The sequence below is a fragment of the Typha latifolia genome, unplaced genomic scaffold (assembly GCF_019914945.1).
Source record: "Typha latifolia isolate L0001 unplaced genomic scaffold, TyphaL0001v2 contig_28, whole genome shotgun sequence".
In the NCBI taxonomy this organism is placed as follows: Eukaryota; Viridiplantae; Streptophyta; class Magnoliopsida; order Poales; family Typhaceae; genus Typha; species Typha latifolia.
Genome location: NW_027330476.1, coordinates 1 through 53,155, shown reverse-complemented (window position 1 = coordinate 53,155; position 53,155 = coordinate 1). Strand labels below are relative to the sequence as shown.

The window sequence follows — 53,155 nt, the reverse complement described above, 5'->3', positions numbered from 1 at the left end:
TTTACCAGCCATTAGCCCAATTACTATTTTGCACTCGTATAGTTCCGGATGCAAAAACTCGCAAGATCCAAGTACACTCGGATAACAATCTTGTTTGCACTTGCTCCACATGGTCGTCTCCATCTCTTCGCAAGGCGGCGCCGCCGTCTCTTCCTCCGCCTTTGAATGCAGTGAATCTCGCATAGCAAAATAGATATGAGACTAGAAATAGATAGAGTGGTGATGGTAAGTGATCGCCTTTTTGCTTGGATTCGTGCTTTCTTTTAAGGATTTAATTTTCTTGAGGTTGACATGATATAGATTTGGAGAAGGAAAAAGAATACGGCGAGGGTAGTAGGAGTTATAAGTGCACCGTGCCAAAATAAATTGTGTTGAGAATTCTCGAGTCCCCACTTCTGATATTCTAAACCTCGTGTTTTTGTTGAGAGAAATAATTGGGTAGAACTATTTTTCTATATGGATGGTTTAGAGTTTTAACTATCCATCTATTTGCCTGAATTTGTATAGAATGAAACCGTATTCATTTATATTATCTGAATTTGATACGAGAAGCACCTTTCTGTCTCAACGAGAACAAGTATTAGCTTATGAACTCTTGAATTTAAGGCATTTTGTCTCAACAAGAAAGAAGCATCATTCATACTGTCGAATAGATTTTACAACAGGTCTCTCTTTTTTCTTTTTTCTTTTCCTTCGGCAAGGCATGCATTAAATCATCTAGTACATAGTTCTTTTGTTTCTTGATTTTAAGAGGAAACAGTTTTGCATATGTATGAATGCCCTATTTAGCCACTTTAGATATTTCAATATTTCGTAAATAGAAATTCTAAGTAACTTCACTTAATATTGGTACAGGAAGTAATAGAACTGCAAAAACAATTGTCATTGTTGCCATCGCAGTGGCTGCTGTATTGTTGTTCCTCTTTACTGCATATATCTTCTTGCGAAGAAGAAACCCAGTTAAAAATCTATCAGTCCGAAATGCACCCGGTAAGTAGCGTGCTTGCCTTTTGTCCAAAAAGAAAATAAAAGAGGCATCTGTCGAGTTACTAGTGTTTAGCCGAAAGCAGAATACAGATGGCCACGTTTGCTAAAGCTTATTCTTATGAGCAGATGGTGTAAATGAAGAGGAAATCAGAATTGCAGAGTCCCTTTTGTTTGACCTGGGTACCATAAGAGCTGCCACAAATAACTTCGCTGAGGCAAACAAGCTTGGAGAAGGTGGATTTGGGCCAGTTTACAAGGTTTATCTCTAGTCTAAGCTGTTCCAAATTACTTAAACTATGAATCTTTTCTTGAATCTAACTGGGTTTTCATTGTTGAACACTATGTAGGGAGCACTACAAGATGGACAGGAGATCGCTGTGAAAAGGCTTTCGACAAGCTCAGTGCAAGGACTGACTGAGCTAAGGAATGAGGTTGTTCTTGTTGTAAAGCTTCAGCACAAGAATCTTGTGCGATTGTTAGGTTTCTGCCTAGAAGAGCAGGAGAAGCTTCTTGTCTATGAGTACCTTCAAAACACAAGCCTTGACAAAATAATTTTTGGTGAGGTTCACAACGCTACTCTTTTTGTTGGACTGAGACAGTTTTAACCAACTAATTGTGTACTATTTTGTTGTACATAGATATAGTTGGTCGAGATATATTTGTGAAGCAACTATTAATTTATTAGATTAAAGTCTGACAAATATGACATGTTATGATACTCCTTTTCTGTTCTGTTCTTTTATATCAAGGTAACAAATAACTGATCAGTATTTTTGCTGACCTCAAAATCACTCTTTATGCATTTGTCTCCATAGATTTGATTCAATATAAATGTGCTTTTTCTTCTTTCAATGGTGAAAGAACCTCTAGACCAACTATTGTTGCAATTTCTATGGTTACTCATGTCCCTACTTTCTGCTCTGAACTTTCTGACTTCATTGTAGTTCTTTTTATTAGGCCTGATGGCAATTTTTTAATTAACCAAAGTAGAAATATGTGTTCTTGTAAAAAAATATAATGTTTGATTTTATTTAATTTTCAATTTGATTTGAGTAAAATAAAGAAAGTAGTATCATAACATTATATTGGGGCAATTTGATTTTATTTAATCCAATTTTTGTTGGTTACAAAGATACTTATCCTGAACAGATCCTGTAAGGCGAGAACTACTCGACTGGGGCATGCGGTACAAAATCATTGAAGGAATTGCTAGAGGGCTTCTTTATCTTCATGAAGATTCAAGGCTAAGGATCATCCATCGAGACCTCAAATCAAGTAACGTCCTTTTGGATGGGGACATGAATCCTAAAATTTCAGATTTTGGTCTTGCAAAGCTTTTCAATGTAGGCAGTACCCAAGGAAGCACAAGCAGAATTGCCGGAACCTAGTATGCACCATTTCTCAGTATCCTATTTAAAATAAGTAGCAACAAGCATATCGAACAACTTTAATCTTTTGCTCCACTTCATTTTATCAGTCTAACCTCTGTCATTTCCTCGATTTGCAGCGGATATATGGCACCAGAATATGCTATTTATGGGCGATTCTCTGCCAAATCAGATGTTTTCAGTTATGGTGTCCTAATTTTGGAGATTGTGACCGGTCGAAGAAACACTCTTAATCAAGCCTCCATCCATTCTGAAGACCTTCTATCCTATGTAAGGACTAGTTCTCTGTGCTTAACACGTATTCGGTCCATTTAAAATCAGATGTTAAGTTCCTGCTATTACATGAGGAATACTAATGGTATTACAATCATCTCCTCTGACCTTACCTTTGCTTGTAAATAGGTCTGGAATAATTGGAATAGAGGCGCAGCACTACAGGTCCTCGACAGATGTCTCATCGAAGAGTGTCGATCACAAGACGTATTAAGATGCATCCATATTGGGCTACTGTGTGTCCAGGAGGATCCATCAAATAGACCAAGCATGGCTTCTGTCATTCTCATGCTCAACAGTCAGTCTATTACCCTTCCAAGCCCTTCCACTCCTGCCTTTGTTATTAGCAGTCAAACATTAAGTGAATCACATGTTCTTGATAGAGGTAGAAATGCTGATTTGCCTGCAAGCAGGTCAAGAGTAGTTTCAGTAAATGATGTTACGGTTTCTGAAATGGAACCACGATAATTGATCAGCAGTGCAACTCTACTCTTAGTTCCTTTTGCTAGCAGCAAGCTAGTAAATGCATGACCAGATAAACTGTAATAAGATCAATTCTTGTTTTCGTCCAACTGTGGCATTTTAGAGAATTCTTTCAATCAGATTTTATGTATCTCTATAAACTATATTACTTGAGCCTAATTGCAATAAGAAGCTCGCTTATGCTGCTTGCTAGATGGTCTTGCAGCTTTTTTCGAACACTTACATTTCCACATTTCCTAAGCAGAGAAATTTACATATACTTTAGATATCAGTTGAGTCGAGATAATAACAATTGACATTATTTTGGAGCCTTTTAGCTTTTAGTGTGATCTAGTAGATGCCCACAATCTGTTTGCATGCCACCCTATTGGGTTTAGCTAATATCTGTTAAAAATTAGTGCTAAACTTAGTTATCATCTTTGTTATACTATTTCATCTAGCTAATTGGTGTGTTACTACTATAGTTATTTTAGTAGTTCTTATACTTATTAGGGGCATTTTGGAAATAGTTTTATCTTATTATGTTCGAATCTTGTTTAGTCATAGGAAAGTAAGTCATTGGATGTCAAGAGAAACTCTAGCTCATCTTTTTTCATTTTGATGTCATCTTAGAGAGCAAGAGAAGAAAGAGAATCCATCTTAGAGTTTTGCTAGTTAGAATGTGAGTGAATCTCCTACCTCTTTTGTAAGCTTGTCTTGTAAGTTTAGTAACTTTCTATTTGTGAAGACTTGGCATTATTGAGTTTATACCCTTGAGGTGAAGATTATAATCTATATGCATTGTGATTATTTGGATGGTTTATTGTGAAGTTATCCTCTCCGTTCTTGTTTCTATTTGATGTGCAATTTTGGGCTTATGGGATATATTGAGTTTTTACACTTAAAAAAGAGGAGGTTCTTCGATTAGAGGACATCGATTTCTCTTTAATATCAACCAAATAGTAGCATTCTAATGTTCGAAATGATTGACATACTTGTATATATTATATGCCATAAACTCTTTATGATTCATCTTAGCAGGCCATTAGAAGAGAAGAAAAAGGGTTAGACCGAAACAGTAGGTGAGAGAAAGAGATTTTGCCACCGACCCTATACCAACTTGCCATTTTCTTTATCTAGGAAGGGCCATAGATAGGTATTTTTATTAAATTCAAGAATAATAGGATGATTGCAGCGCATGATAAGAGGGTGAGTAGGAGATTAATAGCAAAATATCAAACCGAAGAGCATAGAAAAAAAGAAGAAGAAGAGTAAATGGAGCACAACCCCTACAAGTTTGTAAGCATAAAGTCTTTTAAGTCAACCAGTGGCTCTGTTATGATCTGACAATTATATACATAGATCTACGTTTGTAAGAGAGGGATAAATAAAGATATCAATATGGTAGATAAAAAGCTCTCACACCCATAAACATTAACTATTAATAAAGTAAGAAAAAAAGATACAAGACTTAATAGGCACACAGTATGTCACTCATCGAAGTATCAAATGAGGAGGAGGAGCACATACACGAGATCCAACGTGCTATGTTGGTCGGATTTTTCTCAAACTTTGGTAGATTTTTCTCCTTTGCAATTAAGTGAGATTCTCAGATGATTATTTGTAACGTGGGAATTGATGAAGTTTGAATCATTTCTATCTAATTCAATAAATTATATTTTCCAATTAAGTTGTGAAATTCAAAACCAAAACTAAAACATGTTGTTACCAACCCAAATTATGACACCTTTCTCAATGACTTATCTATAGAATTAAAGTCAACGGTCAAACTACATCCCTCCTACTTGAGTTATGTCATACGCAAGTAACGCAATAGACAGGTAATGAAACGGGTCCACACTATTTTATTTCAACCTCTATCGACTAATAAATGATCGGCTACTCCTATCCATACCCATGCTTCCATGAAACAATACCTCTTAAACTCTCTCTTATTTCCTTCAATTAATCTCCGAGCACATCTCAGGAACAGAAACTATGCACTTCCCTGTTCTCCTCCTCCTCCTATCCCTTCTCCTCTTAATTCATCTTCCCATGGCCATCTCAGATGACATCTTATGGACTACCTGCCCAACCGATGTAAACTATACAACCAAGAGTACCTTCCAATCCAACCTCAACCTCCTCCTCTCCTCCCTCTCCTCCGCCGCCGTCCCTTCCGGCTTCGCCAACGACACAGTCGGCCGGTACCCTAATCAAGTTTATGGCCTCGCCTTATGCCGTGGCGATCTCTCCCCTGCCGATTGCCGCAGCTGCCTCAACACCTCAATCCACGGCATCGTCGAGCAGTGCCCGCATGGCATGTCGTCGACGATATGGTACGAGGATTGCCTTCTCCGCTACTCGAACACAAGTTTCTTCTCCATGGTGGAACCAGTGACGTTCTACATGTCCAATACAAATAATGTATCGCAGCCAACACTGTTCAATACCTTGCTAGGCCAGCTCATGGACACACTCGCTCAGAAGGCAGCGTACGGGTCGCCGCGGATGTTTGCGACTGGCACGGCGAATTTTACGAGCTTTCAGAAGATTTACGGGTTAGCGCAGTGCACGAGGGACTTGTCGGACGGCGGGTGCTATCGGTGCCTGACGGATGCCATCTCAAACATTCCGGCGTGCTGCGATGCGAAGCAGGGAGGAAGGGTTAAAGGGGAGACTTGCTATATTCGATACGAAGTGGCTCCTTTCTATAATCTTTTAACTATCGACGATGCGCCGACGCCGGCGCCTGCGGTTTCACCTCCTAGGGGAAGGGATTCCGGCAACGCTACCAGTCCACCACCAGAAGACGGAAATCCAACAGGTAAGTCAAATCTGCCATGTCATGAACTCTTTGACCAGTAGACGCGTTAATTAACGTCGGTAGGAAATTAACTTAATTCGGTATTTCTTCGTGAATCAGATTCAAAGTTTATTATATTTTTCTCTATGTTTCCTGCATTGAAAGAAATGGTTAAAACAAAACATAAAATGTTGTCAATTCTATTAGTCGAACAAGTTGTTCTTAAATCACAATTTCATTAAATTGGAGCCAACGTCATTCCAAAAGAAACCCGTGCCTTCTCCACTTTGACCACTCGTATAAACACTATTCTACCCTATAGTTCCAGGACGGCAGTGGTCCTCCAGAAAGGCGTGACCGCGTAAGATCCAACCGTGAATTTTAAGTCAACGAGGAATCTCGCGACCAAAATTAGATCGCGCTCGGATAGACCAATCGGTTGTCGACACGTTACTAATTTGGGGGTTAGATTGGGAAATTTATCTTCTCCTTCCACTTGTTTGCACTTGCCATACATGCTCGTCTCCATCTCTTTGCGAGGCGGCGCCGCGTCTCTCTCCGCCGTCAGGAAAGTAGCGATCTCACTAGATCGAACAGTGATGGTAAGTGATAAATTTTTAGCTTGATATTGACATGCTAACTTATGAAGTAGATTTGGAGAAGGAAAATAACACTAGTAAAATCTATATGCCCACACTCCACAATGCCGAGATAAATTGGAGTTGAGAATAAAGACACAGTTACATGGGTGGTATCTCGAGTACCCGCTTCTATTGAATATTTTTGCTGAGAGTAATGATTGGGTAGAATTATTTTTCTATATGGATGGTCTTGTTTTTTTAATTATACACCTAACTGCCTGAATTTTTATAGGATGAACTCGTATTAATTTTTATAATCTGAATTTGATATGAGAAGCACCTTTCTATGTCGCAACGAGAAACGAGTAGTAGCTTATGAACGCTTGCTTTTAAGGGATTAAGCTTTCTAGTTTCATTTTGTTCCTTTCAGTTGTATTGGTTATTTGGGTTTTATCGGAAAAATGACTTATTCGTTTATTATTTAGATATCAAGAGATATGTCGTTAGCTCGAGAGAAAAAGATCATTTTTCCCTTCCTCTTAGCAGACCATGATTAGCATATATAATGAAAGCATCAGCTACTACAGTTTTGCATTACCTTCATTACCTAATTTTTCATGCTGTCATATGTATGAGTCCTGCATCCTTCACACTGCCGAATAGATTTTCTAACAGGTCTCTTGTTGTTTCATTTGCAAGTCATGCATTAAATTATCTACTACATAGATTTTTACGTAATATCACTTAATTTTGGTGCAGGAAGTAATAGAACTACAAAAACAATTGTTATTGTTGCCATCGCAGTGGCTGTTGTATTGTCGTTCCTCTTTGCTATATGTATCTTCTTGCGAAGAAGGAAACCAGTTAAAAGTCTATCAGTTCAAAATGCACCCAGTAAGTATCTGCGGAACTACTAGCCTATAGGGAAAGCACAATAGAGATAGTCATGTTATGTTTTTCATGTGCTAAAGCTTGTTCTTGTGAGCAGATGGTGGAAATGAAGAGGAATTCAGAAGTGCAGAGTCTCTGTTGTTTGACTTGGGTACTATAAGAGCTGCGACAAATAACTTCTCTGAAGCAAATAAGCTTGGAGAAGGTGGATTTGGCCCAGTGTATAAGGTGCATCTATAGTCTAAGCTCTATAAAGTACTTGGACCACAAGCACTTTCTTGAATCTAATTGCAATAGCCTTTGCGTTGAACGCTATACAGGGAATATTACAAGATGGGCAGGAGATAGCCGTGAAAAGGCTTTCGACAAGCTCAGCGCAAGGACTGATTGAGCTAAGAAATGAGGTTATCCTGGTTGCAAAGCTTCAGCACAAGAATCTGGTGCGATTGTTAGGCTTCTGCTTGGAAGAGCAGGAGAAGCTTCTTGTCTATGAGTACCTTCAAAATACAAGTCTTGACAAAATTATTTTTGGTAAGGTTCATAACGCAACTCTTTCCGTTGGACTGAGAAACCAAATAGTTGCGTTCTTGTTTTGTTATGCATCGATACAATTGGTCGAGATATATTTTTGAAGCAACTATTTGTTATCATTGCATTAAAGACAGACCATTATGGCATGTTATGATACTCCTTTTCTGTTCCATTCTATTATATCAAGGTAACAAATAACTAATCAGTATTTTTGCTGACCTCAAAATCACCCTTTATGCATTTGTCTCCATGGAGTTGACTGAATATAAATGTGCATGTTGTTCTTTCAATGGTGAAACAACCTCTAGACCAACTATTTTTGTAATTTCTATATTTATGTCCTTATTTGCGGTGCTTAACTTTCTGATTTCGTTCAAGTTCTTTTTCATTCTGGCATAATTGCAAATATATCAACTGACCAAATTTTGTTACGTGAGACAGATCCTGTAAAACGAGAACTACTCAACTGGGGCAGGCGGTACAAACTCATTGAAGGAATTGCTCGAGGACTTTTATATCTTCATGAAGATTCAAGGCTAAGAATCATCCATCGTGATCTTAAAGCAAGCAACATCCTATTGGATGGGGACATGAATCCTAAAATTTCAGATTTTGGTCTTGCAAAGCTTTTCGATGTAGACGCTACTCAAGGGAACACAAACCGAATTGCTGGAACCTAGTATTGCACCATTTATCACTATCCTATTTCAAATAAGTAGCAACAAACAATATAGCCACTTGAATCTTCTGCTCTACTTCAATTATCAGTCTAACTACTGTCAATACCTTGATTTGCAGTGGATATATGTCACCAGAATATGCTCTTTATGGCCAATTCTCTGCCAAATCAGACGTATTCAGTTTTGGTGTATTAATTTTGGAGATTGTGACTGGTCGAAGAAATACTCTTAATCAAGACTCCATGTATTCTGAAGACCTTCTATCCTACGTAAGGACTAATTATCTGTGCTTAACATGTATTTGGTCTCTTTAAGGTCACATATAGTAAGTTTGATCATGCTATTACATTAGGAATACTGATCGTTTTTTTTTTACAATTATCTCCTCTAACCTTACTCTTGCTTCTATATAGGTCTGGAATAATTGGCGTAAAGGGGCAGCATTACAAGTCCTCGACAGATGTCTCGCCGAAGAGTGTCGACCGCAAGACGTATTAAGATGCATCCATATTGGACTACTCTGTATTCAGGAGGATCCATCAGAAAGACCAACCATGGCATCTGTTATTCTCATGCTGAATAGTCAGTCTATTACCCTTCCAAGCCCTTCCACTCCTGCCTTTGTTATCAGTAGTAGAACATTCAATGAACCACATGTACTTGGGAGGGAGAGAAATGCTGATTTACCTGGGAGCAGGTCAAGAGGAGGCTCAGTGAATGATGTCTCTATCTCTGAAATGGAACCACGTTAGATTGATGAACTGATAATCAGATCATTTGTTGTAATAAATCTCTGCAGCCTTATTTTGTCTAACTGTGACATTTTATTCTGAAGGGAATTACTCCAATCAAATTGTATCTATCTCCATCTTTTATACTGTTCCCATGTCTACAAAACTGTGGAGGGGTTACTCCTATTTTACGTGAGCTGCCTAACTTGCAATAAAAAGTTTGCTTTTGCCACTTGATAGATGGTCTACATTCTGTGAGTTTGCTGAGCAGAGAAACTTAGATATACATTTCAACATCAGGTTGACAAGAAATTGTTATTCTTACACTAAACAAAGAAGAGCTATTTTACTATGAACAACTCATCAGTCAATAATATGCTATTATATATACACGAACCAACTGGTTGAGGTGCATGATGGGAAGCAGCTAACTAGTCGAGGTATGATCTAAACCATGCATGTCAACAAGCCTCAAACATTAACAACCAACACATGCAAGTAGTCAAGAACGTCGACGCAAAGAGGTTGATAATTATCAAATAAATGATACCCTAGAAAGTTCTAGAGTTCTTTTTATTATATACAAATTAAATTAAAGAAGTAGCAATCATAACAATCTACACATGAAAATTATAGTAATTACTCTCTATCTATCTACGACTTAATTAATACACAATATGAGTCACATCTTAGGCATCAAAGAAAAGATACAACTCATATCTTATGGTACAACTCCCACCTAATACTCTTCCTCCCTGCTTCCCATTGCAGCAGCTTGGAAGCTGGCTAATGGCAGTCTGCAAACAAGTCTTGCAATCACCGCCAGATAGGTCTTTTGTACACTGAGCCAAACCATATAATTTCTCGGATCCTTCTCCGATCTTTGCCTCTCCAGTGGCGAACAGCAATGGCGTAAGATAAGCCTTCTTCATTAGCCTTGTCATCAGCTCCGCCACCTTCTGGTGAAGCCTTAATGTTTTCAACGCAATCTGAGCGTTCCACATCAACACCCTATGATCATTGTCGACTTCGCCAAAGAATTCTTTGTTCGAGTACCGTAGAAGGCAACTGTCATACCATACGATAGCGTCTTTATAATGCGTGCAGCTATGTCGAAGATGAGCACCGGCGGTGCGAATGCACTTCTGGCATGCCGCACTTGTGATATCTCCTCTACATTGGGCAAGACCGTCCACCCTTGTGTGACCGGAGCCAACCGAGGCGATGTCGAATCCGATATTCGGAGCTTTTGTTTCAAGTAGAAACATTAGTTGGTGTAAGTTGTTATTGAACGGATCTCCGGTAGTAAAATTGGCCGAGCTTGAGCATATCGTAGAAAGAGGATTGGAGCCGACGATGATGTTGTGAAGAAGAGATAGAGTTAGAAAGGAGAGAAGAAACTTTTGAGAGAGCATTGTGGTAAGAGAGAGAGAGATAGCAAAGATAAGTGCCAAGGAAGCAAGGTTTTATAGAGCATCAGATGAGTTTGGTTTGACGGAGTAGAAGGGGTCAAAACCGTGGAAAAGTCCTTGTTTACGAGAAGAGGTCATATTTTTTGGTCCATTCTAGAAACCTTCTGCGGCTAATGATTTAATAGTGACATAGTGGTTGAGAAATGAGCCACAAGTAGCCAGTTGAATAACCTTCATGAGTTGTGACGATGTGAGGGTTGAGATATTTGAATACTTTTCGAGTCAATAATGACAAGCTATTTTAAGTTCAGTTGGGAAGGGGCTCTCTCTTCCCCTGTTGTAGCCTCGGATTACTGGAATCCTCCCTCTAAGAGAATGCATCTACACTTAATGTAGTTTTTAAGGTAAAAAAAAATAAAGAACTTCAGCACTATATTCCATTATTTTGCATTACATCTGCAAAATATTACAAATTCACTGCAAAGTCAACTAAAAAACACTCGATGCCTGCTATATATATTTAATATCCTCTTGAAATCATCAAAGACTTCGTTACAGACTCTGTAGACCAAGAAAATGAATCAACTAAGGCTTACTGTTTTGCCTTCTTTCCAGTTACATTAGAAGCTAGCTCTTTGAGAAATTTTACAGACTTGGTCACAGGAGAATTGGCCGCCATCAAGTTATACAAAACATTCTCAACCTCACCAATGGAAGGCCTTTTCTTAAACCTAGTAGCCACCTTCATGTTCCGCTTCTTCCCCTCATCCTCCTCCACCATCACCAACCAACCTTCTCCACTCATCACCCCATCCTTCACACATTTCAAAACAACACCTTTCCTCTTGCTCAAAATTCCTTTAACCTCCAACCCCATGAAAGAATACACTACATCGAAAGATTCCACAAAACCCCCCAATCCACTGCTAAATTCCTTCTCCTCTTCGAAGGCCCACTTTGGGTTGAAGAAAATCACAGGTTTGGGGTACAAACCATCAGTGATTTCTCTTATTTCCTCCAATTGGGTCTCCTCTGGAGCCACAAACACAGCCAAATCGCCAGAACTCAGTGTTCCCGAGCTTATAGAACCCAAGTCCAAGTTGGACACAAAGTTGGCCGAGTTAGAGAAAGCCTGGTGAGCTAGTTCTGCTAGTTTGGGAGAAGACCATAGAACTAGAATACTTGGTTTTGCGCCTTTTCTCGTGATGGGCAAGTCTGAGAAGACCTCAGCAGCGAGTTGGGTGAGTGAACTCGGCGAGTCATCGATGACAGGTATCTCAACTCGGTATCTTGGTTGCTTCTGTTTCTTGAGTTTTCTGGTGGGGAGGGGAACTGGGTTGTTGAGAGGCTTCTTTAGAGTGGTGGATATGCAAGTTTTGGCTTGGGAAATGGCTTCTTCTCTTGTGGAAGGAGGTGAGAGGAGGGTAGAGGAGGCGGCTTGCGAAGAGGAGAGAGAGGAGATTGGGGAGATGGGTGTGGGCTTGTGGAAGGAGGAGAAGGCGAGGTGGGTTTGGTGTGGAAGAGAGATGGTGGGAGAAAGGAAGAGATTTGTGGGGTTTAGGGGTGGAAGTAGTTGGGGTTTGAAGTTGGCTTGGGAAGAGAAAGGCTTGAGGAGAGTGAAGGCCATTGCAAAAGGTCAGAGGAAGTCTTTTGTGGCGTGAAAGAGTTCTATCCTCGCTTTGGTGGATACATTGCTTTGGGGACGGATCGCCTGCAGTCCCGGTTGCAGGGATTTCCTGCATTCCGGATGCTTGAATCCTGCTTAGCTGCCGAATCATCAAGTATTCTAGTATAGAGAACAAACAAACTTTAAAGTCTTCTAACGGATTTACAGGTACCTCCACTGTCTGGGCTTCCAGATTGTCTCTCTCGGATGGAATTCTACAATTCATGTTTCTCTACAGGGAGAATGTAATTGAAGGTCTACTCCCGTAATACTCTCTCTCTCTCTCTCTCTCTCTCTCTCTCTCTCTCTATAACACACACACACATACACATGACACGAACCAATAATCATTTGGTGCAAAGACGAAGAAGCCATGCACAAGAAATGGTACAGCACGGTTTTCATCGTTTCATGACATGACATGATATAAGATGCTGATGATTCTAGACAAGCCTAAAGAAGAGGTGATATAGAAAGCTGATCATAGTAATTCCTTATTCAGAAATCAACCATGACTATGACATTACAGGAGGAATCTCAAGATATGAAGGTGGCATCAAACAGAACAATTACAACCAAAATAGAGATGTTTAAAATAGTGTTGAATTCTAACAATGAGCAGTAAGATAGATGCAGTTATCTTCAACATTCAAACGGTACACCGAGTGCTTAAAAGATTCAACTTTGCAGGAAACTAATGTAGCTAGAGAAATTTACCAGAGAATTTTGACATGGTATAGTCTCTTAGATGCGACAACTTCAGCTTGATGTACTTCTAGTTAATAAAAAAAATCTTATGGTACCTACCTCCAAGTTGATTATAAGAATCTTTTGTGCAACCTAGATTGCAAATGCAACTCCAACAAGGCAATAAAGTAAAGTGTATAGGTATGTAAGTATCATCAGCACCTTGGGAGCAACTAACTACAGAAGCAAAAGAACAGACAATAAGTGGGTATCATGGGAATAGTTTTTTTTTTTAAACATCTGCATGCTATACATCAATTGATTTGCAATAACATGGCATTGTAGTCATTACAAGAACTTCTGAAGTCCAAAATAAGAGTGAAACCTCAATTAAATGACATACTTCATATTTTCAATATAGCAATTGTCACATAATTTGAAGGAAGCTGGACAGAGATTTTAAAAAAGATGCAGCTTCATTGGATCATTGTAGGCTTTCATCTTAACAAGAAGGTAGGCAACAATAGATAAGAGATGCTTTGTACAGTACTGAGTAGCTGAATAGATGTATTTCTGCAAGATGAATATAAGATCACCATCTAATTGAATTTTAGTCAGATAACATATGAAGAGATTTAAGAAAAATTATATTCTAGCCTAGAAGAAAAACACGGAAGAGGGGTAAGACCAAGAAAAATCTCACATAGAGTTTGGTCAAAATAAGTCTGAACGTGATCATAAATATAATATGTTCCTATGGCTTTCAAAGGAAGTAGAGAAAGAAGGTTGATTGGCTCAGTAGGAAAAATGGATTAATCTAAAACAACTAGAAGAGCTTACTGTCTTCATATTAGCAAGACACACCTTGAATAACAGATGGGAGTCCATGGCTTAAGACAGATAATAATAGTCCGATTTCAAAACGAGAGCAGAAAAGATGGGATAAATATACTAACCTTAGATGACTTTAAGGTGGGAGAGAAGATCACTTTTGGTTTTGGTACTCTTTTGAAAAAGGAACCACTAATTATTGGACAGTTCATTGAACACAAAGATCATATTTATCTATTTCTTAGAATTTCTTATCTCTTTTTCCTTTCTCATACCATATAATTCCACTGTGTTAGATTATTTTCTCTAAGGAGTGAAAATAATTCCAGAATGGAGTACTAATCAGGGAAAACTCTAGTAATAAGTGAAGATGTTACGGATAATACCTATTCAATTTTAGCCAATATCGGAAAAACCATTCCGACAACTTCAGGAGAGAACGGATATAATTATACCAGAGATGGCATCATTTTAATCTTTTCGTGCAAAACTCTATATCCGCAAGGCCAACACAACGTAAACCTAAATTCATATCCATAATAATCCAAACAATAGCATTAGTTATCATGCACAATTCCCATAACAATCAAAATCACAACTTTATTGAACAGAACTCACAGTAACCTCAAAGTTCGTATCTTTCTACTCTAAATGAAACAGCCAGACGATTAGAAGACGATCCGGACCTGAGGCGCGTCGTTACCGGTGGCCGGGATGATCTCCCACCGGCATGGCTCGAGCTCATCCGACACCGGGCAGTATCCAGCCATCGTGACCCTGTCACCTGATGCCACCGCCGACCCGAACTCGAAGACCGTGACGTCGGCCGGTCGCCGCACCTCCACCGCGCCGTTCATCCCGGGGACCTCCCTCGACCGCGCCTCGGCATTCGCACCAGAGGCGCGCCCATTTCCGCTAGATGCCGCCGCAGGCGGAGGAGTTGGCGACGAGGGGTTCCCCTTCCACCAAGAGAGCAATCCCATGGCGAGAGGAGAGGTAAATGATTAGGGTTTTGGAGGAGGAGTAGAGCTCCGTAGTGTAGAGAAGTGTAGGTTTCACTATTACCTTATCCAATATTATGCTGGGCCATCTGCATAGCACGTGATCTTCTTGGGCCGAGTCTAACTAACGAAGGCCAGTCTATTACCAAAAGTTTCAAGCCAGGCCAGCCCGGTCATAATTATCAACGGAAATATGAAAATTGAAATGCTTTCAAGCTTATCCTTTTCGATATGAAAATGGATAGGAAAAAAATTTCTATATTAACAACGTCTTATAATATTAGTACTAGTTGTTGGTTGTATTTTAAATCAAAATTTATAGTAAAGCACACTAGAAATTTGATTTGAAATATTCTAGTATCTTCACTATGCTTCTTTAGCTTTGATCAATCTATACTACCAATAGCAATATGCTTCTTCAACCAAACGGACACTTGTTCGAAAGGACGCATGCACAAAAGACGCTAAACTCCAATAACTCCCCACTTAACCATCCAAATGAGGGGAGTTTCATATATGCAAATCAAGACCTCCCACGTTCTCATATTCGCTTTTCACCGAGTTCTCTCTCTCTCTCTCTCTCTCTCTCTCTCTCTCTCTCTCTCTCTCTCTCTCTCTCCACGGTCGAAGTAACCAAAACCATGTCTGAATCTCATGTTCTAGACCTTCTCCTCAACCAATTTGCTTACTGGAGGCAGCACCAGATGGAGTTGCAACAAAGCAACTTGACCATTAGTTATCACACTATCGTTGCTTGGGTCCTCTGCTTCATAGCTGCGTCTGCTTCCAGTGCAGGAGGGCTTGGTGGTGGCTCCTTGTACCTCCTCATCCTTAACATTTTTGCAGGTCTTAGCCTGAAGAAAGCAACATCTTTCACAGCTTTCATGGTCACTGGAGGGTCCCTGTCCAGTGTCCTGTACATCCTCTTTCTCATGAACCCAAGCCATAAAGGGGAATCTTTGGTTAATTTTGAGATTGCTCTCCTCTCACAGCCATGCATGCTTTTAGGAGTCAGTGTTGGGGTGGTTTGCAATGTTATGTTCCCAGAGTGGCTTATCACTGTCCTGTTCACTGTCTTCCTAGCATGCTCCACATACAAGACATGCAAGGCTGGGTTCAAGTGCTGGAAGGCTGAGTCAGAGGTGGTGAGAGATGGGATGGATAGAAGAGAGGGGGGTGAGAAGGGAGTACATGAACCCCTCTTGGGTGGAGAAGGAGGAAGTAGGTTAAGGGTCCCATGGAAGGATTTGGTGGTATTGGTGATGGTCTGGGTCTGCTTCTTTATGCTCCATGTCTTCATTGGAGATAAGCATGGGAAGGTATGATACTTTAATGTTTGTCTGCATTTCTTGTGTCCTTTTGCTAATGTTCTTTTTTATTTTGTGCTATATCTTATGTAGTGTAGCCTTTTCAACCACTCATCCGCTAGCTTACTTGGTTATAACCATTACTGCTTGTAGTTTAGTTCCATCAGAAATTGAACTGTAATAATGAAGTGCAATCAGTTAATTTTGCTGGAGATATTTAAAATCTGGTGGTTTCAAATGAGTAGATTTGTGGGTATCTGCCTAAAATCATGTGATTGAGTTCTATGTTTGTTGGGTTAATTCTCAATTCAAAATTTTAAGTTCTTGTGTTATTCTGAGCGAACTTTTAAGTTACCTCTGTTCCATCTATCTTTATCTTTGTCACCACTTGCCATTATAGAATGGCTTTATGTCTATTTGCAGTAGCTAGTATCTGGCTGAGACGTTGCATTACTTTGTCTCCTTATGAGTGGTTTAATAGATATGGAATCAGGAACCCACATCTTTTTGCTGATATTTAGATAAGAATGAATGGAAGTTCAAATTTGATCATTACTACCTGAGTGGTCCAAATGGATCCACAGTAACTAATAAGGATTTGTTGGAGGTGGAGCTTATTTTTTCATTTGAAAGATTTCTTACGCCTTTCCGTGACTTTTATCCTCTTGGTTCAGAGGCCTTGCCAAAAGTAACTAAGTGGCAATTTGAAATAAGTCGGCCAATAGGATTGACTGAACAAAAGTTTGAAGCTCACCATTGTGTTCACCCTTTTGTTCTTTTGGTATAATTTCTCTTTCTTATTCTTGATCAATTTCACCTGATTGTAATCGCTCTGCAGGGTTTGGTTAGAATAAAACCATGTGGAGTTGCATATTGGCTTATCACTCTATCCCAAATTCCTTTTGCCATAGCTTTTACAGCATATATCATCTATGTGAAGAAAAATCCACAATCCCAGAACGATCAGCAAGCTAATGACAAGGTTCTGAGATTTTCACGCCTAGCATAAATCATTCTGTTTCTTTGTTTATTCTATGCTGATGTAGCATCGTTACATTGCTACTTGTTCATGTAGACTATTGTAGGGAGGAACAAGAAGAAACCTGTGCCAGTGTTTGTTTTCCCACTTGCTGCACTCTTAACCGGGGTTATGAGTGGCCTCTTTGGCATTGGAGGAGGGTTGCTCCTTAATCCCGCTCTTCTTCAGATTGGAGTACCTCCACAGGTAAGTTTCTCTTACTCATGTTATTAAGTTCAATTAAAATCGACAGCGGCAATTCTGTAGTTCAGTAAGCTGTTTGTTTCAAATGAAACTTTTGGTTAAAACAAATGCAGAAATAGACATATACTTCTCAGGACACCTAATTCTACCGACGATTTATTTAGATTTTATTAATTGTATTTAAAATCTCTAGACAACTTTATTACACTTATCGCTTTGATATGTTGTTACATCTATGCAGACAGCAGCAGCAACATCCACCTTCATGGTGCTATTTTCATCTTCAATGTCGATGGTGCAGTACATAATCCTAGGCATGAAAGGAATAGATGAAGCCTTAATTTACGCTATGATCTGTTTTGTAGCCTCAGTTGTTGGATTAGCGATTGTTGAGAGAGCCATACAAATGTCAGGAAGAGTCTCTCTCATTATATTTATAGTCAGCGCTGTTATGGCATTCAGCACAGTTACACAAACTTGCTTTGGAGCAGTGGATGTTTGGAGACAGTATGCTAGTGGAGACTACATGGGCTTCAAACTGCCTTGCTGAGGTATCAGCAGGGGAGCATGAGCATTTTGCTTGACAAATCCAGAGACAAATATTAGATGCGCATTTCCTGCTGATCGATTTCCTGTATGCATATAATTCTAACAACACTAGTTTCTCTTGGAAAGACTAGTAATGATTCTATCTCTTAGATTAATTTGCCTACCAAATTTCTGTAGAACCATCAGTTGTAGATAACTCGATATGGATTAGCCTTAGACCCTCAACTGTTGGAAAAAAATTTCTATTAATCTGCTGGTTAGATATATCGATTAAAATTATTACTGGCATATTTCCAATGGCATTATGACGAAGCACTCAAGGATATATTATCCTTCGGCCAATTTGCAGGCATGCATTATCAATACACCATTCTAGATGAACATAAATAGTAGATGCTCTATTAATTTCATAAAAAATGGGGAAGCAAATCATATCCCCTAAAATATTAAACAGAGGTCAACTGGTGATATGATCTCTGGGCCTAATAAATTGATCATGTTATGCATCTCTAATCTTGGTCTCGTTTTGAATTATTCATTTGTCTCCGAACTCCGATGTGTCTCCACGATGAGATACATCGTAACGTAACTCAACTCAAATTTTGAGTCATTAGATCTGCGTTGATAGCAATCTTAAGCTCTCATTAGTCCCAACCATTCACACTTCCACATGGGCTAATTATGTACTAATTTGAGATCACATCGACTTACCAAATTCTAGATAGACCAATTTGGGAACCAACCATCTACACAATCTTCGCACTATTTTATCACAAGCTATTGTTGGAGATTAATCGTTGCTTCTTCTATTTATATCCCCATGAATCCGTGTGACAACTTCAATTAGACAACAACCATCTTATAGCATCTCTATCTCCCTGGCGAAGGTGGCAGCAATGAAAGGATTGCTCTGCATCACCTTCATGGCAGCTCTCGTTCGTACGACAATGGCTGCAAACTACGAGGTCGGAGGCACCAGCGGCTGGGACACGACCACCGACCTGGAAGGGTGGGCGGCGGACATTAGGTTCGCCCCCGGCGACACCTTTGAGTATGTTCTTATCTTATATATTTATCTATAACGTTGCATTATTTCGTTCCACAAATCTTAGATTTTGATTCTTAATGAGGGTGGTTTATCTCATGCATGCAGCTTTCACGTATCAAGCATACCACAACGTGCTGGAGATGTCTCAATCGGGATATGATTCATGCTCTGTCGTCAAGCCATTAGGGTCGTACACAGGAGGAACCACCACCATCAAGCTCACCGCCCCAGGCAAGAGATATTTCATCTGCGGCATTCCGGGCCACTGCAGCTTAGGCATGAAGCTAGAAGTCGACGTCGTCTCATCGGCCACGCCGTCTCTCCCCTCACCGTCGCCGAAGCCGGCATCCACACCTGCTCCAATGGCTCCTCCTCCTAAGGCGCCGCACAAGCATAAGCATGCACCGACAAAAGCCCCTTCGCCAGCGCCGACCCCGGCGTCGCCGCCGCCGACAATCTCAATGCCTACGAAGTCCCCGCCGACAGTCTCAACGCCTACGGAGTCGCCGCCGGCATTTCCACTGGCGCCGGCACCCGTGACGAAGTCGGCGGCTGTCGGTAAAGGGCACAGGGCTGGGGTCGCAATGGGGCTCGGACTCGGTGTGGGTCTGTTGACGGTTTTGGCTATGTGAGGATTAAGTAGAGTACAGAGATTTGTATTGCAAATAGCAAGCTGTGGTCACTAAAAAGGTGTTTGATTTTTGTATGTACTTTGATGCATCTTGAGAATAGTAGGTGAGACAAGAGAGTGGACAAATCCTGTGGTTTGAAATGTTTTTTGCTTCAGCTCTAAGGGAAAGTTTTACTTCACACCCTATCTTCTAAAATTTTATAATTCGCACCTAACAGGGTAATTTTGGGAAAAAAAAACTTAAAGACACAGCCGATTTATAATTTGAAAAAAGATAAACTCATAATTGTTGGGTCCAAGCTTAAAAATATTTCTGAAATGTTTGCTAATAGAGGCTAAGAGCTAACCGAAGACATTTGGTTCTATGCTTCATTTAGCCAAAAGTTCCCAAGTAAACTTTTCACCCTCCCCTTGAGTAGTAGTCTCCTTGAGGATTAGTGGATGCCATTTGAGTGGTCACTGGCTTCCAATACTCATATCCAGTGTGGATAACTTAGGGCCTTCAGACACCTAATAAGTTTTCCTGTTGCACATCCCTCAGTATCCATGGCTTCTTCTCTCAATGGAGCTTCTCATATCTTTCCAACCAAACTGAACCAGTTCAAGGAATACAAACGAAAACGAAGGCCGTCGACAATATACGCATCCACCGCCCACGACTCGCGGGAACCTCTGGTTCCTCCATCAAGCAGCACCAAGGTTTCTTTGCAAATTTCAAGGAGGACTTCTTTGAGCTTCACCATGGCCACTCTCGTATTCCATCAGCTGCACACTGGAGCTTCGCGCGCCGAAGAAGGAAATGGCTTGTGGCTTACTGGGCCTTTGCCAGTTCCCACAGTCACCAGCAGTAAGCTTCCTAAAATATCCAACATGTTTCACTAATTCGGCCTGGCGATATTTCTCCCCTTTCATGCTGTCTTTGATGTTTGCACCAGAGATTGCTAATGAGGAAACAGGCACCCGTTCATTTCTGAGGAAGGGAATCTACATGGCGAACATAGGGTCTCAAGGAAGTGCTTTCAGGCTAAAGCATTATGCATTTGATCTCCTGGCTCTGGGGGACATGATAGGCCAAGATGCATGGAGCTATGTGAGGAAGTACCTCTGCCTCAAGTCCACTGTCATGTACTATGATTTCGACAAAGTCATCAGCGCAGCTGCAGATGATCAGAAACAACCACTCACGGAACTCGCCAACCGGTTATTTGACAATGTTGAGAAGGTAAGGATTTGTTGATTTAATTAGGTTGTTAAATGTCTCCGATAACTCAATACATCAAGACTAGCATCTGCGTACCTACAGAGATATAAGATCATGTCAGCATTCTAATCAGTAAACATCGACGAACTAATTAACAGCTTGAAGAGGCCGTCAAGAAGCGGGATAATCCTACGACGCAGTCATGCTATGCAGATACAACAGCTATTCTCCAGGAGGTAATGACAAGAATGGCATAAGCTTTTGTATCATAAAAGAATGTCTCGAACTTGTGATTGTTTGCAAGTGCTATATTACACTGGAGCTTTGAGAGTACAGATAGAATCCATTTGGCACAAAGCATGAGTGTTTGTAAAGCCACAACATTGGTTGCAACTCCAAGCAATAGAAAGGCTGCTTCAAATTAATTCATTAATTATAAAAGCAGCTATTTTTTTTAATTAGCGATGTCCATCCATACATAGTGAATGTTGCCTTCGCAGAATTCAATGGAACGACAATCTATCCAGAAAATGCTATTAAAAAATATTGTAATTAAAAATACAAGTTTCTTGACGTTGCCTCATGGTGATAATCTGCCATTAGACAATCGGACTGGTTGAAATAAATGTTAATACAAATTCTATCACAATCATGCTCAACATACAAACAGATTGAAGAAACAACTCTAATGTTGATACTTGATACAAGTTTGTGGATATCTAGCTTTGTTTGGCAGCAATGATAATTGCATTGCCTTGATACACAAATACCATCAACATCTTATCAGGGCAAATAGAGCTGATAGGTCATGCACGGGCCATACATGCACAAGGGAAAACCATCTAGTGAATAAAAAATACAATCTGCAGTTCTCTTAACCATAGCTCAAACGTGGATCTGCAATACGCATCTGTGTTTGACGTCGAGGAATTCCAATTTCACAAGAATTGACCCTCGCAGCAAACCTAAGTGAACAGATTGACTCTCCTGTTGAGGATGTCTCGGGAGAGATGTTAACAAACATCAAGGTTTTAGAGTCCCCCCAAGACAGGGCTGCAGTTTAGGAAACAAATTAATTCATGAGACCCTAAGAAAAAAGGCTTCAATATAGAAAATCATAATCCTTGAGAGATCACCAGTAAGAGACATAAACTTACCTGAAGAAGATATGTTAATTTGGAATTCCTGAATGGTACGTGGTCCTCTTTCTTAGCAATAGAAAAGATAACATCACTTAAACATGACAAGCTTTTGTTGATTGCCTGAAGTCATACCACCAAATAAAAGTTGAAGTAAGATGAATCAGCACGTGACAAGAAAGTTCTTGTCCATTTAATTAAATATATATATAATTGTAACATGCCTGAGTTTCCTTAAGGCGGTCACCAGTTGCACCACTCCTAGCAAGACGCTCACTTCCAGCAAGATCAATTAGGTTTAATACCCTTGAACTTGCTGATCTGTGTTCTGATTAATGAAACTCGATTGTCAGAACTTGCCAAACATTTTATTTGACAAAATAAAGTTTAAGATACCTCGTTAATTCCAAAAATCCGCAGAGTAAAGACAAAGTGGCTTCTTGATGACTGCTCATTCATTTGGGTCTTGCCAACAGATCTGGGACACAAATCCAGCAAATAGTAAAATGTGAGAACTATGACTTAAGTAAAAAAGTTAGTTTAAAGCAATTGCAGTCATTAAACTTGTTGTCCAACGATTAGAAAGAAATAACAGTCACCTGCTCTGTGCAGCCTGTTGTAGGAGGAATGAGACCTCATTGATGCTGCAGACATCCACAATTGTAAGATCAGATACATGTGTGTTACCATTTGCATCATGTTTGATTGAATATTTTGAGGCGCCAGTATCTTGGCTGCTAGAGCGATTAGTTGCCAACAAATCACGGATTGTTTCATTATAGATTTCCAGCATTGAAGCCTATGAACAAATAACAATAACTCATTAGTAATAGCAGATTGCCATATCAATAAAAAAATTCCTCCATAATAGGAAGGCATACAATTATAGTCAGACCTGCATTTTGTACTTCCAACCCTGTGATAGCAGAGACTGGCTTGTTTGAAAAATTTGTTCCAGCGATCGAGGTATTAACCCTTTCTGATCAAGAACATCTGGTTTACCCATCATAGTATAAGTTTTGCCAGATCCAGTTTGACCATAAGCAAAGATGCAAACCTGAGGATCAAAATAATATTTTTGACAATTCAATTATATCAACCTAAAACATAATGATATAAGAAAAAGCACTTGTTGATTTTTCCCATCAAGATAACCATGTCTGTTTTAATTTCTGGTTGATGGATATAAATCAAAATAAGTAGTATGAAAGGATATACCTTGTAACCATCGAAAGTGCACTTTGTACCAACTGTGAAATTTCAACAAAGACATCTTCTTGTGAAGCATCATGATCAAATACTTTATCAAACGTAAAAAGAATACTTTTTGGGCTGAAATCAGTGACATCTTATTAGATATATTGATACTCCAAAAAGAAACTAGTTAGTAAAGAAGATCTCAACATACTGAGCAGAGAAAATATAAGGAAAAACCATCTAACCATTGTGCATCAAGTCAATTCCCCGACCAAGGTATTCTGTTGATGTTGGATATGAAACAACTGCAGCCTCTGCACCATTAATTTCAATATCAGGTAATAATGGTCGCACTCTACAGAACACTCGAATATTTCCTTTTAGCTCCTGAAAATTTAGCAAAGGGTCAGCAGCAAAGTCAAATTAATATAACCATCATAAAATCCCCAAAACCAGTACCAGTATGGTATTGTGCAGCTTTTTCCGTAATTTATCTCCTTCCAGAACTTGCTGTTCTGCATCAGCTAACCGATCTTGCAGATTTTTCAATACTTTCTTTTGTTCTTCATATTCTGTCATCGTCTCTGTGGCTGTTAGATCAGCCCTCTAGACAAATAGAGAAAGTAATTAGTCAAACTTGGGTATATTTTGAATCCCAAATGGAAAGATTAAAAACAGAATAGAATCAAATAGTGGGAGACTCAACAATTGTTTAACTTATAATGATATCCAACAATTAGGAAACAGTCAAATATCTTGCTTAGAACGTGTACTGACATTTTTGTTTTATATATCTTTATAAATTAAGACATTCAATTAACAAAAGGAGATAAGAGCAGCCCATCCAGAATAGGAATAAGAACATATCAAGTGATTCAAGTCCATTAATTTGGCAATCTTGCTAAAATAATGTTAATCAATAGGGTCAGAGATTGTACAAAAAAGATGTATGAGGGATGCAGTTTCCATGCATCACAGCAATGGATCATAGTACGAACTACAGAATAGAAGGAAGGCTTTTTTGTAAACGATAGTTTTTCCTCTCCTCTTGTGGTAAGAAGATAGAACTAAGTTTATGTACCATATTATCACGATCTTCAAACCAGGAAAACTATGTTATGACTAGAGAGATCACTTTCATAAAGGCCAGTGCTCACCTTAAGCTTCTCATTTGCAGCTGCAAGTTGAAGTTGCAACGTGCGTATCATATCTCGTTGTGATGAGCATGCTTCCTATAGATTTGCATTGGCATGACTTTTTTGTGGATAAAGGACCACATCAAAGGAAATTTTAAAACAAAGTAGACAAACCTCGAGAGCATTAGTTTTTGTTGTTGCACTGTCAAGTTCTATTGCAGATTTTCCAGTAAGTTCTTTATATTTAATGATTTCAGACATCAAGCACTGCACTTGATTTAATTGATGGTCACGATCATCTCTTACTTGGTGAAGTTCATTTCTAAGACAATTGACTTCCTTCTTTAGCTCTTCCTTCTGTTTTGATGCTTCTTGTTGGGAAGACTGCACAAACAGCCAGCATTAAGTTAGTAATGTTGTGTATGTTAATAAGTATGTCAAGACAAACCTGTTGAGAAGTAATAAGAAAGATGAAGCATCATAGACAGATAAAACATTAAAATGTGATAGACAATTGCAAGGGAGGGAAAGACAAAAAAAAAAAGACATGGAGGGAACTAAAGATATCATTTAATTCGATGCTTTGAATTACATAAGAGATGAATGACAAAAACAGTAGGCATAGCTGGTTCTAATGTGGTCATTTATTTCCAAACTAATGTTCTTTTTTACTCAAGCTAGCAATCTACAAAATATAGTAAAAATCAATTTCCACTTACACAGGCATATACTCATTTGCCAACTAAACAAGAAATACTAAAACCATAATTACTATGTCCTTTTAAGCATATTCTTTCTTGACAAACAACGGTATTCTGTAAGATTCCCTTGAGAAACACGAGTACTTATCCAAGCCAGCGAGTCAGCAACAACCAATTACAAAGATAATGCAACAAAGCGAAGCACATGAGACAAGTTCTTTTGGTTTTTAAAGTAGTGTGGCCAAGCTACTTCCCAGTTGAGGCTCAGGGAATATCAGAATATGCCTGAAATACTTCTCATTTTCAGAGAGATCACATGGCTGAAGATGTAATGATGAATAATTCACAGGAAATGGTATACCTAGCATTTTATGTCCACATTACTTACAGAAATTCACAGTAACTTTTGGACTTAACAAGTATTCTGAAATTAGAACAGCAAGACCATCTTAAAATTTGCTCATCTATACCTATGTAATCCAGCCATAGGATTAAAAGAAAATGCAAACAATATAAAGCGCACCCTGGCAACATCCAACTGAGTTTTGAATGAGTTGGCATGATCTCTCAAACCATTTAGTGTTTCCATCATAGCATTCTTCTCCTTCTGCAGCTTGGTCATTGTCTCACCATTTTTCACAGCTTCTGCTTGAAGATTGCTGTTATATTGTTGCAGACTGGTATTGTATTCCTGCAGTCGTTTATTGGTCTCTTGGAGCATCTTAATCTGCAAAGACGAAACAATATATACAACATAATGATAAATAGATAATGTCATTAATCTAACAAATCTGTCTTAAGATACTAACTTGATCATTAAGACGTTTTGCTTCCTGACCGGCCTTTTCAAGATCTGCAGAAAGAGCATCTCGTAAAGTTTCAGCAGCAACCCTTGCCTCTTTTTCCTCCCCGTGAGATTTAATGGAATCCTGCCAATTTACCATCGTCAACTAAATACATATGACTCGGATTTAATTAAAAAACTACCTTTTGAAACACCCACCATTTTCTCAGCCTCCTCCTTTCTGAGTTTTTCTTCCAAAGAAGCATACTGTTTCTTAAGATCCTCAATTGTCCCATTTAGTTCTTCTATAGTACTTGTCAATTGGGCAGCTATATAAAGGTAGAAAAATAACTTATCAGATCCAAAGAAATGATGCAAATTTTCATAGTGAGACTGAACATTATGCGACAAAATATAAGAAAAAAGTTACCAATCTCAGAGTGCCTTTTCTCCTCAGATTCCAGCAAACTTCTAAGCTTCTCCAGTTCCACCAAATTGACATCTTCCCGCTCCATAAACCACTTGATGCAAGCTCTAAGCTTTTTTATATATTCCATCATCTGCTCACTCTTTCCCTACAATAATAAAAAAAAACAGGTAAAATACAAAAATTCGCAAATTAACAATAAAAACTAGTCAAAACTTCAAATTCATGATTTGACATATATTTACCTTGAAATCATTCTTGTTCTTCCCCTTCATCTTCTCGCCTAGCAGCCTCTCGACATCCTCCTCGAATTGAATTCGATTTCTTGATTCACGGCGGCTGCCGCTGCCGCCGGATCGCCAACCCCACCATTTACGGCAGAAAGCACCGATCTAGATCGTATGTTGTTCGCCGCTCCCACCATTTTTCCTACCGCAACCTTTCGCCTCTTATCAGCCGGCGCCTCATCTAGATTCTCCTTCCTCTACCCAAGAAAGAACACAAACCCTAAAATTGGTACTGCGAAGATCTAGAGCATAAATCCTAGGAAGAGAGTGAAGAGAGGAAAGAAGAGCAAACCTTACATTTAAGGGGTTCCTAAAGGACATCCGAGCTGTGACAAATCGCACGCCTACGGTTAGGTTTCGGGTGGAAGGTCCGATTTGGAGATAACAGTGGAAAATCTGAAAGAAGCTTTTTGGAGGGAAAGACTCCTATCTACCCTTCCTCCTCCTCCTCCTTCTTCGCTGGGATCGGGTTAGATCTAGGGTTTTCTTTAATCTCTCGTTTCTTTGCTCTGAGTGGAGGAGAAGAGGGAAAGGTTTGAAATCGTTTGAAATTGGGGATGGGCGGGGGGAGGAGTGGATTTCGTTTTGTTCCGAAACTGCCCCTACTTTTGTGAACCCGTGTCTATTTGACGCATAAATTAACGCCGTTAGTACCATCATCATCAACGTCCAACGATATCGAAATTACGGCCTCAATTTTGAAATGTAATTTCATGTCTAGCTCACGTCTCCGCCGACCACCATGTGTACATCACTCTTGGAAGTGGAGGTACGCCAGATGTCAAGCTCCTATTGGACAAATAGAACCCAATCCAACCATGTCATACACTCACCACATAATTGTACACGTGGCCACCATTTACTGGCTCTCCACTTATCCAGCAGATAAGGAATCACCCGCACCATGATTCCTCTCATCTCCGAATAAAATCCCATTTTCCCCTCTCCGTTCCAATCGAGAATTTAGAGGGATAAAGAGAAGGGAGTAGAAGAGAGAAGCAAAGCGGAGAATGGCACAGGCGATGGCTTCGATGGCTGGCTTACGTGGTTCGTCGCAAGCTGTCTTAGACGGCAGCCTTCAGCTCGGCGGCTCGAGCAGGCTCGCCGCGCCGGGAAGCAACCGGCTAACCGCAAACCGGACCGGGTTCACAGTTCGAGCCCAGCAAGGTCCGGCAGAGATCGAGGCCCAAGTCCAGACCGGCCGCCGAGCCATGTTAGGACTCGTGGCCACCGGTTTGGCCGGTGGGTCCTTCGTTAAAGCCGTCCTCGCGGAGGCTAAGCCCATCAAGGTCGGCCCACCTCCGCCGCCATCTGGAGGACTACGTGAGTTTGCTTTCATTAAACAAAATAACAAAAATTACAGCTTGTGTAGATGTACAAGGTTCTTTAATTCTTTGTTGGAGGAGTAAATTATGATCATAATCTATTTCTACATTATCAACAGCTGGGACTCTAAACGCTGACCAACCTCGAGATTTGGATCTTCCATTGAAGAAGCGATTCTACCTGCAACCATTAGCTCCGGTGGAGGCAGCAGCAAGAGCGAAGGAATCAGCAAAGGACATCGTAAACCTGAAGGGGTTTATAGACAAGAAGGCATGGCCTTACGTCCAAATGGACCTCCGCCTGAAGGCCTCTTATCTCCGCTATGATCTTAACACCATCATAGCTGCAAAGCCTAAGGAAGAGAAGAAGTCCCTCAAGGACCTCACTGGCAAGCTCTTCGCCACCATTGATGGGGTAACAATCCTTTCTTTATTACACACTACTTTGAATCACACTTCACACCTTATATTTGTGAATACTAGAAAGGAAAGATTTGCTATACATGAATCAATTAAGAGCAATTCTTGTTGACTTGTTTGCTTTGTTTCTGTATTCAAATACAGCTTGACCACGCCGCGAAGATCAAGAGCACCCCAGAAGCAGAGAAATACTATGCCGCGACCACATCTGCCCTTGGAGATGTACTTGCAAAACTAGGCTAGTGAAAAGCCTTGCACTCTTGTATTCTCTTTATCCTTTGTTCATATAAAATAGTATTGCATCTTGTATTATTGAACATTGGCTGTTTTGGTAATGCTTTGAGTGATGAAGAGGGATTGGTGCAACGGTAACTTTTATAACGCTAGGTAACAATGAACTGGGGCTCTAAATTACCGTCATGGTCAAGGAATGCAACAGCATTGCTTCAAGTAAAACGACTGATAACCTTTAAAGAGAATAGTGAGAAGGTAAAAATTGGAGGGCTGAATGATGAACAGCTAAAATGCATGGAAAAGCTTGATGTAATGTGCCAAAATCTTTTAGTAGATGTCAAAGTAGGAATATGTGTTCGAATGCTCAATCTATGGAGCTAGCTTCATTGCAGTATATATAGAGAGAACTTACATCGTAATAGTGAAGTTTAAATAATACAAAAGAATGTAATATTATAATGGTTAAATTCTAACAGAAAGAATATATCAAGGGGTTCTTGGGTTGTTGTAGCTGACTCTTGGTATGTAGTTTGAGTTTGACATTTGTTATGATCTGCTACAGTAGAATCATACCTTCCGGAAGATCAGGACATGTGATCTTACAAACATCATGAAAGATTCCTTCAGCTTAATTGAAATAGCTGTACAATTTATCCATCATATGTGAAACTCCAAAAATCAAAGGCATTCAACATCGCAGGAAGTTGCTTAAAAAACAGTGTAATTTATAAGCATTGGGTTAAGCCCATGTGCTGTTACACAGGCTTCATGATGTATCTCCTTCACCAATGAACTCTATCTCTAACTTTATTCTGCAGCAAAAATAAACTAGTGACTAGTGAGGTCCTATATTTTGACATGGTTTAGATATATCCACATAAATGAGGTTTACTCACAAGTTAAGATTGTTGGCAGACTTATTCTGACCTTACTGCTTGATCACCATCTGCCCTTCATTCTTCTACCTGCCTCTGCTTTGCTAATGCTATTTATGCTTCCTTGCGAGCCTCCCTCTTGGCAACCTTGGTGGCTTCTTCAAAGCCTTTCTCAATCTTGGCCTCCTCCTCGGGAGAGAAGAAATGGGAAAAAAAGAGGATTTTGGGGAGGGGTTGTAAAGATGGTATGGTATAGGGTTTGGATAGTAATAACCCGTTAAATTAACCTAATTGGACCCGGATCCGTAAGATGGTCTGATCAACTAGCCCGATAATACGATCGTCCGAGAGAGATGTGGGAGAAGTCGAGGGTGTTTAAAGTGAATTTTGAAAATGTAATGGTAAACGCAAGGTCTAAATAGAAATAAGCAAATAGAGTAGGGGATAAAATGTGAAAATCCCTTGAAATTTTAGAAACCTCGGAAAACGCACGACATCCGAGGAAACCGCTTCCGGATCTCCTTGCCACCGCTTCCGGATCCAACTCAAAAGGGGAAACCTTCATCTCACCGTTCACCGCTCATCGATTCTACGGATATAATTCACGATCCCCGTGCTCGTATCTCATTGGTCATTACCTCTAACCCAAACTACTACATAAAGATCCCAGATGCGGAAGAGCGAGAGCGAGGGGATTATTCGCGCCTTCTCTTCAAGTTCGCCTTCTTCCAAAAGAATTCGGGTTCGTTCTTCGAAGAACAATGGCAGGGAGAGGGAAGACTATTGGGTCGGGAGCCGCGAAGAAGGCAATGTCGAGGAGTAGCAAGGCAGGGCTCCAGTTCCCTGTTGGTAGGATAGCTCGCTTCCTCAAGGCCGGCAAGTACGCCGAGCGCGTCGGTGCCGGTGCTCCGGTCTACCTCGCCGCCGTCCTCGAGTACCTCGCCGCCGAGGTACTACTTTTTATCCTTTCTTCTCCCGTCTTTCTTTTACTCGCGTATATCGGAATTTGATGTTTTTAGAAGGTTTCTTCTACGACTCGATCTAGTTTGCTTCTTTTTCTTGTCTGTATAACAAATTTGTGGAGAAGACCCATCTGCTAGATTCTTCTAAAATTTGTATCCACCTCATAATTTCTTCAAAGTATTGTTTTCGGCACTCATGTTTCGTCTGATTTGGTCTTTAAGGTGTTGGAGTTGGCTGGTAACGCCGCAAGGGACAACAAGAAGACCCGAATCGTGCCACGCCACATACAGCTCGCGGTGAGGAACGACGACGAGTTAACGAAGCTTCTTGGGTCGGTCACCATCGCCAGTGGCGGCGTCATGCCCAACATCCACAACCTCCTCCTCCCCAAGAAGGCCTCGTCGAAGCCATCTGCCGACGAGAGCTGAGCTCTTCAACGCGTTCTCTTGTGCCGGAAAGTTTGAGGGTCCTCTCTTTTCGCTAATACAAGTGTCGTAATCTTTAGTTGGGGTTATATTTTAGGTTTGTTTAGACTTAACAAGTTGGATTTGGGGATGTAAGAAAGGGTGTAGATGTGTTAGATGGACAGGTTTAGATTTGTGAGTAGTAACTTTTCCTCTCTCTCTCTCTCTGGATGGTAAAAAATTTAAGGACTAATGGTTTGTTATATTCCCGATTCGTATTGGTGTGATTTATGAAATTTGTTCGTATACAATATTAAAAAGTTTACATCGATAGTTATATTTAATAACTTCCAAGTGTCTATAAAAAAATTAAAAAAAGTGGTTTGAAATTAATTTATATTGCTCCACGTGGTATTTAACAGGTATGTGCCATCAACATTAACAAATTCATACGAGAAAGACGAACAAAGCTTCCCTAAGCCATAGTTTTAGTTCCGACGCATACACGTATAAAATAATGGAGCTTGAACAGATTAGAACAAATACTAACATATTTTCTTTGTGAAAGTTGAGGATTTAAAAGACAAAATTTGGTGCAAAGATCCTAACAAAATTCTTTTCTTTGCAGAGCTACAATAAATGGAAAATGATCAGTTAAATCTATCTATTTCTTTGTGATCTTTCACAGTGATGATTCCTGACAGAGCCTTACTAGTTAGTGAATTCTTGCCAGACATGATTGATGTAACAGCTCTTCAAGAACTTGTCACGAAGATATCACAGGATTTATTTGTCACTGCTTTTCGAGCCCTGGAACCAAGAAAATGGACGTCATTAAGAATAACACAAGTAAATTAAGTTTTTCTGCTTTCAGACGAGCTATTGCTGGTAAACAACATGTATGCTACTCTATGAGAAAAAACTTGGTCGATTAAAACTAATATGACAAATTGAATTAGGTAATTCAGTTTAAAAAAGTATCATTTCTTTTGCAAAAAGCAGCAGGCAATGGCAGAGACAAGACAAGTAGTGCAGGCTCAAACTTCCAGAATCTTCACAGTAAGAGAGGTAGTGAGAGGAATAGTAGTTATACCTGTAGTCAGTACTGAATTCCAATGGCAAAATCCACGCATCTCCCCTTATCTAAAGTTAACTCTCGTCATCAGAACTGGAACTTTCAACTCGCCGATCCCTAATTGCGGGAAAGAGATGCTCGTGGATCTGGCAGAGAAGACGTTGACGTCTCTCTACTTCTTGGTACCTTTGATACTTTCTTCTTTGATTCCCTCACTTGTTTGCATGCCTTATCCAACATTGCAAGGAAGTCTCGTACTATTGCAAACAGACGAAAGCCCTCATCTTTCCCTGCATTTCCATGGAAATAATCAACAGTATTCTTTACCAGAAATCTTATTCTCTTCTCTTCCTGCAGTAAGAAAGTAATATCGGCCTCTGCTTGTTCTACAAAATGATTAAGTTTATGGTAGAACCCGCTTTCTTCCTCCGTGCTTTTCATACTACTATCAATGAAGTCCTTTATCTTCATGAGCTTATGGCCAAGACTTGCCACTGTACTTGTTAAAGCATCAGCATCAAGACAAGCTGCCTTCTTGACATTCTCAAGTTCATCTCCTAGTCTCGAAACAACTTGAAGGCCAAGTCTACAGTAGTGATCTTCAAGTTCTTGGGGAGAATCATCAGTGAGATTATCAGAGCTCATACTAGAGATGCTACTTGGCTGTTCCTTTGCGAGACGTGCAGCACGAACACCTTCAGAACGAATAATCTCTTGAACAACAAAATGCAGCAATGTTGTCTTTCCGTCAGTTCCTTTAACATCTGCCAATTTCAAGAGCGTGTCTAGCTTGAATGCCTGTGCCCCTCCTCGGAAGGTACCATCATTCATGCGGTTCCCAGTTTTAAGAACAGCTTCTAACAGCTTTAAGAAAGGACGACTACTTCTGAGCTCCTTGCAAGCTACCTGCCAAAATGGATTGATCATATAAAAAGTAGAATATCAATTTCAAGGAGAATCGATATTTTCTTGCATTAAGGTTTTTCTGCGTAAATATAGAATCGAAAAAGCCCCTAGATTGAGGCATGGATTTGTAATATTTTCTGACAAGCCATTGTTTATGCACAAGTAGTGACCACACAAGCATTAAAATAAAAGAGGAGGTCAGAATGGAAGATACTCTATGACAATAGCTTCCTGTCCATCTTCAAGAAAATCATTTAAAACAGCGACTGATCTAATCCATAAAAAGAAGCCCACAATTAACAATGGTTAGTATAATATGTGTTATTAAACAGTCAAAATTTCATCCAAATAGCTAACTGCTATCAATTTGGCACAAAATGGCTCCTAGCAAGATCAACTATAGTAGAATCTGCATGTATACATACATATAGGCTTGGAATACAAACTTTAAAGATCAAATCCTATAAATGCAATCTCAAGGAAAAGGTTGAAAGCGCTCTCTCTCTCTCCATCTTTCGGTTAGTCTATTATAATCCTAAAGCATCATCAATTGCAACTCATACATATAGCATCTATTAATCTTTATCAATTTTACTTGTACTTCAATATTTCAGGTCCCAAAGATTAAGTTGGATTTGTCATCTTGTTCTCAAAATTTTTGACTCCGAGATGAATGACACAAAATGTCATATCAACTCCAAAGAAGATTTAAATTATTTATAAAAAAAAAAACTGAGATGTAGACTCGCCTGTAGTGTTGAAAATGACTCCTTCATGTTTGCAACTTCCTCTGGTAGAGAAGCCATGAAAAGCAATGCATCTAGGCGTTGGAAGACATAAGGAATATCAACCAACACCTTTAAAAATTGTTCTGTTGGACCAAGTAGGGAGATATCTCCATACAATCTAAGCTTTAGCTCTTCATCAGTTGTAGGAGCCATTTTCAGCAACGTCTTAAGTAGCTCTGCTGGAAGCTGATCACCTGGATTGACGGATGAAAAGGATTAAACAGTGGCAAGAAAAAGAGAAAGAAAATCTGCAACACCGATTGCAAGTTGTTGCATGTAATATGAATCGATGTATGCTCTTAACTCTTAAGGATTCAATAAACTAAAGAGACACATAATTAGCAAAAGCCCCTAAAAGTGAGTCTAATTGATGACTGCTGATTGTGAGGAAGAGCCTGATTCTGGCATGTCTCAAAGATCTTAACTTGGAACAAGAAAGAAATCAAAATTTACAGTGATTTGGTAAAAAGATCCTAAAATTTTACCCGATAAATGTCATCTTCATTGATATCATTCAACTTTTTCAATAGATCTATTTAGATAAGCCAACGTATCTTTTCAACAACTTCAAAATGTACAGAGTTATGCATAACGTTTGCTTCAGCACAAGCTTGCATTCGAAGAGATTAAAAATGGATTACCTTCCATAACTGCATCACAGACTTCCTCTACTTTCACGTTTAAAGCCTTCAATGATATTGCCAAATTCTGTGCTCTTTTAGGATCAATAATGCAAACATATTGAGAAGGATCCTTGAATGCTGCCTCTTTTCTTGCCCTCATTCTTATTCTTATCAGCAGAGCTATAACCAAATAGACTTTCAATCATCTCCTCATTAAACCTGTGATCACAATATGATTTTCTGCATCAACTATATGTGATTCCAGTAATAAAAAAGACAAGACAATATATATCAAGAAGCTTACTGGAATGAACCAGATTTAATTTGATCCCACACCATTGATTGGCCCGGGTTTGCAAGAACCTTATCCCAAAAAATGGCTTCAACTTGGTTTTTGGTGCATCTGGATCAGCACTACCAATTTCCTGTCCAGCAGTTGCATTTACTGACTGTTTTTGTCCAACTGAGGGTGCACTTTTGAAGAAATTTGGTTTCCAGCAGGTGGACGAGGGACAGCTTTAGGTGGTGGTGGTGGAGGAGGGCCAGGCTTTCGACTGGATGGTGGAGGTGGTGGAGCAGGAGCAGGAGCAGGAGCAGGAGGAGCCGGAGGAGCCGGAGGCAGTGCCTCTGGTGCAGAACTGCTAGGTGCAACAGATGGTTCGCTTGAGGTAGAAGTCATAGGCTGCACTTCAATCTTTGGAGTTTCATCTGAGTTCATTTTCAAAGTTAAAGCACAACCATTTTGGCTTGGTTCTCTTTCCAGAGATGAAGCACCAACTTTATTTGCATCAATTGGATTTCCTGACTATACGACTTTAGGGAAGAACCTGGTGCAACATCCTTAAATCAGCACTGGAAACAAAGATTTGTGCTAAATGAGTAAATAGATAAGTAAATTATTCCAAAGCATCACCATACCAGCAAAGTTACTTAAATTTAAACTTAAAAGTGGTCGATCATCCCTCTGGCTATATGTCGTAAAATTTTTGCTTCTACGATATTTACAAAGGCAAACAAGGAGGAATGCAGCAAAGAATGATATCCCTGTCAAACTTAGAACAACAGCGGTGTCAACGAATCTTTTGCTGCTGTTTTTCTTCTTTGGTGGCAAAATTGAAGCAGTGCTTGGACTGATTTGAGCATATTCTGGTGGAAAGAAGCTGCTAGGAACAGGAGCTGGAGGAAAGTAGTTAGGTGCTGGTGAACTTACAGGTGATGGAACAGGCGAGAGTGCTGGAGCATAACTAGGAGATTGAGCTCCAGGGCCTAGGGATGGAGCTGATACTGGTACTATTGTTGGGGCCAGGGAGGAATCAGCCAAATTTCTTCTTGAAACAGGATACCAACCAAGTAATGCTTCAAGATTATCAGCCCACAAGTACCTCAAACTATCTTCCCCAGAAGCAGGAAATGGAAGATTTTGCTTGCTCAAACAATTAATAAATGTTCGTATTAGTTCTTCCGGCACATTAAGTATAGCTTCCTCTAAGCTGCGTTTCACAGACAACCTTTTTCGACAGATATATCTCATCAGAATAATGGAGGATAACCTCAATGAAATGAATGTAGCCAGAATTTGTCTTAATTTCTTCTAAAATTTTCATATCTAGACCACACCGGAGCCATGCTAGTTCCACCTGCAGTCATAATATGATGGCATCAAGCTGTGACTATCAAAATTAGTGAGAAGCTCATATCGTAGGAAATCAACCGGTATACAATAACTTGATACTGAACATATATTGCCATAGTGCACTCCAAGAATGTATATTATTTGAAGATGCATAAAAGTTTATGCCAGGAATCAACTATACATATTGTCATGGTACATCTTATCTTAAATGATTAACACTGCGAGTCTTCTTTTGAATCACCTATATTTGCTAATGAAGGAGCTATCAAGTTTCAGCCATTTTGAATTTTTAATATTCTAGTGAGAAAACTTGAAGTTGCCATAACTCGCGCCATTGACTCGCGTACATATAAATAATCTTTAATGTATTTTCAAAGTATAAGCTAATTCTTCTCTAATTCTCCATTCAACTTACGTCAAAAGAATCTTATGGACGACATCGACTTGGACAGCAGATAAATATAAGATTAGTGCAATGGATCTTTAACATAACCAGCAGCTCTGATCCTATAAGCATGGCACTAGAATTACTAATAAAATTTCTATCATCACTAATAAGGTGAAAAATATAACAATGCCAGGCGATGATGATATTATCTAGCGAAAAGAAAATTTTGACAAACGCAAGGTGGAATTTCATCTTACTGCTTGATCTATATCTGAAAGGGTTCGATCTTGGAAGAATCCTCAAACTCGAGAGCAAGCCGTCAGAGTCCTGCCTCCCTGCCGATCCACAAGGCACCAAAAGATGCAGCAAGATCACATACACGGCGGCGAACCCATTTATGCCCCAACCCATCATCATCTCCTTGATAGCATCATCCGATCCCAAAGTGAATGCACAACCCACGAATCGTTTGAATAATTGCCAGATTCGAATCTCGATCACCCAAAAGAAATCTTTAACGAGCGGGAGAAAACTGAACAAAGATTCCCTAATGCTCGATGATTCCCGCCACTTCGATGCAATATAGAAGGTATTGTAGAGTACCCAGCAATTTTGCGAATTGAAAAAAAAAAAAAAAAGAGTCACCTTTTGATCAAGAAAGCGTAAAGATAGAATGCCTAGAATGATTTCTCCGCTAATTTTCGCCGACCGCAGGAAAGAGACGATCAATGCGCTTTAGGATTCGAGTGGCAAAAGGGTTCCTCTCTTGATGCAGGTCTCTATTTTGTTTAATTTTTTTGAGAGTAATATTTCCGATTAGGATCTAGTAAACAAATACTAAGGTTACGATATGATTTTATAGGATTTGGTTCCGAGAATTTGGCACCTTATATAATCTTCAAATCCAAACCACAACATAATTAGTTACATATAACTAAAAACTTTATCATGGTAAGGAAGGATAAGGAAAGAACATAATCTTACTATCGAACTCTAAATATATTCTAGTTTGTGAAGTTGTCAATAACTATCCGTATATTATGTAAAATACTTCAAACTATTTTTAAATAAATCGGAAGTATAATAATGCCCGCCGGACGCTCGACAAAATGCTTCTTTGAAGAAGTTGTTCAAACCTTTCCTAGTTATCACCACAAATCAACAAAAGTGTTTCACAAAGTGCAAATTCCCACACCCTCGAGACCGCGTGGGAGTCTGCGACTTTGGAGGCATCTCAACTCGTCAACCGTGTGCTTCTTGGGCTTGTTAAACTATTTCAATCCCACCATTAGCACGAGGAGGAGAGAAGGCTACGCAATGAGCTCTTCCAAAAGTCCTCTCCACTTTGGGCTGGAGCTCGCTATTCGAGGCTATTTAATAATTGGAATATCTGGGATAGGCACACATTTCGAGACAATTAGACCTTCGAGATGGCCCATTGACGCAAGGTATGCAGTGACTATCATAGTAGAGATGACTAATTAAAACATTAATTAGCTGTGCTTTGCTCTCTTCTACTAACATGATTGATACAAACTCCTAACTAAGATAGTGAAAGTTTACGACCATATTGCTCGTCCTATCCTGGGAATGGGCCATGCAAACCTATCAATTATGATGATCAAAACTTCATGTCTAGTCCAAGTGTCGAATCTTAAATAGTATATATATGTATATAGCCCTGTTTGGGAGTTAATTCTGTGGTCCTACAAGGGATGGTGGTGTAGTAAGAATCATAAATGCTCAAATTACTGCTACGGTGGCCTGGAAGAGACGAGAGTAAATCTTTCACTCGGTTGTAAGGTGGCTTTTGAATGGTAATAAAAAAAGCGGTGCTTAGACTTCTTCCCATGTAGGGGCTCATACGAGGGAAAGAACAGAGACCTACCAAGCACCAACTTAGCATTTAATGTTATTTAATTGATCTGATATTATTTGTCGTTTGTTTATGTCAAACAATGTTATTAAGGTCACGTCTTATGGTTGGTAGAGGAAATACTATAGGTTTGTTTGGAAGAGTGAAATAAGGATCGTTATCTAAAAGAACAAACTCTGGTGTATTTTTTTAAAAAATTATGTCAAATGCCCAATAAGCAAAGGAAATAAGCAATCCTGTGATATCTTTATCTTAACTTTTAGTTAGGATAAAATTTTAGAATATCATACTAATTTATTTTAAAATATAAATAACTAAGTTGCCCTCTCTAATAACATTTTAGAATATATTACCTGTAATGTGACTATAATATAATTATCAAATTATTAAATTATAACGTGACTATAATATAGAATATTAGAATATATTTGTAATGAAAATATTTTAATTAAATATTTGTTTACATTAAACTAGGAAAGACTAAAAATCCAATTTGATCATATTTACTTTTATTCCAAAGAAACATTATCTTATTTCATATTTTTTTCAAATACCTAACAAAAATTAAGATAATTTTTTTAATACTAAAATATATTCTTATTTTATCTCAATCTCGGGTGTTTTTCAACCCGCAGCTTAATGGTCACTAAAAGTTATCACAAGTTGAGATATTATTTAGATTTGTCCAACCAAATATCTTAAAATTGACACATGAGTCTCATTTATTTTCTCTTCTTCATGCTTAATCTAAAGGCTGTTTATCTGGAGTGCTTAATGTGAATTCACACTGTACTAATGACCCCAGATCTTTCTAAGTTAGTGCCTTATTGACTCCAGCCAAAGATTACTTGTCTTAAACAGCAACTTGCTATCTCCTTTCCTCATGAATAAACTGTACTTATTCTTCTGGTTCTCCTTTGTCTTCTCTTTAGAGCCATTCCTTGTCTCTTCTGCACCATAGAGTCCAGTTCAGGAAGCCTCGGAGTTGCATTTTGCTTTTGGGTTCTTCTCCTAAGCTGAAAACTACAAGGTTTGCTTGTCTTTTGGCCTCTCTTGGGTCTCTTCTGCAGCTCTTCTGTGAGCTCAGTTGTTATTAAAGTTGCAGGGTTTTGAAATTTCCTGGTCATATGTACTGAGGAGACTAGACCTTTGTTATATCTCTTCTTAAAATAGAAGATCATCATAACTCTGGCTTTAATGATGCGAGGTGACCACTGAGAAAGGATAAAAGAAATGAGCACTGGACGATAACATGCTCTTTTTGAATACATAGCTTGCCAGAATTGAAGAAAGATGGGTGAGAGAAGTCATGGAGCAATGAAGCAGAGAAGAGCGAGGAAGCCAGAAGAAGGGAAGAAGCTAGAGAAGGAAGAGAAGGTGCCCACAGTGTGGTTTTCTCTGAAGAAATCTCTCCACTGCAAATCTGAGCCATCAGAAGTGCATGCCCCAAAGGCCAGGGGACAGCTCACTACCATCTTGACAAAGAGAACAGGGAGATCAGGTTGTTCCAGATCCATAGCCAACCTCAAAGATGTGATCCATGGGAGCAAGAGGCACCTCGAGGGGCCACCAAGTTGCAGCCCGAGGTCCATAGGGAGCAGTGAGTTCCTCAACCCAATAACCCATGAGGTGATTCGTAGTAATTCCAAGTGCGAGCTCAAAATTACTGGGTATGGAGGTAGTCATGAGGGTGAGGCTGGAGGGGGTTCTACCTATGTTGGTACACTTAGGCCTGGGACCCCTGGCCCAGGATGGCACCATGGCTTGCACTGTAATAGCAACTCTTCCTCCATGGGAGTTACTACTACACCTCCAAGGAGATCTTCCTAACTATGCATTAGAGGGCCAGGGGGATCTCCTCTCTAATGCTGTGTTTGGTAATGGTGGAGGTGGTGATGGAGCACATCATTTTTCTTCATCACATAGGGCCTCTTATGATGCAAGCCTACATCGGTCCTCCTCTCCTACTGTGAGCTGCCACAAGTGTGGTGAGCTGTTTGGTAAAAGGGAGGCATTGGAAGAGCACCATCTCTCCAAGCATGCAGGTATGTTAACCATCCTGAATCTTTTATGCTGACCTTTGTTTTGGTTTGTCTCTATTTCATCTTTTCTGTTATCTTATTTCCTCCATCAGAAAGTTGATTTGAATGGCTATGATGATTTCCTTTCTTAAGGAGGCATAATTGTCATTGTTGACTATCTCGTGGTTAATGCTTTCCTACAAAATCCATTTTGAGTCAATACTAATCTTTGTAAAATTAATTAGGTAAAATATTTAGAGCTTATACATTGTTGATCAATCCCGTTTCAAATGTCGCTCTTTTTCTTGAGTTATGGTTTACAGAATTTATTTGTAGGTCATTTGATACTTCAATTTCTCAGGCTTTCTGATACCAGTTGACCCTCTGCAAACACTAATTGAGTTGGCAAGCACTAGTATCTGGACTTTCAGATCCTTGCCTCAAATGCAATCATCCTTTTGCATTTATATCTCGAAGGATTAACCAGGGGATTTCATATGCCTGCAAGAAATACTGCATTCAATGTCTTTTCGTAGTAAATTGCTTTTACAATCTTCTATCTGGAAACGGTCTAAAAGTAGCGAACTAAATAAGATAAAGATATCCTTCTGAAACAGAAACAAACTTCTTTTACAAAACTTCAGCTTGAAAGAAATAGCAACCAAGATTAGTTTTACTCCATTCCCATTTTAATTTTAGTTACGCCCTTACTAGCATATCTGATTCAATCATCTCTTAGTATGCATATTATGCCAACTCTACTCAAATTGGAGTTTGATCTACAATGTTACCACTGTTATTTCTGCAGTTACTGAGCTTGTGGAAGGAGACTCCTCGAGAAAGATAGTTGAAATCATATGCAGAACGAGTTGGCTAAAGTCTGAGCAACTGTGGTCGGATAGAGAGGGTCCTAAAGGTCCATAATATGCAGAAGACGCTGGCTCGGTTCGAAGAGTACAGAGAAATGGTGAAGTTAAAAGCTAGTAAACTTCCAAAGAAGCACCCCGCTGCCTTGCCGATGGCAATGAGCTCTTAAGGTTCTATGGCACCACAATTGCCTGCTCACTTGGCATGAATGGCTCCTCAAGCCTATGCAGATTGGAGAAATGCAGCGTGCCGGATCATCCGATATGGCTTTTGTGCAAAGAAGGAACTGAAGGGAGGAATAGGTGTCTTCACAACTTCCACTAGTGGGAGAGCATTTGAGTCTATTGAAATCTACGATGACGATATTGATAAAGAAGGCATTGTTGGTCTGCAGAGTGATTGCAGGGAGGGTTCACAAACCACTGGATAACTTCCAAGAGTTCGAAGGGCAATCTGGCTTTGATTCATTGGCAGGGAAAGTTGGTCTCTATGCAAACATTGAAGAGCTCTACTTGCTCAATCCAAGAGCTCTACTACCATGCTTTGTTGTAATATGTAAGCACTGACACAAGTCATCCTTTCTTAATCTTTTATCTTATTATGTCGATCTTGAATATATAATTTCATCTTTGTCACAAAATGCTATTGATGAGCTCGTCAATCTTCATATCAACCTACACTTTTAGGAACAACAACCAACTGCTCCTGGATCAAATAGCTGCTCTCCATACCATCTACATCCACATTAAATGCCTTGTGGCTCTTTGTCAGAAGTTTTAAAGAGAAGATAAGGAACACATATATTTGTATCTTGCACCTTTATGATATTCACTGAAGAAGAAAGGTTATTGCGGTGAAAGTACACAAGAAATTTAGTTTCCTTCTAATTTGATATCTAAGTAGGCATAAGGCATTGACCAGTAACCATGTTCATGTGCACTGACTATAAAATCTGAATAATATGCCTATTATTTTTAGTAAGAAGTTGTTTGATGCTGCACACTAGTCTCCGGATTGTGCGCTAATCATGAGGTTCAAGATCTTGGCTTCTTGATACAAAGGTCAACTTCATCATAAACAGACAAATGTGTTATTTGTTTCTATTACCTTGTAGTCAAATATAAGTGAGACTAGACCCTCGCTTTTCTAGAGAATACTAGCCTTCAGCTGCATTGCAGCTGAAAATTGACCTATATGTGATTTCTTCATTAGTACTCTCTAACTACCGGTTGTTGTATATGTGGTGAGGGAGCCAGGTCCTGTGCTTGAGTGAAGATGTTGTTAATTTTAAATTTTGAATAAATTTAAATTAGTAATTAAAGGAATTTAAAACCTAAGCATTATAAGAATTCTAAAAGTTTTGTAACGATCATACCTGTCATTTTAAATAATTAATGGGTTGAATTTATTTGAGGATCTTTTGAAGAAATTCAAAATACCTCAAATACCTATAAATATCACATTTATTCATGAGAAAAAAAAACAACAACAACATAAAAAATCAAAGTCAAATATAAAGTTTTGACTTTATTTTTATCTTTTTATTTTTCTTATATATTATTTTTATTTAAATTGGAGGAGTGCGGTTATCACAGAGAGTGTCGAAAGATTGTGTTATTCGATGAAGCAGAAACAGGTTCTTGGTTGTACTTTGGAGGAAAGAGAAGTTGGTAACTCTACATAGAGGGCATCATTTTTTTTAGAGTAATTACGTTTCGGTGTGCCTCGTAGGCCGAGTTTAACTTTTATTATTATTATTTATATTAAATAATATTTATTTTTATTTTTTTTAACATATAAAACTAAATTTATTATGTGAATAAATATTTTATGTTCAAGTTTTTAGAAATAAAAACTAACAGAGAAAAATTAGGGCAAAAGCGACAATCTGACGACCAAGTAAAATTTGGAAGAATATGAAGAATACTGCATTCTTTATAAATTAGGTCCTATTCTGATCACTGATCACTTGCACATCTAACAATGCAACTGATGCTTTTCTAGTATGAGAAGGAAGCGTGAGCTTGACGAAATTGACCAAAACAATGTTCTACAATATTTCATTACATGCCTTCTCTTTAAAACCGAAATCATCGTGGATGGAAAATAGTAGACAAATATCAGTCTCTTTTCACATTTGTGGTCTGTTCTATCTTGTCCTCTGGTTCCCAACTGCTTGAAGTCAAAGGAAAAAGAGTAGGAGCTTAATTGATCAGAAAGGATTCATATAATTTGACTTGAAAGACAAAATGCTGTTCATGAAAGAGAGAGAGAGAGAGACAGAGAGAGTTGAATGAATGAGTCCATGAAATTATTGACCTTCCTAATTCACTAAGCAATTAATCCGAGTTGATTCCAACGACATGGGATAAAACTTTACTTACCAAGGTTGAGTTTTCTCTCCTGACATGTTAATGAGCCAGCAGTGACGACTGTAAACAAACTTTAACCGGCTATATGATCACTTAACTTTGTTGACTATTATTCTGCAATCTCTTAAATATTATAAGATGTTACATCCGAGCTTCACCACAACGTATTCTATTGAAATTCACCTGGCAAACGATCATCCTTATCATGGTAAATTGGTGGTGCAGGAGTCGTCTTCCATCTTCCATCTTCCATACTAAGGGACAGTGATTGGTACCCAAACTTAAGTATTTAAAATAAGCTTAGCTAATCTTTTTGTGTGTGTGTGTGTGTTTTTTTTAATTGTTACTGTCTAGAACCAACTACGTATGTATGTATGTATGTGGGTAAATACATTATACAAGATTTTAGTGAGTAAGATACCACTAAGGTTTTTGGAGCAGCTTTTTAGTTAGTGCTTGACGCCATAATGGATGTCATTGGAAGCCACTAGATAGAAAGTAAAGAGAAACGTGTCAGAAGTTTAATAGATAACCTTGTGTTCCTATATTCTTCCTTATTTTGTCGTTTTCCTCACTGGGACCCAAACACACACGTTACACGTAAGCCAATTTATCCATCGGTCCACTTTGGCCGGACGTCTATAGTGTGGGTCATTTCGGTCAAAGTAAGCAGCCATAAGCTCCCAGATCTGATCCATGGATCTTAAACGGATGGATAAATATGCGCTAAACGAGCTGCCACGTCAGCTCAAACGTGGACTCCACACCGTCTTGCGCGTCGTGTGCAGGCCACGTGTCGGACAACCGCGCAATGTAGGGTTGTCTACGTGGAAATTTGCTGAATTGAAGCCGTACAATCTCCATCGGACGGCTGATGATTGAAGTTGAGGAGGTCGGCGGAAGGCCCTTTAAAATCGGCGTTGAACCGTCAACAACGCGGGAACGAAGACCGTGGGCCGCACGTGACTGACGATTGCCCTTATAAAGCCCCGGTGTCAAAGCTATCGCTTTTAGTATTCGGAGCCTCAAAATTAGAGAAGCGGAGAGTAAAAATTGATTCTGGAGACTTTGCAGGTACAGGATAATTTTTCTTTTCTTAATTTTAAGTCCTTTGCTTCTGGACTACTGTTCCTTCTGCTTTCATCGCTTTTGGTTGGGATTTGGCTAATCTGGCGAAAAATTAGGTGATTTCGATTGGTTGCGAGTTTCTCTTCTTTCCTATCTTGGTTCGATCTGAGATATATTTGGGAGTCTATCTGGAATCCTGTTTGCCCAAGGAATTGAAATTTGAAACATCAAATTTAAAACCTGCTATTGGGTTTGATGACTCACAGATTTCACTGATATTACTTCTACATAGTGTTGAATGGTTTTGAGCAAACGGGATTGAGCCAATCGAGTAGGTCGATGCCCTAGTTTAGTTGATACTGAGGCAATTAAGTAATTTTTGTTTTTTTGAGGAGGGAAAAGTGGGGAGAATATCTGGTGATTTATAAGGCTGATATCTGGTTGTTGATGATCTAGAGTGGGTATCATGTATTTACTAATACGCTTGAAATCATAATAGCTACTAATGATTTAATTTTGCAGGGGACTGTCCTTTCAATAGGGATCAGATTCCCCAGATGCTCCTCGTGACAATGATATAGTACGTCAGGAATACATTTAATATCTTTTGAATCTGTTTTGCAATCTTTTTGCTGAAAATGCATGCTACCAAAGTTTTCTCTTGTAAAGATAGTTCTAAGATGAAATAGTGATGCTCTTCCCTTCACTGGAACCACTGGAGGGAGTACTACAACCAAAATTCATTTGGAGGGCAAAATAACAAAGTTAAAATAAAAACCATTATCTTGGCAACTATATTGGTCTCGTTCAGTATCACAAAACATTCTGTCTATGTCAAACTCAGATTTTCATAAGATTTCTTGGAATTCTGAAGAGAGATTACTTTTCTGAAATTGCCTGGGTGTCGTGTAAATTGTATGATGCATAAGCAACATAAATTCTTGGATTTGATTTAATGGCTCAACTTCCATTGTTTTCAAAAGTCCATGTGATACTCCTATATAAATTTGGTAACTCAAATCATTCAGTAAGTTCATTTATTTTACAACTGAAAGCCATCAACAGTATAGATGTCATTGTGCTTTAAGTAAATAACTAGGTTTTACATGATTGCACATTTAGGTTATCATATTGCTTTTGAGACGTCTATCTTTTTGGTAAGCTCTAGTCTTCCTCTATGCTCAAAATGCTGTTATGATTTCACATATAAGAATCTTGAATAGCTGGTATTAGGAAGGTGCCTTATTATGTTTTTCATTCATGGGTGGCAAGTTCTGCCCTGTCAAAATAATGGGGTTTTTTTTTTTTGTATTCCCAGAGATAGCTGATATTCAGCTAAGTAAGATAGAATAGATGTAGATGATTGTTTGCCACATGTTTTAAGGTGAAAGAAAGACGGGAGTTCTTTATTTTGTCTATTGGTCAACCATAAGACCGCATGCACAGCTATTAATTCATATTAAGAGAGCAGTATGTGTAGACTCGTTTTAAATCACATGAGATCTTGCTGTTCCCTATTTTATTTATATGTTGATGTTATTGAAGTTATCACTTAGACTCTGTTATAATGGAATACTATCAGTACAGGCTACACATCTTCTCATTGCATAACAAGTGCTTGTCGGACATCACATACTATGGCTATTAATCATGAGAATTGAATTAATCATTCATCATAAGCACAGATTCGTCTTTTTATGTTTTAAACTACTGAATTGTAATCATGCGTAAGAAACTTGCTTTAACATATTTGGTGTTTTTGCAGTGTAATTTTCTTTTCTAGAAGTGGCACACTTGGATTTTGGAAAAATGTACATTCTTTTTGATGCACTTCTATTGTTGATTAGCTGATGTGATATATGTTATTATTTGACAAGTGTACAGGAAGCTCATGAATAACTGATGCTCATTTATTTACTATGGACTTGCACCAGTTCGTGAAGTGTGGTGTGACTGCTGTAGACGAGGCCTTCAAATTTCCTTCTTCAAGAGTCTCTGAACAAGCTGAGATTTCAATCAAGTTTGGTGTAGGCAACTCACCTAATTCTCCACTTTCTAGTCAGTTGGATTGCGATACTTCATCCATCCCATGCAATAGTCAGGGACAGCTGAGCTCCACAGAGAACTTCGCAGGGGTTGGTCTTTCCCAGTATTCCCCACTTGAAATCAACAGCTCATTCAGGGAAACCCAGATCCATATTCCAGATCTTATCCAAGTGCAGTCCGACTCATCATATGCCATTTCCAGTCGGAGCATGAGGCATGCTTGCAAGAAATCGAGACTGTTCTGATGGCCCCTGACACTAGTGAACCAACAACCAGCACTAGTCCTGGAATTAGACGAAGCCAAAGAAGCTAAGCTTACAAAGCAGCGCTCAAGGACTTGAGTCAAAAATCTCGCCTGGAGTCTCCTGCTGTTATCCAGACACACTATCCTCAAGCAAGCTATGGAATTCATCCAGAGAAACGACAAAGGAGATGAAGGAAGACCTCAGACTAGTGTGAAAAATCTTCTGATTAGGTGTGCAGAAGCTTTATCAGAGGACAAGATAGATCAATTTGATATGCTTGAGCAGGAAGCCCGTGATGTCATTTCCATCAGTGGAGAGCCCATCCAGCGTCTTGGTGCTTACATGCTAGAAGGCTTGGTGGCGAGGCGTAGATCCTCTGGTACCAATATCTATCGTGCCCTTAGGTGCCGAGAGCCACAGAGCAAGGAGCTTCTCTCATACATGAGAATCTTATATGACATTTGCCCCTACTTTAAGTTCAGTTATATGGCAGCCAATGGTGCTATTGCTGATGCTCTGAGAAATGAGGACAAATCCACATCATAGACTTTCAGATTGCTCAAGGGACCCAGTGGGTCACACTGATACAAGCATTAGCTGCAAGGCCTGGGGGCCACCATGTTCGGATCACTGGAATTGATGATCCAGTGTCGGAGTATGTTCGAGGAGAAGGCCTGCAACTTGTGGGGGATATGTTATCAGATATGTCAAGGAAATTCAACATTCCTCTTGAGTTCCATCCTCTGCCCGTCTATGGGCCTCAGGTAACAAGAGAAATGCTGAACATAAGGCCTGGAGAAGCACTCGCAGTTAACTTCACCCTTCATCTGCATCACACGCCGGATGAGAGCGTTGGACGTGAACAACCCACGTGATGGTTTGCTGAGGATGGTGAAAGGGCTGTCTCCAAAAAGTGACTACGTTGGTAGAGCAGGAGTCCAACACCAACACAACCCCATTCTTGACAAGATTCTCAGAGAGACATTTGATTACTAATTCGCAATGTTTGAGTCAATTGATGTAACCATGCCGAGAGATAACAAGGAGAGGATAAGTGTCGAGCAGCATTGCCTGGCAAAGGACATAGTGAACATAATTGCTTGCGAGGGTAATGAACGGGTCGAGAGGCATGAGCTCCTGGGGAAGTGGAGATCAAGACTGAGCATGGCAGGTTTCAAGCCTTACCCACTCAGCTCTTATGTGAACTCTGATAAAGACTCTGCTGGGATATTATTCTGATAACTATAGATTGGTCGAGAAAATGGAGCTTTGTTGCTGGGTTGGAAGAACAGGGACCTGATCTCAGCCTCTGCATGGCACTGATAGCAAATATAGAGAGCCTTTCTGAAACAAAGGTTAGAAATTAGTAAATGCCACTATACATGTTAATAGATCTAGTTAGTGTTCTTGTCTGATGCAGAGTTCAACTTTCAAGAGTGTATCTTCGAATGCTGCATCCTTTGTTGTAATCTACGAGAAGTTGAACGAATGTAGAGTAAATTATTTTTGCTGTTGATAAGGTTTTTCTGTGTTCGACCACAAAATAATCATTTTCGCAGCTTGATTTCCTTTCCTTCAGAACGATGGCAGTAGTAAGTTGGCTTAAATTCACAGCGGTGTGAAGGTTTCTCTTCACTTGTTTCTTTTTTGATATCTCTTATGACACAATTTGAATGCTTCTTCTGAGAGAGGAAGCTGCCTTCCAAAAGAATTTCCTTTTATATTAAAGATTCCTGCGAGAAAAGAAAGCTACGATTGGTTGTAGAGTGGGGACCACATCATTTAGTATAAATCTAACACCCAAGACACCAACTCCACAATTAAATCTTAGGCGGCGTAACAGCAAAAGCCCAACCCATTCATCCGAAGGCCCACTAGCCCATTAATAACGACAGAAAGCTCCAGAAGAGAGAGAGAGAGAAAAGCCTTTTCCCTTTTACCTTCTTCTCCCATCATCCAGTGCCATCTCTCCTTCCTCCTCCTCCTCCTCCCTCTCCTCTCTTCTCTCTCTCTCTCTCTCTCTTGCAAGGAGAGAGAAAGAAGGAGAGAGAAATCAAATTGCACACAAGGAGAAAGAAAGAAGAAAAGCAAGAAGAGGAGAGGAAAGGGAAACAAGATGTCGAAGAAGAAATCTTCAGCGGATCCACGACGATGACGCTCAAGGACTTCCACGGCGGATCAATTCCGTCCGACCTCCCTCTCCTCCGCTCCCGGCGTGTATCTTCCTCCTCCTTCTTCTTCCTATAATAGTCTTCCAACTCCCGAACTCTAACCCTAACCCTAATCTGATCTTTCTTCCTCCTTGCAGCTCCGTACGACCGCCTGATCGTGCCGCCGCGTGGGGACCGGCCGCGAGGCCTGATCACCACCGCCCCGTCCTGATCCGCCGGCGCCGGCGTCGGCCGAGCGTTAGACGAGCGGCCTCCCGCCTTCCTCTCGCAACCTGCAGCCATCGGCCGCCACTCGACGAGGACGAGCGTAAGCCCTTCGATGCATCCTCTGCTCCACGCCGCGTTGCCGCACCTCCTCCGCCGGTTGCGGCCGTTTTCGATGCCAGATCCGGAGCCCAAGCGCCCGATCTCGAGCCCGGTGGTGACACACCAATCCCAAGGATCAGCGTCATGCGCCGGTGGGCAGCGGGGGTCCTGTTGCGAACGCGTGGGCTGTGAGGAAGGGAGGCTGGAGCGGAGCCGGTAGTAGCGGGCCACCCGCCAACGGCATGGTCGGCTTCACGGCTTGCTCAGGCCAGCGCGGCGCTGAGAAAGTCACCTCTGGGCGGTGGCAGTCGAAGCCAGCTGGACGTGGAGGTGATCAGATTGCATGAGGTGGAATCTTGGATGCAAGATTTGGAGAGAGCTGGGTTTCTGAAAGGGAAAAGGATAGGGTTTTGCCAGGTGTTAACTATTCTGATGGGCATCAGAGCGTGGAGAGGGTGAGATCTCCAGTGTACGTACCGGAGGTGAAGGGAGAAGAGTGCCGCGGGTTGGTATGAAGGTGCTCGGCCAAAGTCCCATGAGGGGAGATTCAGCGGGCCGGGAACAGCAGTGGAAGTGTCAGGAGCGCCCAAAGCTGAAGCTTCTCCGAGGTCGAAGCCACTGGATCCAACAGAGACCCTCATATCTGAGGACAATCAGGTTTTCTGTTGTTCCAATCGCTAGAACTGATTAAAAGTGCCGTGACCCAATTGCATAAATAGTTCAATTGATGGTCTTTCTTGTTCAATTTGAATGTGGTCATAGCAGATGAGCAATTGTATTTATTTCATTATTTTTGTATGGTTGTAATTGGTACCTGCTGATGGTCGATGATGCAGAGTTATCAGCAGCTGGAAAACGTCGTACCAGTTGAAAATGTATACGATATGCATGAGTATCTGACTGCACTCTAAACCAGGTTCCTCTGGGTTTGACTCTGGTAACCCAGCAGCTGAGCTGTCCACGATTGAATCTGAAACCTCGCTCCCTGCCTGTTGAGAAGTCTGCTGAAATCGCTGAAAGGGAGAGGTTTGACATCTTTCCTATTATGTACTTCTGTTGTCCTGTTACTATTATGCCTTCAGGCTTGTAAAGTTGTTGATTATGTGGTATCTAGTTTGGTAATTCTCGCCTATTTGCAGCAGTCTTCGTCAAGATACCTATGGTTCTTTTCCTCCAATTCTTCTACTGTTTGGTGCCCTTTGATGTGATCTCTTTGTTGAATAAATTATTTGCAGTAGTCTTCTACTCATTACTGTCGTGATATTAGGCATAGGTTGGTGTCTCTTGTAACATATCTGGCCTCTCATTGTAGCCCTATATGGTTAGTCCATAAAATAATGGAGTCACTAAAAATAAGTAATGAAAAAGATAAAAGATGCTAAAACCATCATGCGATACTAAAGAATAGGCCTCATCAGTATATTTCCCCAAAGTAGAAGATTTATTATCTCGATGGCACAAATGTTAATGAAGGCTGACAAGGACTCATTTTTTTAGTTCGTTTCATGCTAGCCAGAACACAGGCACGGCAAATGTCCTACAGTTGAAGCATGATATCATATTGATTTTGTAATTAGTCATAGAAAATTTCTTGTTGACGAGTCAGTTTTATAGAACATCATTTTGTTTTCCATAAAATTTGGGATGTGTTCCGGTGATGAAAGTAGGAAAAGAAAATGATAATTTTCTAGAAGTTTATTATTTTATGTTATTTGGATAAAAAGTTGAGTGAGAAATGAGTTTCTTCACTTCCCTTAAATCACCTAACTTTTTCAATTTTAGCTCATTCCACTTTATCTTCCAAAAGGAAAGAGTGACATTTTTCAGCTTTTTATATATTGTATGACATTACTAATTATCATAATTATCCACTTTTACCAATTGCTTCTCTTTTTAATTAACTAATAAATACTAATAAGTCATGATTAATTACTATAATTAGTTTTACTAAAAACTTTGATGATCTTCTTCCTCTATTTTTTTATCATCAAAACAAACTCTAAGAAAATTTGAACTTTGTAAGGAACTATCAGCACTTCTAATTAGTTTGACTAGGGAGATTTTTGTGTCTATTGAGGAACATTGTGTTGTATTATGTTGTTTCTAGGTGTTTGTTTTTGTCGGCATCAAAAAAAAAAAATTGCAAAAACTATAATGTCCATGTAACATATACCACAGTAATAGTTCACGAGTTCATCTGTAAAGCGCACATGGTTGTTGATTGTTTACTTGCTTATTTAAATCTAATTCTTTGGTGCAGGCAAACAGTGTTTGGAGGTGCCCGACCACGGAACTTGTAATCTTCTTTCTCTCTTCCAGATTAGAATTTTTGGAATGTGAAGAAAGCATCACATATGCCCCTGCCTGCTTGAGCTTTCATAGAAGCTTTTAAAGTCAAAAAAAGCTGATAAAGTTTTTTTGCAGGTTTTAAAGGAACGTGGGGGTAGATGTTGTTGCTGCTTCTGATCTTGATAAGGCCTTACCATCTAACAGGTATTAGTTTCACCGGATGGCTCTCATCTGCTTACTAAAGTTGGGCACATTATTTATTGAACCAATGCCATTCATACTGTTAGTTCCATATCTGATTAAGCAAGCTTCCTGCTGTGTACATCTCTCATTAAACTATATGTCTTTACTCCCAATGTACAAGTTAGTGATGTAGGACAAGATAAAGTGATTCAGATTCAAACTCCCTCTGCCTGCCAACAATATTCTAGAAGAAAGGCTTTTGTGAGTAGGTAGAAAAAAAATGGAATCTTTTTTGTTGGAGTAAAATATCAGACCGAATTTTGCCATAGATTGAATAGCAAGTTGCATATCGTAGGAGGACAATATAGGTTATAAGGGTTATCAATGCCATATGGCCATGAGAACTTTGAAGGAAGTGTTAGATGAGAGATTTACGAACCAAAAAGGAAAGCAAGGACTCTTCCACACCTAATAATCGACATAATAAGTACAGTGTATATCTAGTCTAACTAGACACTTGGGCCTTGTTTGAGTTGAGACTAAGCTCCGAATTCAATTAGTTAGTTAGTACGGATTTTTTTTAAGAGTAAATTTGTTTAAGTATGAAAAAATAAAAAGATGTTTAGTTACTAAATCAGTTTATGAATCTCTGAACTAGTTCATAGAAGGTCCTTAAAGTAAAAGCAAACAAGGCCTTCGGAAATTTATGAAGAAATCGTTATTTCTAGGATGCTCTGCATGTGGAATTAAGAGGTTACTACTGGTGAAAGCATGTAATAGTTAGGAAAGGTTTTGGACTATAATAAAAAGGAAACTTTTGGAACAAAAGTATAATAGATAAGTAATTCTGCAGTAGACTGCGTGTGAGATTCTGATAGAAAGACGTGATAATAGGAAAAAAATGATGATTTAGGAGTCAAGTACCAGAAGGCTTCATATGCAGCTTGACCTCACAGAAAGTAAACATAAGGCCTTCTTGTCTTGATGCTCCACTTTGTTTGTCATTATAAAAGAAACTATAGCAGCAAGGGTTTTGAAAAGGCCACTATGTTGATTTGCATCAAACAATTAAAATTAATTTTACATGAATCAATAAAATCTAATACCTCAGAAAGATGACTAGAGAAGTAATCTCTTACAGCCAAAGAATAGATAAGACAGATCTTGTTATCTTACAAACATGCTTCTTTGATGGGTTTGGTGACATTTGCCCTCTTGTATAGGATCCCACATTCCAAAGTTCTTTTTGACAATCGACTTCCCTAGCACCATTTTCTGGTATATGTCCCATTGGTATTCATACATAAGCTGTATTGAAACCCAAGTGGTTCCAATGTATTTATCTGTGTACTTATATACTGTCTATTCATGGTGGCTCCTTACGGGCTGTTGAATTATGTCTCAAGTTTATCGGGTGACTTGATGTTTTTATAGTCTAATCTCTGCCTATATTTTCTGGATTTCCTTGGAAAGCCATGGTTTTTATAGAATTTACAGTTATTATCTATCCTGGATAATGGT

The 53,155-nt window shown here is 39.5% G+C and overlaps 8 protein-coding genes, 2 long non-coding RNA genes and 3 pseudogenes across 11 annotated transcripts; 10 read left to right on the top strand and 3 right to left on the bottom strand.

The window, feature by feature from the left end:
- The first annotated feature begins 60 nt into the window (after positions 1-60).
- On the top strand, positions 61-3,349 carry LOC140802534 (cysteine-rich receptor-like protein kinase 44). Its single transcript, XM_073158065.1, has 7 exons — positions 61-225; positions 856-990; positions 1,114-1,244; positions 1,335-1,545; positions 2,137-2,374; positions 2,495-2,645; positions 2,778-3,349. The coding sequence occupies exons 5-7, from the start codon at positions 2,169-2,171 to the stop codon at positions 3,114-3,116; spliced, it is 696 nt and encodes a 231-aa protein (XP_073014166.1). The 5' UTR covers positions 61-225; positions 856-990; positions 1,114-1,244; positions 1,335-1,545; positions 2,137-2,168; the 3' UTR covers positions 3,117-3,349.
- A 1,665-nt stretch (positions 3,350-5,014) lies between these two features.
- LOC140802524 (cysteine-rich receptor-like protein kinase 15) lies at positions 5,015-9,578 on the top strand. Its single transcript, XM_073158058.1, has 7 exons — positions 5,015-5,937; positions 7,257-7,391; positions 7,486-7,616; positions 7,709-7,919; positions 8,361-8,598; positions 8,718-8,868; positions 9,013-9,578. The coding sequence occupies exons 1-7, from the start codon at positions 5,109-5,111 to the stop codon at positions 9,349-9,351; spliced, it is 2,034 nt and encodes a 677-aa protein (XP_073014159.1). The 5' UTR covers positions 5,015-5,108; the 3' UTR covers positions 9,352-9,578.
- A 5,016-nt stretch (positions 9,579-14,594) lies between these two features.
- LOC140802537 (uncharacterized) lies at positions 14,595-14,909 on the bottom strand. Its single transcript, XM_073158066.1, has one exon. It carries the CDS (start codon positions 14,907-14,909, stop codon positions 14,595-14,597), a length of 315 nt encoding a protein of 104 aa, XP_073014167.1.
- A 539-nt stretch (positions 14,910-15,448) lies between these two features.
- LOC140802528 (sulfite exporter TauE/SafE family protein 1-like) lies at positions 15,449-18,173 on the top strand. Its single transcript, XM_073158060.1, has 4 exons — positions 15,449-16,246; positions 17,073-17,216; positions 17,310-17,459; positions 17,698-18,173. Exons 1-4 carry the CDS (start codon positions 15,569-15,571, stop codon positions 18,004-18,006), a joined length of 1,281 nt encoding a protein of 426 aa, XP_073014161.1. The 5' UTR covers positions 15,449-15,568; the 3' UTR covers positions 18,007-18,173.
- Positions 18,174-20,125: 1,952 nt separating this feature from the next.
- On the top strand, positions 20,126-21,343 carry LOC140802531 (photosynthetic NDH subunit of lumenal location 3, chloroplastic-like). The gene is made up of 3 exons (XM_073158063.1): positions 20,126-20,531; positions 20,620-20,906; positions 21,044-21,343. The coding sequence occupies exons 1-3, from the start codon at positions 20,231-20,233 to the stop codon at positions 21,140-21,142; spliced, it is 687 nt and encodes a 228-aa protein (XP_073014164.1). The 5' UTR covers positions 20,126-20,230; the 3' UTR covers positions 21,143-21,343.
- Positions 21,344-21,450: 107 nt separating this feature from the next.
- On the bottom strand, positions 21,451-27,134 carry LOC140802533 (kinesin-like protein KIN-14N; annotated as a pseudogene).
- A 373-nt stretch (positions 27,135-27,507) lies between these two features.
- Positions 27,508-28,618, top strand: LOC140802530 (oxygen-evolving enhancer protein 3-2, chloroplastic-like). The gene is made up of 3 exons (XM_073158062.1): positions 27,508-27,879; positions 28,001-28,296; positions 28,446-28,618. Exons 1-3 carry the CDS (start codon positions 27,567-27,569, stop codon positions 28,542-28,544), a joined length of 708 nt encoding a protein of 235 aa, XP_073014163.1. The 5' UTR covers positions 27,508-27,566; the 3' UTR covers positions 28,545-28,618.
- A 1,463-nt stretch (positions 28,619-30,081) lies between these two features.
- Positions 30,082-31,040, top strand: LOC140802532 (histone H2A.6). Its single transcript, XM_073158064.1, has 2 exons — positions 30,082-30,360; positions 30,595-31,040. The coding sequence occupies exons 1-2, from the start codon at positions 30,172-30,174 to the stop codon at positions 30,799-30,801; spliced, it is 396 nt and encodes a 131-aa protein (XP_073014165.1). The 5' UTR covers positions 30,082-30,171; the 3' UTR covers positions 30,802-31,040.
- Positions 31,041-31,204: 164 nt separating this feature from the next.
- Positions 31,205-35,700, bottom strand: LOC140802529 (formin-like protein 11). Its single transcript, XM_073158061.1, is given in 10 exon segments — positions 31,205-31,587; positions 31,871-31,990; positions 31,992-32,758; positions 33,508-33,740; positions 34,188-34,291; positions 34,293-34,388; positions 34,474-34,546; positions 34,549-34,685; positions 34,981-34,996; positions 35,088-35,700. Coding segments are annotated over 9 exon segments (2,103 nt in total). The 3' UTR covers positions 31,205-31,587; positions 31,871-31,926.
- A 3,215-nt stretch (positions 35,701-38,915) lies between these two features.
- Positions 38,916-41,555, top strand: LOC140802527 (uncharacterized; annotated as a pseudogene).
- Positions 41,556-44,340: 2,785 nt separating this feature from the next.
- Positions 44,341-46,430, top strand: LOC140802526 (uncharacterized). Its single transcript, XR_012111672.1, has 2 exons — positions 44,341-44,400; positions 46,272-46,430. It is a non-coding gene; the product is annotated as an uncharacterized lncRNA (long non-coding RNA).
- A 349-nt stretch (positions 46,431-46,779) lies between these two features.
- Positions 46,780-48,204, top strand: LOC140802525 (chitin-inducible gibberellin-responsive protein 1-like; annotated as a pseudogene).
- Positions 48,205-49,549: 1,345 nt separating this feature from the next.
- On the top strand, positions 49,550-51,885 carry LOC140802536 (uncharacterized). Of its 2 annotated transcripts, none has more exons than XR_012111674.1 (3): positions 49,550-49,819; positions 49,999-50,188; positions 51,587-51,885. It is a non-coding gene; the product is annotated as an uncharacterized lncRNA (long non-coding RNA). The 2 variants fall into 2 exon arrangements; XR_012111673.1 differs by lacking the exon at positions 51,587-51,885 and adding an exon at positions 51,423-51,453.
- The last annotated feature ends 1,270 nt before the right edge of the window (positions 51,886-53,155 follow it).

Bases quoted from the DNA above. Each gene is read 5' to 3' on its own strand.
- LOC140802524 (XM_073158058.1), top strand. From the start codon at position 5,109: ATGCACTTCCCTGTTCTCCTCCTCCTCCTATCCCTTCTCCTCTTAATT. The intron at 5,938-7,256 runs GTAAGTCAAATC...ATTTTGGTGCAG, and splicing joins AGAAGACGGAAATCCAACAG to GAAGTAATAGAACTACAAAA. The intron at 7,392-7,485 runs GTAAGTATCTGC...TCTTGTGAGCAG, and splicing joins ATCAGTTCAAAATGCACCCA to ATGGTGGAAATGAAGAGGAA.
- LOC140802530 (XM_073158062.1), top strand. From the start codon at position 27,567: ATGGCACAGGCGATGGCTTCGATGGCTGGCTTACGTGGTTCGTCGCAA. The intron at 27,880-28,000 runs GTGAGTTTGCTT...CATTATCAACAG, and splicing joins GCCGCCATCTGGAGGACTAC to CTGGGACTCTAAACGCTGAC. The intron at 28,297-28,445 runs GTAACAATCCTT...ATTCAAATACAG, and splicing joins TCTTCGCCACCATTGATGGG to CTTGACCACGCCGCGAAGAT.
- LOC140802532 (XM_073158064.1), top strand. From the start codon at position 30,172: ATGGCAGGGAGAGGGAAGACTATTGGGTCGGGAGCCGCGAAGAAGGCA. The intron at 30,361-30,594 runs GTACTACTTTTT...TTGGTCTTTAAG, and splicing joins TCGAGTACCTCGCCGCCGAG to GTGTTGGAGTTGGCTGGTAA.
- LOC140802531 (XM_073158063.1), top strand. From the start codon at position 20,231: ATGGCTTCTTCTCTCAATGGAGCTTCTCATATCTTTCCAACCAAACTG. The intron at 20,532-20,619 runs GTAAGCTTCCTA...TGTTTGCACCAG, and splicing joins AGTTCCCACAGTCACCAGCA to AGATTGCTAATGAGGAAACA. The intron at 20,907-21,043 runs GTAAGGATTTGT...ACTAATTAACAG, and splicing joins TATTTGACAATGTTGAGAAG to CTTGAAGAGGCCGTCAAGAA.
- LOC140802537 (XM_073158066.1), bottom strand. From the start codon at position 14,909: ATGGGATTGCTCTCTTGGTGGAAGGGGAACCCCTCGTCGCCAACTCCT.
- LOC140802534 (XM_073158065.1), top strand. From the start codon at position 2,169: ATGCGGTACAAAATCATTGAAGGAATTGCTAGAGGGCTTCTTTATCTT. The intron at 2,375-2,494 runs GTATGCACCATT...CTCGATTTGCAG, and splicing joins AGCAGAATTGCCGGAACCTA to CGGATATATGGCACCAGAAT. The intron at 2,646-2,777 runs GTAAGGACTAGT...GCTTGTAAATAG, and splicing joins CTGAAGACCTTCTATCCTAT to GTCTGGAATAATTGGAATAG.
- LOC140802528 (XM_073158060.1), top strand. From the start codon at position 15,569: ATGTCTGAATCTCATGTTCTAGACCTTCTCCTCAACCAATTTGCTTAC. The intron at 16,247-17,072 runs GTATGATACTTT...ATCGCTCTGCAG, and splicing joins TTGGAGATAAGCATGGGAAG to GGTTTGGTTAGAATAAAACC. The intron at 17,217-17,309 runs GTTCTGAGATTT...TTGTTCATGTAG, and splicing joins ATCAGCAAGCTAATGACAAG to ACTATTGTAGGGAGGAACAA.